The sequence below is a fragment of the Vigna angularis genome, chromosome 11, assembly GCF_016808095.1.
Source record: "Vigna angularis cultivar LongXiaoDou No.4 chromosome 11, ASM1680809v1, whole genome shotgun sequence".
NCBI lineage: Eukaryota > Viridiplantae > Streptophyta > Magnoliopsida > Fabales > Fabaceae > Vigna > Vigna angularis.
The window spans coordinates 1,497,044-1,550,086 of NC_068980.1; the positions used below are offsets into that span (position 1 = coordinate 1,497,044).

The 53,043-nt window shown below is 30.9% G+C and overlaps 6 protein-coding genes, 1 non-coding gene and 1 pseudogene across 10 annotated transcripts; 4 read left to right on the plus strand and 4 right to left on the minus strand.

Annotated features, from left to right (window-relative positions):
• The first annotated feature begins 478 nt into the window (after window positions 1-478).
• Window positions 479-2,740, plus strand: LOC108333101 (pentatricopeptide repeat-containing protein At4g21065). Its single transcript, XM_017568436.2, has one exon. It carries the CDS (start codon window positions 677-679, stop codon window positions 2,588-2,590), a length of 1,914 nt encoding a protein of 637 aa, XP_017423925.1. The 5' UTR covers window positions 479-676; the 3' UTR covers window positions 2,591-2,740.
• A 472-nt stretch (window positions 2,741-3,212) lies between these two features.
• Window positions 3,213-14,336, plus strand: LOC108334095 (golgin candidate 5). 2 transcript variants are annotated; one of them, XM_052870643.1, is made up of 20 exons: window positions 3,213-3,572; window positions 3,879-4,059; window positions 4,246-5,258; window positions 6,349-6,420; window positions 7,070-7,144; window positions 9,401-9,515; window positions 10,118-10,179; window positions 10,278-10,325; window positions 10,694-10,978; window positions 11,071-11,130; window positions 11,230-11,313; window positions 11,404-11,469; window positions 11,557-11,655; window positions 11,737-11,955; window positions 12,356-12,470; window positions 12,548-12,768; window positions 12,999-13,058; window positions 13,141-13,254; window positions 13,708-13,782; window positions 13,912-14,336. In XM_052870643.1, the coding sequence occupies exons 2-20, from the start codon at window positions 3,912-3,914 to the stop codon at window positions 13,945-13,947; spliced, it is 2,967 nt and encodes a 988-aa protein (XP_052726603.1). In that variant the 5' UTR covers window positions 3,213-3,572; window positions 3,879-3,911; the 3' UTR covers window positions 13,948-14,336. The 2 variants fall into 2 exon arrangements, with proteins under 2 accessions (XP_052726603.1, XP_017425226.1); XM_017569737.2 differs by having other exon boundaries at window positions 3,214-3,572; window positions 3,904-4,059.
• A 1,443-nt stretch (window positions 14,337-15,779) lies between these two features.
• Window positions 15,780-17,581, plus strand: LOC108333710 (protein PLANT CADMIUM RESISTANCE 8). Its single transcript, XM_017569186.2, has 4 exons — window positions 15,780-16,105; window positions 16,650-16,721; window positions 16,996-17,208; window positions 17,299-17,581. The coding sequence occupies exons 1-4, from the start codon at window positions 15,964-15,966 to the stop codon at window positions 17,388-17,390; spliced, it is 519 nt and encodes a 172-aa protein (XP_017424675.1). The 5' UTR covers window positions 15,780-15,963; the 3' UTR covers window positions 17,391-17,581.
• Window positions 17,582-17,759: 178 nt separating this feature from the next.
• LOC108332971 (protein NRT1/ PTR FAMILY 1.2-like) lies at window positions 17,760-19,438 on the minus strand (annotated as a pseudogene).
• Window positions 19,439-23,602: 4,164 nt separating this feature from the next.
• On the minus strand, window positions 23,603-26,395 carry LOC108334424 (protein NRT1/ PTR FAMILY 1.2). Of its 3 annotated transcripts, XM_052870455.1 has the most exons (5): window positions 26,085-26,394; window positions 25,778-25,995; window positions 24,762-25,309; window positions 23,984-24,684; window positions 23,603-23,883 (listed from the first exon to the last, which is right to left on the minus strand). In XM_052870455.1, exons 1-5 carry the CDS (start codon window positions 26,191-26,193, stop codon window positions 23,843-23,845), a joined length of 1,617 nt encoding a protein of 538 aa, XP_052726415.1. In that variant the 5' UTR covers window positions 26,194-26,394; the 3' UTR covers window positions 23,603-23,842. The 3 variants fall into 3 exon arrangements, with proteins under 3 accessions (XP_052726415.1, XP_017425752.1, XP_052726416.1); XM_017570263.2 differs by having other exon boundaries at window positions 23,603-24,684; window positions 26,085-26,395; XM_052870456.1 differs by lacking the exon at window positions 26,085-26,394 and having other exon boundaries at window positions 23,603-24,684; window positions 25,803-25,943.
• Window positions 26,396-31,838: 5,443 nt separating this feature from the next.
• On the minus strand, window positions 31,839-34,326 carry LOC108333520 (transcription factor bHLH68). Its single transcript, XM_017568986.2, has 8 exons — window positions 34,094-34,326; window positions 33,517-33,853; window positions 33,357-33,431; window positions 33,104-33,169; window positions 32,840-32,905; window positions 32,612-32,668; window positions 32,337-32,384; window positions 31,839-32,145 (listed from the first exon to the last, which is right to left on the minus strand). Exons 1-8 carry the CDS (start codon window positions 34,234-34,236, stop codon window positions 32,023-32,025), a joined length of 915 nt encoding a protein of 304 aa, XP_017424475.1. The 5' UTR covers window positions 34,237-34,326; the 3' UTR covers window positions 31,839-32,022.
• A 3,386-nt stretch (window positions 34,327-37,712) lies between these two features.
• TRNAS-CGA (transfer RNA serine (anticodon CGA)) lies at window positions 37,713-37,794 on the minus strand. Its single transcript has one exon. It is a non-coding gene; the product is annotated as a tRNA-Ser (tRNA).
• Window positions 37,795-47,113: 9,319 nt separating this feature from the next.
• LOC108332288 (auxin-responsive protein IAA27) lies at window positions 47,114-49,735 on the plus strand. Its single transcript, XM_017567457.2, has 5 exons — window positions 47,114-47,999; window positions 48,461-48,690; window positions 48,972-49,113; window positions 49,239-49,300; window positions 49,442-49,735. The coding sequence occupies exons 1-5, from the start codon at window positions 47,464-47,466 to the stop codon at window positions 49,477-49,479; spliced, it is 1,008 nt and encodes a 335-aa protein (XP_017422946.1). The 5' UTR covers window positions 47,114-47,463; the 3' UTR covers window positions 49,480-49,735.
• The last annotated feature ends 3,308 nt before the right edge of the window (window positions 49,736-53,043 follow it).

Consider the following 53,043-nt stretch of genomic DNA (forward strand, 5'->3'; position numbering starts at 1 on the left):
ATATTTGAACAAAATTAACTGACTAAATTTATATGGTCTATAACCCATGAATGATTAATTTTTATGAATTTTAAAATGTAATTAGGCATACTTATTTTATTAGTTACTCACAGTAACTAATTAATAAATCTTCAAATTCTAATTTATTTCCATCATGCAACATTATAAAGTAATTATTACAAGTTTATTTTACCACGTACATTATTATTGGGTATAAGTTAATTTTAAAAAATAGTTCCTGTATCCTATCACATATTTATTTTTAAATTTAAAAAACTAAAATATTTTGAATTAATATCAATTACATTTAAATTTCAAAGACTAAAAATATATTTAATTATAACCATTTCGAATCAATAACCGTTAAACTATTATATTTTATCATAATTAATTAAGTTGTATTTATTTATTATCATTAGTTTTACTTTTTTAAATGTAACACATTTAGTTTCTAATTAATTTTTCTGGGTTACGCTCTTTCATTTTCTCTATTTCTATCATATGAACTGAACCATGCAAGCCATTAGCATGGTCTAAATGTAGAGCGATGCAGAAGCATGTTTGACCGTGATCGAAGGCGATGCAGAGATAGAAATCACCGAAGCCAGATATGATGAGGCTGTAACAGAACACTTGCGAAACCACTCGAAATGAATGCTACTCTTTCTGTTCCTTTATGAAGACGCAGGAAACCTCAAGAATCCTTTCTACATTTTCATTCTCTTTCAAAATCTTCCTCGTTTCACCGTCTTATTTCCAACCCCGACTCTTGTACTGTTCGTTTGCCACACCGCAAATCCCTCAACACTACCCTTTTACTTCACGCCACGCCCAAGTTCAATCATTTCCTTTATCACCATCTAATCACTACTGTTACGCTTTGCTACTTGAGTCTTGTATCTCTGTCAAGGCGTTAGGACCTGGGAAACAACTCCACGCCCGATTGTGTCAACTGGGTATTGCTCACAATCAAGATTTGGCCACCAAACTGGTCAATTTTTACAGCGTTTGTAACTCTATTCGGAATGCCCATCAGCTGTTCGATCAAATTCCCAAAGGGAATTTGTTTCTTTGGAACGTCTTGATTCGGGCTTATGCGTGGAATGGGCCCCACGAGGTTGCCATTTCACTTTACCATCAGATGCTTGAGTATGGGCTCAAGCCCGATAATTTCACTCTCCCATTTGTTCTCAAAGCGTGCTCTGCACTCTCCACAATTGGAGAGGGAAGGATCATTCACGAGCGTGTGATACGAACTGGGTGGGAGAGGGATGTGTTTGTTGGTGCAGCTCTTGTTGACATGTATGCCAAATGTGGTTGTGTGGTCGATGCCCGTCACGTGTTTGATAAATTTTTTGAGAGAGATGCTGTGTTATGGAACTCCATGCTGGCAGCTTATGCTCAAAATGGACACCCTGACGAATCGCTTTCTCTATGCCGCGAGATGGCGGCAACGAGTGTAAGACCCACCGAGGCAACTTTAGTCACTGTGATTTCATCTTCAGCTGATATTGCCTGTCTTCCTCATGGAAGGGAGATTCATGGATTTGGTTGGAGACATGGGTTTCAATCCAATGACAAGGTCAAAACTGCTTTGATAGACATGTATGCAAAATGTGGTTCTGTAAAAGTTGCTAGTATCTTGTTCGAGCGGCTTAGGGAGAAAAGGGTTGTATCTTGGAATGCTATTATTACTGGCTGTGCGATGCATGGTCTTGTTGTTGACGCTTTGGACTTGTTTGAGAGAATGAGGGAAGAGGCTCAGCCCGATCATATAACCTTTGTTGGTGTTCTTGCAGCTTGCAGCCGAGGGCGTTTGCTTGATGAAGGGCGAGCACTGTATAAGTTGATGGTGAAGGATTACTGTATCAACCCCACCGTTCAACACTACACATGCATGGTTGATCTCCTTGGTCACTGTGGTCAACTGGATGAGGCGTATGATCTTATAAGACGAATGGACGTAACGGCAGATTCCGGTGTATGGGGTGCTTTACTGAATTCATGCAAAACCCATGGGAATGTGGAGTTAGGAGAGGTGGCTTTGGAGAAATTAATCGAACTTGAACCCGATGACTCTGGTAATTATGTGATTTTGGCTAACATGTATGCTCAATCAGGTAAGTGGGAAGGAGTTGCTAGATTGAGGCAGTTAATGATAGATAAAGGAATAAAGAAAAACATTGCTTGTAGCTGGATTGAAGTAAAGAACAAGGTCTATGCATTTCTTTCTGGAGATGTTTCACACCCAAATTCTGGTGCAATATATGCAGAGTTAAAGAGGTTAGAAGGACTAATGCGAGAAGCTGGATATGCCCCTGATACAGGATCTGTCTTCCATGATGTGGAGGAAGACGAGAAGGCAGACATGGTGTGCAGTCACAGCGAAAGACTAGCTATTGCATTTGGACTCATAAGTACATTGCCAGGGACCAGGCTTTTGATAACAAAGAATCTTCGGATTTGTGAAGACTGTCATGTTGCAATCAAGTTCATCTCGAAAATCACGGAGAGGGAGATAACTGTGAGAGACGTCAATCGCTATCATAATTTTAATCATGGCCTGTGTTCCTGTGGTGACTATTGGTGAAGAAGCTTTCTTAACTTTGCAAAATGTCATTCACTACAATTTTTAAAGCAAACGACATTTTATACGATAAAAGACTGTACTGTTGGTTTTTGTAAAATTAGGAACTGAGTTTATCAGTATTTATAATTTCAATGGCTAATATTAGAGGCTCATTTTTTAGGAATTATTTGAATGTGAAAAATGAGTATATTCTTTCTCCGGGAGATATTGTAAACTCATAAACTAAACTACTCCTCAATCTCTTAATCACGTTCTTTAAAATTTGAATGGAGTGTATTTTTATGTTGTCAATTTATATAATCGAAATCGAAACGTTCATTCTTAAACAGTAATGATTTATGTAGTTGTAATTTTTTTATTTTATCCAAACAAACCACTTAATATTTTCAATACAAAATAATTTAAATTCCAAATATTAATAAACCTTATAAAATGGAAGCTATTTTTCGCGCATAAAATTACTGTATTTTGATTCAAATAACTGTTTCAGGTTTTTCTGTCATTAAAAAAAAATCTTATTTGTATTATTTTTTTTTTATTGCATCGTATTTATATTTTCTATTCTACCCTATTGAAACATGCAAATAAGAAGTTATGTATCTATCAACAAATTACGCCCACCCTACTCATCAAAATAATTAATAAAAGAAAAAGAAATGAAAGTAGCCATACGACAGCGTTGCGTTCGCCCCCAACCCAACGTGCGAAGAGAAGAAACCTTTAGAATCGCGTTGGAGGAGGATCTGTCATCCCTCGCATAGCATTAGCATTAGTTTTGCAGAATTCATAAAATTGAACATCCATTCCCGCGTTTCTGCAACGCCACTCTCCATTTCTCGTTTTTTATCTCACCGACAACTTTTCTCTCTTTTCGATGATTCAATTGTATTGTAGGTGAAGCTTCGTAATAATTCAGCTATGAGCTCCACCACTTCGAAAGCCACGTCCACGATTTGATTCCTGGATCCATCGCATCATTGAGGTTCGTCTTGCATCTTTTTACTATTGATCTCATTCCTCACCAACTCAACCCCTCTGCATTCGTATCTTCCTTTACAATGATCAGATTTCAGATTTACCTAGCATTTCGCTTTTTCTATTCTCCACTCGGCTTGGTTTTTTAGATGCATAGTTTTTTTCGCGGTGGTGTGGTGCATGAATTGAATTTGACCGTCTTTTCTTTTTGCAATCGATGCTTATCTGAGTTACATTGTTGATGCTTTTTTGGGATCCGGGGTTGGAATAGAGTAGGAATTGAGTGGCGTTTTTAATTGTTAATGTGCATCAGGGTTCGGTTTTGTTTTGGTTTGTAGCTTTCGCGATGGCGTGGTTTAGTGGGAAAAAATCGTGGGGGAACTTCCCCGATTTGGCGGGAGCCGTTAATAAGCTTCAGGAGAGTGTGAAGAATATTGAGAAGAATTTTGATTCCGCTCTTGGCTTCGAAGAGAAGGCTGAGTCCAGCAATGAAGGTACTTAATGGCAGTTCCTAGCATTTCTTTGTCGTGTGTGAATTTTATGATAGAGGTAGATGTGAAGTTCATTAACTGTTGTGAGATTTGAGTTTTGAATTTTTTGATTAGATGTGTTTTCTCTATGTGGGGATTTCTCGGTTTTGACACTGATTGGAGCTATATCGTTTGGTTTTTGAATTCTAGATGCTGGGTCATGGCCTATATCTACCGACACGAAAGCCATATTTAATCCTGTCATGGCCTTTATGGGGAACAAAAGCGAGGAATCTGCAGAAGAAATGTCTGAAAAAGATGAATCCTCTCAACGAGATTCTGAAACTGAGAAGTTACCAGAAGTGCCAGAGTCTCTGGATCATACACCAGTGGACGAAGGAAACAAGGCCCTTGAAACTGATAATGAAGTCCATGTGGGAGATGAAGAAATCACTGCCCAAGAAGAAAATAAAATGCTTAAGAAAGAAGAAGATGGTGAGCATACAGAGTCAGCAGCGGATGAAACAATTGAACAGAATTTGGATCATGGAAAGGAGGAACACCACTCACTGGAGATGCCTGTTGAATTGACTGAATCCTCTGTTGAGAAAATTGAGAGTTCAGATGCCATAGATCATTCTCAAGAGAAAGAGATTACCAATGAGGGAGGCTTTGAGAGTCCAGTGTCAATGCAACTCACTCCTCTTAGTCCTGCAGACAATGTAGATGAGGCTGTTACTAGTGAGTCTGGTGAATCACATGGTATTAGTGATGGGAATGAAAATTCTCAAGCTGAGACACAAGAGGAGAGTAAAGAAGAGAGGGTACAAGCAGATGAAAGTGTAAAGAGAGTATCTTCTGCTCAACATGAGGCATCGAGTGAAGGTGAGAAAAGAGATGATACTGACACTTCTGTTCTACAGTCTGTGGCTTCGGATGAAGCCAGTAACTCTGATCAATCAAGTATTGAACAGTTGCCCAGTGGTACTCCAAATGAATCTTCTAAGGTGGTAAATGTAGAGTTTTTACCTGAAAATGAAACAACTGCAGAAGAACATGAAAGCGACCACTTTGCCCATGATGTTGAAACTGACATGAAAGTGCATCATATAAGATCTGAAAGAACTATTTCTGACTCTGGTGCCATGATTGAACTAGAGAGGGTTAAAAGGGAAATGAAAATGATGGAAGCTGCCCTACAAGGTGCTGCAAGACAGGCTCAGGTATTTCATTTAGTGCATGTTATCATGGCAGCTTTTGTATGTTTTTGTTGCAAGATCTCGTAATATCACAAGAAGATCTAAGCACTACATCATCTCTAGGTAGGCTTTTTCTTGGTCTGTTTTACGTTTTGTCTTGGTTAGGGTCTATGTGTTTGTAGAACCAAGCTTTTTTCCTAGACTATATATTTTCCCAAGCTTCTCTTACATAAAACAGAAGTCATGAAGATTATTAAGTGGTGTAAAAATAGTTTAGTTACTAATTCACTTTGTCAAAAGGAAATTTTCTTAGTCTTTTTTTAACCGATTGAGAAGTGATCATAAAAAATTGTTTGTTTTTAGTATTAGCAAGAAAAGGATTTGGGATTCATATTGTTTTTTTAAGGAGATTTTTTTTTCTTTTTAGTTGAAAAGTGAGAACTATGATGAATGATGGCTTGATCTCTAGATAGACTTTGTCTAGTTAAGAAGTTTTGTGGGCTCATTGTCTTTTTTTTTTCTTGGTTAAGATCATTTTATATATATGTGAGTGTTTGTGTGTACACTTAATATTCTAAGACAACACTTTCCCTCAAGCTGGTGAATGGATATCTATCATTCCGAGCTTGAATGTGAGATCATAAACTTGTAGTGGAAAGATCTTTGGTAAACAAATATGCTAACTGAAGCCTAGATGGGACATAAAAAGTGGTGATAAGGCCACTATCTAGGTTCTCTTTAATAAAGTGCCTATCTATCTTGTGTTTGGTCCTATTGTGCCGAAGTGGATTGTGAACAATGCTTATAGTTGACTTATTATTACAATAAAGAATCCTAGGCTCTTCACAATAAAGATAGTGCAGATTGATGGTGTAAAAGAGGCTTCTAATTCACCCTTTTGTAAATATGCTTTCTTGCTCCTCTACACCCCTTTTCTTTTGCTATAATCACCTAAAATCTTTCGTCTTTCTTAATAGATAAAGGTAGTTCAATTTAATGTTCCAATATATTCAAGAAGTTGCTTATAATTATACTCGTTTTCTATATGCTTTTTTGTGGCCATTATAATGTTGGATATCTTATTACATTTTCATAATCTTGGTTCCCTTTGTAGGCCAAAGCTGATGACATTGCAAAATTGATGAATGAAAATGAACAATTAAAATCCGTGATTGAGGATTTCAAGGTATATATTTACTTTTTCAATACCTAGCAGTAGCTTTGTGCGATGTTTTGATTTAATACAACTTTTTATCGTTACTTCCTGAACCTTGGTATTTGTCATGTCATCTGTGTATTCACATCTGTCTATTAAATATTTAAACCTAATCTTTCTTGCACATGTAGCATTAGAAGCTAATCATTGATCCTATATGCCATTTCTAAGACACGATCTTGCATTGACAAACAACAAATGAATTGGCTAACTGAGCGACCAACATGGAATACTAATATCATGAAAAAGTAGAAGTCAAACATGTTTATTTGTCAATGATAGATGGTGTGGCTCAGTAGACATTTTTTTCAAAATCTAGTTTTCCTTCCTTGATTAATTTTGTGTCAGGTGTAGGTGATAAGAAATTTATTGAAGGTGAATTTTTTTACATGATATTGTCTGTGTTGTAATTTTCTGGATATTTCATGTTGTATACTATTTATGATGTAACAATTTTTCTTTGCACATCTTTCTATGAAGATACCTTTGGTGTTTTTGTAAGTTAATTAGCGCATGTCCCTGTTCCCTACTTTTATTTCTCATCTTATTTTGTGTTGTTCTCTGCTGCATCCATTTCCTCTGGAATATTTATATTTCATTGCTGATAATTGTGTAACAGAGAAAATCCAATGAGGCAGAAGTTGAGTCTTTGCGAGAGGAATACCATCAGAGAGTTGCAACTCTTGAAAGAAAGGTATCACTTGTGTAAAGACCCATAATTTGTCAAATTTTAAATTAAGTTATATACATACATACATATATATACATACATACATACATACATATATATATATATATATATATATATATATATATGGTTTATTATTTTGTTTTAATGTGAGATATGTGTGAGTTGTTTTTAATTAAAAATAGGAAGAGTAAATATAGTTGTAAAAATTAATTATTTAATCAAGAAAATATAGATATATTTCAAAGAAGAAATAAAATTTACAAAAGTTAATTATTTAATTTTTTTTCCTAGCATGAGGTTTACAAAAAAATTGCAAGTGGACAATTTTATCGTACTAATGTCAATTAAAAAAAATTAAATTAACATAACCAGTCATCACTGACAATTAAGAGGAAATATGATTATAAAACTGTAGGTTACTTATTAAAAAGAGGAGGGTGAACATAATAGGGCAACATCAGAATTGTGAGAAAAACAAAAGTGATTTAGAAATTCAGAGACGAGGTTGAACGGAAATATAGAAAGGAGTAGGTGTTGAAGAGAAGGAAATTGTAGGAAGTTTAGTTCAGAAACTGAAAATAAAGCTAAGGGAAGTATTTTTTGTAATTGATTATTTTTATTATAATTGTTTTATGTTATTGTTAGAATTACAGTGAAAGAGTTGAGAATCCTTGGAAAGTGAAAAATATTTTCAGAGCATGTGATTTGAGTGTTTCAGGACTGATAAGGAATATAGGGGAGGTTTTTTATTGTTATTATTTTGGTCATAATTATAGTTAGAACTAGAGAAAAGAAAAGATGTTAATTTTTTGAAGGAGAAAAGGTATTTTGTGACAACATGTGATAGTTATGTGTTCGAAGATTGGTGTGGAATACAAAGAAATATTTAGTTAATGTTGGAGGAATAGTTGGGTTGAGGTTTTGTAGTATCTTAAGAAAAATTTGATTCATAAAATTAGAAGAATAAATTATAATGATGTAGGATACATTAAGAAAGAGGATGCAATTTTGATAAATATAAATATTTGGTTAGTGAAGTTGATAGTTAGTTAATATGATATTCTTAAATTTGTTCAGATGGTTGTTGTGATTTTGATAATGTTTTATTTAATCTTCCGTATATATTTTGATATTCAAAATTCAATAGTAATAATTAACTAATACAAATGCAAATAAAAATAGTGGAATGTTACAACTTCGTAAATCTTATTTGTTTTTGTGCATACTTATCAGTAGTATAACTAAGATGCATAATTCAAAAGTTGTGTATAGTCTATACAGAGAAGTTATGGTTGACTTTTTCATCACAGAAACTAACCTAGCTAGGGACAACTGATAAAACTACTATTAAGGGTCACATGTTTTCCTTTTAATGCTTACTTTTCATTTCAGATGTTCTTAAGTTTCTTGTCATACAAGTGCATAGCTGGCACAGATGCCATATAGGTTGCAAAGTCAGTCTTTTTAGGGATGAACTTTCGCTTATGAAGAACCAACTCCAACATGGTCACAGGGAAACGATTAATATCTAAAATATAGAATAGAGGGACATTGCTTGTTTATATAGTCAACATGACAAAGATCTCATTTATATATTTCGTAAAACAAATTTGTGAAGTTTTACAATTTTCATGTAATAATGGATCATCAGAATACTAAGAAACATGTATTCTAGTACTAAAAATAACTACTTAAGTCTTATGAAAATGTACCTCACAAAAAGAAAGTCGAGTCTAGCAATATTTATGACATTAGTTGTTTTATTATTATTATTATTATTATTATTATTTTTAATATAATAGCAGTGTTTAGGAAGTGTTTAGTTTCTTTGGTTGTGTTGGAGGGTGTCCAATATGTATCAAAGAGGTGTATCACCTGAAATATTTCTTTTATTGTGACCTGGTTGAGAGATGTTGGAAACAAGTGGAAGGGTTGACAAGTGTGTGTCCAAAAATGTCAGTTATGCTGAGACGATATTCTATGGAGGTGCTGCTGCTTCCTGCATCATTTGCTTTGTTTAGAAGCAATGCTTCAGTTATTCTTTGATATGCTGTTCTATTTTTTTTTGTATAGCAGTCAAATTCTTGCAATGTTAGTGCATTCAATAAACAAGAAGTTTCCATGGAAGCAGAGACGATGAATTATAATTTCAATGTTATAACATGAGCATCTAAAGCATTGGGGATTGGTGTTAGAAATTCATTTCTAGTTTGAGCTACAGTTATGGGATTTTATAATTTTTTTGGTGTTTAATTACAGGTTTACGCTCTCACCAAGGAGAGGGATACACTTCGCCGAGACCAGAGTAAAAAAATTGATGCGGCTGCTCTCTTGAAAGAAAAGGATGAGATAATTACCCAAGTAATGGCAGAAGGTACCACAGTCTAAAATTAAACCTAAATTTGTATCATCCAGGCTCTGGGGCCACAAAATCATATATTTTGTTATTTTTGTCTCTTTGGGGTTGACTATGTGGATGATTCTTTTAGATGTATGTTCTTTGGATCTTTAACATGGATATCCTTAGTTTATGAGAGTAGTAAATGCTTTGTATGCACTTTTACTCGGGCCTAGAATTTCTGCATAGCTGCATTTAATTTAGTGTGTTAAATTTAGGAAATGGAAAGTAAGATCTTGTCTAGAATTCATTTAAGATTTTCATAGTTCTAGAGTAATAAATGCTTTGTAAACCCCTTTACTCGGACTTGGCATTTTGCATACCTTTATTGTTTGGCTTGGTTGAAAGCTTTGAACAAGGTCTATAGGAGAGCTAGATTTTAAAATTGAGGAAGGCTGATGTTACATTATAAAATTGTGTGTGAAATGTTACTTTTCATTGTTTTGGTTGGAAATTAATAATTTCTTCTGAAGGGCTTTTCGGTTGTAATTAAAACATTTATCCATTGAAGCATGGAGTGGTTTAATTGTGGAGACTATAAAGGCTCTTTCTTCATATTAGACTGTCTCTCATCCCAGGTGAAGAGCTTTCAAAAAAGCAGGCTACTCAAGAATCCACAATTAGGAAACTAAGGGCTCAGGTATGCAGACTATTTGTTGTATTTCCCACAATCTTCAATCGTATATATACCTACATATTGTTACAAATCTCTTAATTATTTTTTTTTATGAAAGCTAGATCAGAGATCTCGAGGAGGAGAAGAAAGGTTTGACTACTAAACTTCAGGTGATGGAATTATTCTGAAAGCATTATTAGAAGTTATTATTTGCTGGTGGTATCTTTTGAATGAAAATTAACCATGGATCTAGGAATTGGAAAGTTTATGGGTAGAGCTTTATCTTTACTTTTCGGGTGCAGATTGTTTATCTTTTTGCAAAAGGTGTTCTTCTGTAGTTTGATTATAAAAATCCCATCTTACTGTTTATAATTTAAATTCATATTATTTTTCAGGGTAATTATCATTTATAGTTGTGTGCTACTGTAGAGTTGTGAACAATCTTCTATATCATTGGAAATGTCATTCTTTTTTGGAGTAGCATGTGTTGACGATCCTTATATTTACTAATACTTTTGGTTAATGCCATGCAAACCAGGTAGAGGAGAATAAAGTAGAAAGTATCAAGAAGGACAAGACAGCTACAGAGAAGTTGCTGCAAGAAACGATAGAAAAACACCAAAATGAAATTGCAGCACAGAAAGAATATTATACAAATGCTTTGGCTGCTGCTAAGGAAGCTGAAGCATTAGCCGAGGCTCGTGTGAACAATGAAGCAAGAACTGAGCTAGAAAGTCGTTTGAGAGAAGCCGAGGAACGCGAATCTATGCTAGTTCAGGCACTTGAAGAATTGAGGCAAACATTAAGTAGAAAGGAACAACAGGTTTCTCTGTTATTTTCTGACCTTTCTTTTTACGGAATTAACTTTCTCAAGATGCTATTTTCAGTTTTAATGTTTTCTTTGTCTATTTTTAGGCTGTCTTCAAAGAAGACATGCTTCGCAGGGACATTGAGGATCTTCAAAAACGTTATCAGGTCTGCTCTCACTCTTTCTGCTTGTATTTGTTACAAATAAGTTTTAGCCACTTTATTTGTGCTTTAGGTAGTTGTTATAGTTTGGTTGGGTTTCTCTAGGCAAGTGAAAGACGGTGTGAGGAACTGATTACCCAAGTTCCTGAATCCACAAGGCCACTTTTAAGGCAAATTGAAGCCATGCAGGTTCATACACATGATTCGGCATTACTCTTCCTTCTGTTTTTTATAGGTTTTGTTCCATGTGATCTGTACTATACTTTCACTTTATAACAGGAAACAAATGCCCGAAGAGCTGAAGCTTGGGCAGCTGTTGAAAGAACTCTCAATTCTCGACTTCAGGTCAGTAGAATACTTTTTTAATTTAATTTTGGAAACTTTCTCCCTAGATATTATTGTATTTCTCCATCTTTTCCTATGGACTCTCAGGAAGCTGAGGCTAAAGCTGCAACTGCAGAGGAAAGAGAGCGATCTGTGAATGAACGCTTATCTCAGACCTTGTCTCGAATTAATGTCCTTGAGGCTCAGGTTTTGTAATTTCTCCAGTGAAATCGCATGTTTAATGGCAACTTCGTGTATGTGACTTTTTGCTCTAACAATGAATTACAGATTTCCTGTTTAAGAGCAGAACAGACTCAATTAAGTAGGACCCTTGAAAAGGAGAGACAAAGGGCAGCTGAAAGTAGGCAGGAATATCTTGCAGCAAAGGAGGAAGCTGACACTCAAGAAGGTCGTGTGAGACAGCTTGAGGAAGAGATCAGAGACATTAGACAGAAATACAAGCAAGAGTTACAGGAGGCACTGATACATAGGGAGCATCTTCAGCAGGTAGAGCTTTTTGATTATGGATTTCAAATATTGCACTGCAAATATGTTAATGAAGCTCTTGGTTTCTCTTCCGATTAAATTTTCTATCATTTCTCATTTTGTGGGTAATGGGATTACCAGCCAAAGGAGAGATTTGGTTTCATGCTGCATGATCTTTTCTGTAAAAAATTTACAAAATTAAGTCAACTTGCTTTTATGGTGGATGTTTCAACATTATATGGATTAATGGAGTTAATTATATTAGCAAGCTTATTTAGAATATTTGGGCAAATTATGGAACAGAAACAATACATAAAAATGAAAAGAAGAAATAACTAGGTACAGTATTGCTTGCAAGGGTATTGAATTACCTTTGTGATATTTTATCAAGATCCTGAGTTAAGTTCTTAATTTTTGCCAGGAGATAGAAAAAGAAAAGGCTGCTCGATCAGAGCTGGAGAGAACTGCCCGTGTTCATTCTGCTCCATCGTCAGATCAAACTCCCATTACAAAGCAAACTTCTGCTTTTGAGAATGGTGTGATGCTCTGCTTCTCTTTCCATCACTATGGCTGAGTTGTCTGTGATATATGTTTAATATTCTTTATAATGTAGGGAACCTTTCTCGGAAAGTCTCCAGTGCAAGCTCCCTTGGAAGCTTGGAAGAAAGCCACTTTCTGCAAGCATCGTTGGACTCATCTGATAGTATTTCTGATAGGAGAAACCCAGGAGAACTAAGTATGAGTCCTTACTATGTGAAAAGCATGACACTCAGTTCTTTTGAAGCTGCACTTCGTCAGAAGGAGGGTGAACTTGCTTCATACATGTCACGTCTGGTATGATTTTTCTTGCCTTCATTCCCTGTAAACGTTTTGCACCATACATTCTTATTCAGAGCTCGACATTCTCTTATCATTGAGAATTTATCATGATGTTCAAGTAATAGAATTTATAGTTTATCACTAATATAATTTATATTAAGCTGTTGGATCATAAGACAGTGATCTGGATGACCCTTTTTTATTTGGGATACAATGATGATTTATTTTAATAATACAAATTCCAGGCATCACTGGAATCTATCCGCGATTCTCTTGCTGACGAGCTGGTCAAAATGACAGAACAGGTGAATTTTGCTTCCTGTTTACCACTTATGGGTCACGTTCCTTGTCATTAACCATGACATGTATATCATATCTACCCTGCAGTGTGAGAAGTTGCGTGGGGAGGCTGCTGTATTACCTGGCTTACGATCAGAGCTAGAAGCACTAAGGAGGAGGCACTCTGCTGCTTTGGAATTGATGGGCGAACGTGATGAAGAGGTAATTCTAACTTTGCCAACCTCTGCTTTCTTTCTAGGACTAATTTCTTAGACATAATTTGGTTTTTGGATTCCTGACCTAGTGGCCTGCCTGCCTATTCAATCTGTAAGGAAATCACTGCCATCCTATGAACTAATTCTTAAGTTTGTTTTCTGATCATTTTTCTTGTGTTTGAAATACTTTAGGGTCCAGACAAGAGTATGGCACTTCTGAATCGTGACCCATTCAGAAAATCTGAGAAATCAAATGAAAGAAAAACGCTAGACAAACTAGGCCATAAATACAATAATGGGCGAAAGAAAAGAAAATAATTTGTAGGCTTGTAGTTATACTAGGGCATAGGACTTTGATTTGCCAAAATTGTCGTCTTTCCTTTTATTTTTTTGCTTTTATAATGAAAAAGTGATCTATTTTTTAGTTTTCACTGAAAAAAAAAACTTTCAATGTGTTTAGCTGGAGGAACTTCGTGCGGATATTGTAGACTTGAAGGAAATGTACAGAGAACAAGTGAACTTGCTTGTTAATAAGGTATTCTAAACTGGACCTTTTACTCCTTAGATGACCTAGTTTTTTTTTTCTCTTACTTTCCATAAAATGCTTAACCTTTTGTTTTCATCGATATACTTGGATTTATAACCTTAGTGTGTCTTTTTACAGATCCAGCATATGAAACCATCAATGGGTAGCAACTAGTTTGGTTGAAGAAAGGTCTTGGGGAATCGAAAAGGTAAGTATTTGAGATGGTCTTGACATGACCATGTCTCTGGGCTGCGTGTGATGTACATTGGAAATGGTAATATATTGGAATAGTGCCATGGGACTCTGGAGAATGATTCGTTCAGGTCTTCCATCAAAAGTATGTATTTTGTTTGCCTGGCTAACAGATACTGATAGTCATTCTTCTTAAGGGAATGCTGTATAGGCTGTTTTTTTTATACCAAATTCATACTTGGAGAGATCCTTAGAATATTGTTGCTGACTTTGTTCACAATATAGGGTTTTTTTCCTCCCCAAGTGTGTAATGTTCCAAATAAACAAAAGGGAAGCGCTAGCTAAAACCACATTTTTTGTTGGGTTTTGTATTTCTGTATTGCTGAATGAATTTGTATGATTTTATCATAAATTTTGGGTTCGTTATCTATAATTGAGAAGGATAATGATACTTTGATAACATTTTTTTGACAACATTTTAACATAATCTACGTGTCATTCTGAAATTGATCCAAAATTACTCTACAATCAACAATAATAATCATAGACACTAACATGAACCAATTACAGAATAACACGTAAATGATGTTAAAATATTATCAAAAAAATGTTGTCAAAGTATGATTATCCAATTGAAAATATCTTTCATAGTATATTAAAGTATTAAAATGAATTCGTTATCAATGCTTTTTACTATTTTAATATAAATTTGTAATAATAAAGTTCAAAAGAACGTGTTATATACATAAATTTGTAATTGAATAACAATATAAATGATTTTACTATAATAGTGTACTCCTTAATATTTTTTTTTATAGAAAACTGAAAAGCTTAAATTAAAATTTTTACCATATATGACAGTTAATTCATCAAATACTTTTAGGTAACTACAAAAGTCAATAAATTTACCATATACGACAATTTATAACTATACAGTTTATAACTATACAGTAGCCATCACTGAAAGTTACCTACTGCAAAGGAAGAAAACAGGTTGCCCAAAGCACTTTTTACATTATAAATATTAGGCAGTGTTTGCTACAACCCAGTTGCAAAAATTAGGAAATTTTTGTGTAAAACAAAAAGAGGCGTACAAGTATAAATACAACAAGCCTTACAAGTGCTGCTATAATTTGTTTTAAATCGAGATAACAAAGTTCGCGAAGAAAAAGTGTGACCATGATGAAATCACAATAATTAAGAGATTTTTTTGTTACATAAAAAAGAAGAGCAAGTATAATTAGAAGAAAACTTAGAGAATATTGTTGTAATTTGCTCTAAATACAATAAGTATGTTATAAATGATAACCAATCTAATTGACTTGAATTCCATCATATTAGCATGAATTCAGTTTAAAGAACGCGTCTGCAAAATCCGCCGAAGTTACACATTCACACCATGGCTTTGATGTTGAACCTTGTTAAGAGGTGATCCTTTGACCCAAAAGGAGAATAATCCCATGCTTGCAATGCATTGCATGATTTCATTGAATAACGTTAGTCAACTTGAACAAAACCTTTGATAGCAACTTGATTCTACCTTTTACTTTAGCAGAATATTTTCTTAAGAGAGCAGAGTACAGTGGTGTTTTGAGTTGTTTATTTGACTTGACTTTTGCGTACATTAAGATATCAGTGCATGTACTTACTTTGGTGTCAAGCATTTCGGCTATTAGCTCCAAAATCTGGTTTTGTTTTCATTCCATTATCTACGACTTTCAAAGTCTACTCTTCCATCCAGTTGTCCACGTCCGAGCATGAAACTTCTTTCTAAAGTTTTTAATATATTTTCATCAATCAAATGAGATACACGAATTTTCTGTAATACCCTCTGCCCTTTCATACTCCAATGCTCTTTTAAAGGCTGTAGATTCATTCATTTATTTATTTCTAAGTCCAGCAGCATTTGCAAGAGCAATCTGCTCTGCGTTCGGTTTAATTCAAGGCTTCCTTCATTGTTGGTTTTTGTCAGAACTTTTCAAGAAAGAAAAAGGCGAGATGCAGGCCAGTGAGGATCAGAAGATTCAACAGAATGAAGCCGTTGGTTCATTTGCTCCAAGGTATGAAGCTGATACTTTTCAGCCAATAGGGAGTCCATGGAGCACTGGACTATTTGACTGTCATGAGAATCAGACAAATGGTAATATCTACTTTAGTTTAATTTCTTCAACTAAGTTTTTTACTAGATTACACGTTTAAACTTGTTCTAGAAAGATAACCTTAATGAACTTAGTAGCACTTTCCATTACCATGAGATATTAGTATTTTTTTGGTAAGAAAAATTCAGGTGGAGAGGTTGCTCTTCATTCCAAAGCTAGAAAATAGCCTCAATGAAGGCTTACAATTCTACCTACATATAATGTTGTTTGATGACTTCAATGTATGAGCTAATTTTCAGTGGCTAGGCCTAGATGGTAGAATTACTTGGGTTACTTTTCCATAAGCAATTTCTGTTCAAAAACAGCTGAGTTGATGCATAACTGAGCAAATGCTGCAGTTTATGCTATGAGTTTGTGCAAGGACACAAGGGAAACCTAGGAAAAATGAATAAGCTAATTACCCTTTTATTTGTCCTTACCAAGAAAATTAGAAACAATTAGCTATCCTTTTCATTTATCTTTATTTGCTTCATGCAAAATGCAGTGTGGTTGATCTAATTATGTATACTTTGATTTTGGTTGCAGCTGTTATGACATCATTTTTCCCGTGTGTAACATTTGGGCAGACAGCAGAAATATTAGATGGCGGAGAACTTAGTAAGGACCCTTACACTTAGCTCACCATGCATTCGTTTCTCATAATTTTTTCAACTTTTTGATATAAATTATGTTTGAACCCATAATATTGAAATTCAAGAGTGAGTTGTAGTATTCTATTACTCAGAAATAGACAGATTAAACAACATAGTAAAAAAATCTCACAAACATCATGTTTAATTTCAAGTTAAAGATAATATAATGTTTTCTCATGTTTTGATTCGAATCCACCGGTAAAGATTTTCCAACAATTGACACGTTCAAATGATTTCAGGTTGTCATCTGGGGAGCTTCATTTACCTATTAATGATGCCTGCTTTGTGCTCTCAATGGATAATGGGGTCAAAGTACAGAACAAAGTTGAGAAAGAGGTATAATTTGGTTGAAGCACCATACACAGACATAGTCTCTCACATATTTTGTCCATGTTGTTCCCTTTGTCAAGAGTTCAGAGAGCTAAAAATCAGAGGACTTGACCCTGCTCTTGGTAACTCAGCTCCTTCCTTCTGTTCATCCTTATTCAATTTTACGTTCTTAATTATTATCTCACATAACTTATTGCAATTTGCATATGCAGGATGGAATGGAATTCTTGCACAAAAGCATGCAAAACAGCAAAGTGATCAAACACTGAACAATCCTCCTTCAAACCAATTCATGTCCAAGTGAACACATTCACGGTGGAGCTGTTAAAATTAAACTGAGTTGTATTTCTTTTGATTCGTTCTGTGCTTGTTTACTTTTTCATGTCTGATACTTGTGTCTGAATTCTAAGAAAGAAAATAAAGCCGAAAGGTGGCAAGTTTGGTATGATAAGTATATCACTGTATAAATTGTTGCATCCATTCTTACATGGAGGAGAGTCTTACTGTATAAAATCTTTGGAAGAATATAAAGTAATATAAGATTTGTACCTTTTACTAATATTCAAGACGCAACTGCCAAATATCTTATTCATGAATGCAACTTGTACAAAACATGGTTTTTTCTATATAGTACTACAGTACACAGAAGCTGATCATTAAAAAAAAGGTTAGAATATCCAAATTATGTATAAAAACATTTAAGTGAACAATTATTGGGTTTCATTACATTGCCTCTTGTTGTTGATCATGAACCATGTTCCCTCTTTCTTCCTTCTTTGAGACTGCTTCAGCACTAAGGCCATAAGCCCAACTGCAAACCAAATAGTAAAGAGTATTAACAGCACTCAGTATGGAAAGAAGCCAATAATACTTGTCATAGTGACCCTTGTTAATGTTATCTGAAACCCAACTCTGTTTTCCACCTTTGGAAGTAATGTTATCCACAGTGCTGAGTATAAGAGAAGCCACCAAGTTTCCCACAGCAGATCCTAGGCTGAATAGAGATGCAGCAATGCTTGACATGCTACGTGGAAACTCAGAGTAATAGAACTCTGATTGCCCCATTGCATTAAAGGCTTCTGCTATACCACACAGAATATTATGTGGGATAAGCCACATTGCAGACATCTCCAAGACTGCCTCAGGATTATCAACAAACCCCTCTCCTATTGCTTTCCTCCTCCTTATACTCTCAACAATTGCCGAAGTCACAAAGTCCAAAAAGGAGAAAAACAGTCCAATTCCTATTCTTCTTTTGGCACCGATGCTTACTGGTTTTCCTCTCACTTTTGAAGCTAGAGGAAGGATGACACGATCATAGACACCCGCAGTCATGCACACTGCAAGCATCATGAACACACCGAAAGAGCCCGCTGGAATTTGGAAGTTTGAAGTGACCTGTCTGTTCATGGTTTTAGCTTGGAGCAACCAAAGTGATGCTGGCTTGTGCTAACTGCCACCATGATACCGGTCGACCAAATGGGAATAACCTTAATGATTGCCTTCAGTTCTTCCACTTGCTCTATTGTGCAAAGACTCCATTTTTTTGAAGCCGACCCATCAGAGGCTATATCCCGTTCTCTGTCTCTGATGATGCAAGCTTTGTTTAGAAACCTACAAACAGTAAGCATCACCTAAAGTCAATAACTTTATCAGTTCATCGAACTCAAGATCATTAGGGAAATGCATGATTTTACTTTCAACCTTAGTTTATCAGTTGGAGCGATAAGGGTCGAGTCCTTGTCATGGTGATAGACGCCATTGGTAGTGGAGTTCTTAGGTGGAAATGAAAGGTTTCTGTTCTTGTAGGCAACGAAAATCACTTGGGAAAAGCCAGTGATCAAGCTGCTGTTTGGTTTCTGCTTGACATAACGTGGGGAAATGAGGAAGAAGGAGAAAGTGGAGAAGAGCATAAGTGCTGCTGGAACCCCAAAGCCCAGTTTCCAGCCAAAATGGTCTTAGATGTAAACTATTCCCGTCAAGGCAAAAACGACAGCAATGGTTTGAGAAGCTATGTACCAACTTATGAAGCTCTCTAAGACCCTCTGATTGTTGGGTTTGGATTTTTGGATAAGCTGATCTGCACCAAATGCTAAGGAGCATGAGATTCCACCATTTCCAATGGATATGAGAGCAAAGCAAGAGAGTAAGATAGCCATTTGGAGTGTTGTTGCAGATTTGCAGTTCTCAGTTGAGTGCATGCATGACCTTGCCTCTGGGATCATCGCAGTCAGCCACATCACCGCCATTCCCTGCAAAACAAATATCATATCGTACAATTATGTCATAATTATTATCAACATATAATTTGTATCAAAGAAGTCTCCATTCACACTAAAACATTCTTTAATTATTAAATACTCATTTTTGGTGTTCTTAATAAAGGACATTAATATTTATATATATACATACCCTTCTTCATATTTTTAATAAATGAAATGGGCATCTTTTATATTTTTAATAAATTTATGTACCTTTTTTTATTTTATCTAAAGAAATAAATTATTTATAAAATAATTATTTAATTTATACATTTTCAATTTTTATATTTTTTTTATTTATCTTTTATATGTATATGGTAAAAAGTTATTAAATAAATATATTTATAAAAAATAAAAAAATAAAGCAAAAATTATATTATAAAATTTAATATACTATAATATACATTTTTTTTCTAATGTTGATTATTTAATGATAAAAAGATTATAATTACATAAATTGTAAGATAAAGTATGAAATAAATTAAAAATATTTTAATAATTACGTACATATAATCTTTAAAAAGTATTTATAACATAACTAGTCTAACAATCTTTAATATTAACTTAAATTTATACGAGATTGACTATGCAACAATAATTAATATATAAAAAAATGCATGAATATCATTTCTTTTAATCAATGTGATAATTTCATCTATATTTTCATAAAAGTTAAAATATAAACTTATACGCAACATATAATTAAAGAGTATCTTTTCGTACACTTTTATATTTTGAATATTAGTCACGATTTAATAATTGGTAATGTTGTCAACCTCAATGCTTCCTTTTGTTTTGGATGCACACTGGCTCACGTGATTAGGAGATTCAAGATGTGAATATTAGTTTAAAATGTTAAAAAACTAAGAAATATATGAGTCAGAGGTTTCACATGGAATAAAAATAAAAAATTTAAAATGATATATAAAGTAAGATTCACAAATATTAAGGTTTTATGTTGAATGTAGGCAACTTACGCACATTGATTGAACTCTTCCAACCGATCATTTTAGTTTGGAAGATATTGATTAGTAATGATGAAAACCAACTAATCATTTTATTAATTTAAACAGTTTAGTAATCAAATTTAATAGAATTTACTTGTGATTAGATTTTTATTGATCTTTAAAATTTTCTAAGACACATTTATTAGTTTAATTAATTATATGAATAATCGACTATCTATTTAATTGTAGGAATAATTGACTATCCAAACACACACAAAAAAACATAAAAATAATAAGTCACATGAAAAATGTTAATACTATGATTAATCCATACACCCTAAACAAACAGTAATATCAAAACTAATGATTTATTTTGGCATGTATAAGACTGATAATTAAGTTGAAGTATATGAAGACAAAAAGGTGTCACTAGAAAAATCTTATCAACATTTCCCGTTAAAAATAAAATAAAAATTCCAACATAGAATTTATTTTTTTTAATTTTACAAATAATATGTGTTAATCAGTACTGATGAGAAGTTGCATAGAAAAAGAAATTATTAAGAGATGAGAAGTTAGAAATAAAATAGAAAAAAGAGAAACGAACCAGGAAATTGAGAATTGAACCTAAACCAATGGAAAGAAAACGACCGAAATATGCATCAGCAAAAAATGCAGCAACAACAGGACCAAAATTGGTGTTATAAGTGGACTTTAAGGCTAACTCAACTTCACAAAACCAGTTTGTAAGATGAGGTTTACATCCACTTATTAAGTATGAATTGGCCTTATCTCTAATCGATGTGAAACTTCTAACAATTGGTAGCAGCAAACCAAAAAAACATTATTGATTAAGTATGATTAACCAATAATTGGATAAAACCATAATTCATTAAGGTTTTTTTTCCGGTTTTTTTCTTAATTATTGATTACAAAATATATGAAGGTGGTGCTGGGGAAGTGTTGGATCATGTGCCATTTTATTAAATATTTTACTCACTATTGATGTGCAATATTTATAATTTTTGTTGTTGTTGATGTATGATGCGTGTTAGGAACAAAATATATTATTTCTCATTTGTACTTTTTACTTATAAAACTTAAACCTCAAACTCGTCTCAAATAAAATAGTTTTAATCAAACCAACATAATTTTCCTAGCTATGGCGTTCTAAATTTTCTTATTTATGAAAATACATATATTTTTCATTTTAAACAATATATTCAATACCTTCTTATTTTTGTTGAATAGAAGTATTAGTATAAGTAAATGTGGTAAGAAAACAAGCTATTAAATGGAAAAAATAATTATTATTATTATCATAATAGACTAATAATCATTACTAAAATAATAAAAGTAATGATAAAAAACTATAATTATTGATGTGTCAAACTAAATAACTAAATTGGTTAAAACAATATGTCAAATTTATTTTTGAAAGAAAGAATATAATAACAACGTTATCATTTAAAGGTGGTTGTTCACAATATGTGACTAAGAATTATTTAGCTCAAGTGTTAAAGTATGTTGTGGAGTCTATGATGAAGTCTATGATAGAGCATATGGTGAAACACGTTATGAAGTTTGTGACAGCACTTACGATGCAATTTATGATAGAGGTAATCATGATGATATTTATATTGTGAATTAATATTATCTTCTTAAAAATCTAGATGGTGGTCTGCAAGTGAAATTTGATTATTTGGCTATTATGTCTTCTTTAGATGATATGACTTCTATTGTAAATAATTTGCAGGGTTTACAATAATTATATTTAACTCGTAGTACTTTAACAATAGTTTATAATCTTTTGATTTATAAGGAGACTAATTTTTTAAAGAATTGAAAATGATTTCTAAATAAACTAATATATGTGAATAAAAAATTATAATATGATGAATCAATTGACACTAAAAATCTAATAGGTATAGACAAAAAAAGTTAATGTTAAATCTTTAAAAGTAAAAAACTCTAAAAATTAAAAGCATTTTTTGAAATATGAGAGAATTGACTAATATAAATTTTTTAACATACTGAAGAATTCACTTTTTTTCTTTATATGAAGTTTAAAGTATGAAATAATTTTTGTAAAAAAACATTATAAGTTTTTTTCGTACTAAATATTTTTTTAGTTATAGGCACAACGTAATTTTATCATAAATTTAATGTTGTTTTCATGTTTTTGTTTTTTTTAATAAAATCTTTATGTAACAACAATTATTGAAAACTAAATGTCTTTTTTTTTAATTGTTTAAAATTATAAATATAATAATTTGTACGAACAGTTTTCATCATCTCTTGTTTTAAAACTAAATGTCTCGAGTTAATAACGCATATAATATGAAATTTTAAGAAAAAAAGAAGTTATAGGTCATGATTATATTTCTTAATTTATGTACTAGATTTACAATGACAAATGAAAACAAACTGATTACTTAATATAGTTGGTGTTTCCATGACATTTCATTAATGAGACGCATACAAGTTAATAAATTGTATATGTTTAGCTATCAAATGAATGCAGGTGTCCAAAAAAGCATCGTGTATTAAAATATATATTAGCGTCTGTTAATCCTATAATAAGTAAAAAATAGAAAGTTGAAAACAAGACCATAAATCCATTATTTTAAAATTTTAGATCTAGGTTGAGTTTATTGTCTTTTTCTTGTTATAATTTTTCTTTAAAAAAGGAAAATGAAATTGCTGTAATAACTTTGACTCTTAGAACCACGTGAGACACGAGGATTGTAGGAGGAATTCGTGGTTAAGAATAGTGATACTCATCATCTTTTTCAATGATATAATATTGTTTTAAATTGACATGCGATTTATTATTTGTAAGTTTATCTTTCTTTCTATTAATGTTTGCAATAATTAGTCGATAGGGCATATTTAAAAAAGAAAAATGTTAAATATATTTTAACTTAATGCTAATAATTTGTAAAATATATGAACGTATACAATATTTTGTATCCTAATTTTTATCCATCGTACTTAAATTGTATTATTGATGGAAGAAATAATAGTTTGATTCACATCAATTTTTTTATCTTTATTTAACATTTTTTTTCCTTCTAAAAATACAAAAAAATATTATTTTTTCTTTTAAAAATAAAAAAAGTTATTTTTTTTTCTTTTAAAAATACAAAAATTTATTTTTTTGTGACTATTTTATTTTATCTTTATAATATATGTTAAATAAATATAAATATGTAACCTGCTATCTTAATGTTTCTCTATAATTGAAGTGTTTTTAAGTAAAGTTAGCAGAACCAGTTGGTACATAGAAAATCATTGTTCGCTCTGAATAGAACTAAAACCGCTGAGTGGATTCTTATAAAATTTATGGTCTACAGCATTTATAGTATTGTTACAATTTAACTGTGCAGAAAACTCGTATCTGCACACAGAAACGTATAATATATTATACATAAACACTTAATCCTTTGAGCCATTTTCTTTACTATTGTTGAAGTCTTTGTGAAACTCACCTCCATTTCTAAGTTCAGTTGAAGCTTCCTCCTCCATCGATGAGCCATTTTCTTCACCTAGCTTACGCAGTTCATCAACGGTAGGACCATAAGCCCAACTGCATAGTAGGTAATACAGTATATTAAGAGCACTCAATCCAGAAATAACCCAGTAATACTTGTCATAACGACCCTTGTTAATGTTGTCTGAAATCCAACCTTGTTTTCCACCGCTTGAAGTAACGTTTTCTATCACGCTGAATACAAAACTAGATACCAAGTTTCCTGCAGCCATTCCCAGTCCAGAAAGAGAAGTAGCAACGCTCGACATACTCTTGGGAAATTCTGTGTAATAAAACTCATTTTGGCCTATTGCATTGAATGCTTCAGCAATGCCACCCAAGATAAGTTGTGGGAAAATCCACATTGCAGACATATGCAGAACCGCATGCCCGTTATTAAGATATCCCTCTTGGATTGCTCTTTTTCGCCGTGTAGTCTCAACGATTGCTGAAACTACCAGATGAACAAAAGAGAAAAGTAAACCAACTCCCATTCTTCTCTTTGCACTTATCCTCACTGGCTTCCCTCTTATCTTTGATGCTAATGGAAGAATGACTCGGTCATACAGAGCTATCCATACAAATATTGAAAGCACCATGATTACACTGAAAGAACCGGGTGGCACTTGAAAGTGTGAGGTGATATGTCTGTTCAGGGATTTAGCTTGCAGTAACCCAAATGAGCCTCCGATGTTCACTGACATCATGATCCCTGTAGACCACAAGGGAACCACTCTGATAATGGCTTTCAGTTCCTCTACTTGATCTACTGTGCAGAGTCTCCATGGATTTGATGCTGAACCATCAGAGGCGATATCCAGTTCCGGATTTTTAATAACGCAAGCTTTGTTCAGAAAACTGGACAGTAAAACACGAGATGAAGTTATGTGTTTCATGATGCACAGGATATGCAAAAGATGATAATTTGATGTTACCTTAGTTTATCAGTTGGAACAACGAGATCGGAGTCCTTCTTGTGGTGGTAAAGTTCAGGGGAGTTCGTAGGTGGTAATGAAAGCTTTCTGTTCTTGAAGGCAACAGTGATCACTTGTGCAAATCCAGTGAACAAGCTGGATTTTACTTTGTTCTTTACGTAAAGTGGAGAGGCAAGGAGGAAGAAGATGGTTGATAAAAGCATGAGTGCTGCTGGAACTCCATAACCCACTTTCCATCCAACATGATCTTGGATGTAAACAATTACGGTGAATGCAATGATGATAGAAATAGCAGCAAAAGCATAGTACCAGCTGAAGAATGTTTCCAAAACCCTCCGGTTGTTGGAGTTATCCTTTCTGTTGACCTGGTCTGCACCGAATGCCAAGGAGCATGCTAGACCACCCTTTCCAATCGACGTGAGTGCAAGGGCCGATATTAACATTGCCATTTGACCTCCCGTTGCCGATTTACAGCCTTCAGAATCATGGCTGCAAGGTGGAGGCCGTGCCTGTGGGATCATAGCTGTTAACCACAGCAGTGACATTCCCTGTAGCCAAAGAAAAAGAAAGAAACCGTTTTAAGACTTTTCTGATCGCACCACTTCACTTGTATTGTATTATTCTCTCTTTCTCATAAATCATTGTCCTCATCCAATTCTGAACAAGAGAAAAGGGTTATGTTCGAAGAGATTCGAACAGAATCAGAGGGTTTTTAGTAATTGACCTACAGGAATCGTATAGTATTCTGTAATAATTAATTTCATTCCCATCTTAAAAGTGACCGGCTTTGCCTTCTTTCAGAAAATGCCCAAATGCCCTACACCCCAGTCCCCCAAAAAACATATCTTGTGAATATTTCTTTCCACTGTCATTATTAAGATCTAGAACCCTTTTTGTAGAAACGCTTTCTAATTAATCAGCTAATTATTTTCTCATATTGCAGAATCAAAGAGCAAAAGAAGAAGCAAGCTCCAAAATGAATTATTAAAGTAAAAAGACTAGAAGAAAAACAATACCAGAAAACAGATGACAGAACCTAACCCAATAGTGACGAATCGACCCAGATAAGAATCAGCAACGAAAGCACCCACCACAGGGGTGAAATTGCCGGTAGCAGAGGACAAGAGAAGTATCTGGGTTGCTTTGGCAAGGTGAAGCTTGTAACTTCCCATCAAGTACTGTATCATGTTGGGCAAAAGGGCCAAACTTGCCATACTCGCAAGTGCCTCATTTGCTGCCATATCAACCAAAGAACCATTGAATCAAAGGAAACAAAATCCAAGTATTGTAAATGAGCAAGTAAGTATACTTCATTGCACCCACCGATGATGAAAGGCATGGTCACAAGACCACCCTTGCGCCTCTGTGGCTGTGTAATGTGTTGGGTAGACACCTCCTCTCCAAGGGAACCAAGCTCCACTTCCTTGTCCATTCTCCTTAATCGCTACAAAACACACGACCAAGTGACCAACAACTTAACTAATAATGTTCATGCACAGCATATATATGGAGTGATGTCAGTGCTTGCGAATTCTCGCTCGATCAGAGATCAATTTGCGTGTTCATACGGCCACTGTCTCCATGCATATCTGGAATCAACTTTCTCCGTGTCTCACCATTCTTAGCTACTTACAGTATATATATATATATATATATATATATATATATATATATATATATATATATATATATATATATATCTCGCAATAATATATGTTGCAATTATAGAACCACTGAACATGTTCATGATATGCTGCGACTCACGAGTCAAATGCTGCTCAATTATTGTAATCACCTTTTCTACTTACGACAAAAACATATAATAAAGAAAAATTCAGGTTGCGTGCTTCAATTGCTTCATGTTCACACTTACAGCTCTACTGTTGTTTTTTATTTCTATAAATATTTAACGGAGACTGTGCAGATATGGAAAAACATCACACACTTTAAGTATAAAGGACGGCAGTTGAGGAGTTTAAACTGTTGGGTAACTTTTTCTTTTAGATAAAAAACAAAATTAAATAAATAAGCTTTTCTTTAAATTAACACTAAAATTTAGTTTTAGAAAAGCCAATCCGATTTGATGGAAAATATGGGATGAATAATTGGTATCACCATTATTTATTATTCTTGTGTAGGAGAGTATTTTAATATCGCTTAAATATTATATTTTCTGTATAGGCAGATATTTGTTATCTATCAAAATTAAAATTAAAATTAAAATTATATTTTATTAAGTTAAATTTAATTAAATTTTAATTTATATTTAAATTATATTATATTATATTATATTTTTTGTAATTTTATTTTAATAATTTATAAAAATATATTTTTTAAATATTTAGGGGTATTCAGCTAGTTTTTAAAATATTCACAATGGATATATATATATGCTGATAGTGAATTGATTTTTTTTTATCGAATTACGGGAATGTAATGTGATTGTTACCCAACTTGTTACCATCCTAGATGCAGCTTATAAAACTAATATTAACTTGTATTTAAGGTGAAATTTATTTCAACAAGCTCGTATTATATTATCAATGTAGAAATTTTAATATTTTTAATTGATTAAAATTTATTATGAATGTGATTTATAATGTAATTATTATAAAAGTCAATAAAAGTAATATGTATAGCAAATTACAGAGTGAAACTTATTTATTTGGCAGATGGAGGAGAAATAGGGCATAAATTGTTTAGCTAAGATGTACTTGAGTAAAAATTGAGAAAAAAAATATATTTTAATAAAATATACCTTAACCCTAAACCCAATAATATTTAAAGGTGAGTCCACCGTTATCTCCGAAACCACCACATGGCACTAGTGAACTACAGAAAGCAAAGAAGAATGAATGAAAAGAACTATGGAAATGTTTATGAACTTGATGACTAAGTTAAGGAAGCTTTTATGTTGTATTGTATCTTGTTGTAAAGTGGATTGTAAGTATAATTTATTTTTAATTGATATAAGATCTTTAATATTTTAATGTATAAGTATTTAGAGTGTAAAATTAGATATTAATAATGTTTTAATAATAAATGATAATAAGTTTAATAAATAATAAATTTTGGTAACTTAATTTCTTAAAATTATAAGATATATAAGATTTCCACTTATTAATATATTATAAATTTGTTTTTATCTTTATGTAAAATTTATAACACAATTTTAATCGATTTGTTTTTTTTCTCTCAACTCGTATTAATTGAATTCTTAGCGAAATATAATCAAACGAAATTTTAATGCTTTCGAATTTGATTGATCTAAATTATGTTACATGATTGCATAAAAAAAATACCTTTTTAGTCGATTCAATCAAATGAAAATATATTTTATAATTTCATGTAGAATTACGTTTGTAAAATTACAAATTGACATTAATTCAATCGTTAAAATTTACACTATTTCTTACTACTTAATATTTGAAATAAAGTTTACAGATATAAATTTGAAACAAAAGCATAGAGTAAAAATACATTTCTTCTAACCCGATTTTTTAGATTTTATTTATTTATTTAAAAGTACCTTTATAATATTAAAACAGTTTATATAATACTAGTAAAAATATTTGGGAAAAGCACGTCTTTAGCATCTCAATTTTAGATGTTTTTAGTTTTGATTTTTATACTTAATTCCTAAAGTTATTGTTTTTAATTCTACTTTTAGTGATAGAGACTATTGATTAGTTAGAGTTTGAAAGACGACTGGTTGTCTTGCATTCACACATCAGGAACGTTCACATTTAGATTTCCAAATCCATTTTAAATCTTACTTCTTTCTACTCCTTAGTTTGAACGCAGATCACTGTCGTTTTAATGATTGTGACACGTTACATTTTCCCCAAAAAAGTTGACATTAATACCCTTTTTTATACTTTTATAATTAAACACGTGAATGAACCCTATCAGTTCTGAACCCAAAAATCTTATTACATTGAGTATTGGATTTGCGCTCCTCATGACAATTTAGTTTCGCATACGTTAATTATGATAATTTTAAATACCATATTTTTATTAATTCAATTCTTTATTCATATTTTTATTTTCCAATGAAATGATATCATTTTTGGAGATTAATATTGTATCATAATTTTTTAAAACAATTACTAAAAATATAAAAAATATTTAAACGATCTCTTAAACAATTAGACATTATTTCACTTTACAGGCATAATTTCAAAAAAGATGATGATATTTTGACAATTTAATAATATTTTAACATAATTTATGTGTTATTATGTGATTGATCTATATTAATATTTATGATTATTATTATTAGTATTGATTGTGGAATAATTTTGAACTAATAATAATGATATTAAAATGTTGTCAAAAATATTATTATATTTTGAAAAATCTTTTAACCGCGTTAGACATCTTTTGAGAAGCTGAATGAAACGACGTCACAGAATTTGTAACATTGCCTGCTTGACAGGCCCACTTTTCCACAATTTTCATGGGTGTGTCCACACTTGAACAATTTCTGATGTATGAAAAAGGAAAAAAAAAGTGACAATGAACAAGTTGGTAAAGTCGTTGTAATTCAATCGCATTTCTCAAATGAAAGCGAAATTCAAATCAATCATGTAGAAGAAACGCAGAAGTAACTAACTATACCATCCTATATACCTAAATCAATTCCATTAACTAATAAAATATCATATTCCTCGTATATTCTTGTACGCAACTAATGCCTACCATTTTTTATTATGTTCTTATATATTAAAAAGTTATAATATATCAATATTAATATGTTTTTAAGATACATGTTTACATCTTCGACTTCATTGTTCGTTCATTAGATCTTAATTGCAGTAACCAAAATAGAAATTTTCTCCGACAATACTTATGCTATAAGTTTATATGGCTTTCCAAATAAAGGGATATAAGCACTTTACAAATTCATTATAAAGAATGATAAATGAATTTTTCCTAATAAATAGAAAATTTTATTTTTCTGTCCACTCACAAATTATCCCATTTAATAAATTCACTGAATTTATAATAATTATTTAAAAAACAATATAACCAAAGATGATATTTTATTAATTAGCTGTATGGAGCAATTTTATTATACTATATATATATATATATATATATATATATATATATATATATATATATATATATATATATATCAATATTAAACTCTAGGCACAAACTTTCATGATTAGATAAAGGTTCACATGTATGTATACTCTTAGTCAAAACGGCGGCAAAGGTTAGCTCATTTTTAGTCAATCATTGGACACATTATGCTGAAAAAATAGCTGAAAAAGTTGAAAATTGATCTGCTGTAAATCAAGTTACTTAAGAAAATAAATCTTAAAAAAATACTTTAATTTTACTTTTTATATTATTTTAATAATAAAAAAATTAATGAATTTTTTTTAAGTTAAATTAGACTTACAGATCTATTCTCATACTAGTTATCGGTTTTTCTTAATTTTATACTTGATGTTTTTAGTAGAAGTGTATTAACATAAACTAAAATTTATATAAGTGAAATAAACATTATTTTAATGAATTAATGTTGTGAAATGAAATTTATATTTTTTCCCTACTTTTATAAATTTTTTTTTTTACACTAAAAATTAACAATAATAAAACTTGTTGCATAAATTAACTGATGTTGGTGTATTCTCCATAGAACATAAAATAATATGTAGAGAGCTGAAAGAACATTACTGTAGGCTGAAGTTTTGTGAAAAAGCAGGCCAAGGCCCAAATGAAAAGGATGTTGTAGAGATAGGAGGCCCATGTTTGTGGTTTGGGCTTGGGATGTGTAGGTGAGATGATGTAATGTACATCGTCATGATGATGAAAGAGTGAGGTGGAGAGGAAGGAGATGAGGGCATAGCATATGGGTGCACTTGAGTATATAATGTAACGGAGAAAGTGGTCCATCAGCCACGCCACATCCATCCACATGAATGTCTGCCATAACCTTCTGACAACACCTTCTTTCCCACCATACAAACCTTCTCCCTACAAAACAACAACATTAAAATGTCTCTCCATGCATCTTCCAAATCCCACAATTACAAATTTTCAACAATATATATATATATATATATATATATATTGATACAGAATTTTTAGCAACATTTTAACATACTGTATTTTTTTACTGATTCACTATTTATTTGTTACCAAGTCCGATAAAAAAATAACACAATACTGTATCAAAATATTGTCAAAAAATTTATAATATTTAATATTTATGTGAATTCAACTCATGTCACTTCTATCTAATATCTTCTTAATAAATTCACTTAAAAGGAAAAATCAAAATCCATCATAAATAGTAACATCCATTAATATACTCCTATAAATTATCACTTCCTTCTGTATACTCAAACTTTAACTATCTCATTTTACTTCTACATGCATGCCTCCATGCAAATTTGTCATAAGGTATATATTATTAAAGGAGCATGCTATCATTTAGCTAAGCTTGAAAATTACAAAAAGATGGTGGAACTGCATAAACTAAATAGATGTATTTTTGAAAGCCAAACCTGCTACTGATATGTTTCAACTAATGTTAACAAATTAAAATTAAGATTTACTTAATAAAACTTTAATTTTATTTAGGGTTGTATTATTTACGCAACATACATTTTTACAACATTGTTTTTTTTGTTCATAATATCACACACACACATTTCTTTTCCTTTTATTCCTACATACAGGCATTAAGTTTGTACATATTTTTGTACAAACAAGGTTATTCATTTGTTGAGATCATCGTATGTTGTCTAGCTATATAATCAGTTGTAAATTCCCGATTGAAAGTCATAATAAATGAGTTTGAATATTATTTGCACGACATTTTAAACAAGAACAACGCATTTCTATAATTACAGTACTTATATATATACTTTTCTCCATATCGCACAAAGCTAAGAAAAAGTTAGGACACCCTGGGGGAATATACTACATGTCTGACGGGAGTTGTTAAAAGAGCATTTGCTGAGGGAATATAATCTCGTCTTCATTAATATTTTATGCATCTTTACATGCTTTGAAAAGCAATAGTATTTCTGTATCTCTGAGCTTATATTCTTGTAATTTAAATAAAGAAAGGAAGTTAGTCATATAACAGAAACTATTACCAGAAGAATTTCAGGTGGATCATCATAATGCATATTTAGAAGAAGTAAAATGTTTGAACACCAAATCCTCCTACCTAGATCAGAGTGAGTACATATTACCATGTTATATTATATAATCTCGTCCACAAATATTATTATGTTTAAAATCCTCTGCCGTATATGCGAGTGCCCCAGTCATTTTGGCTCACAACATCTTGGGTACAAGACACAGGCACCAAGCATAACCCTCTACTCTTCAACTCCTTTGCTTTATCTTCAGCTTCCTGCACATAATAATCAAATTATATATATCTTATTTTCATAAATCAACCATGAAAAGTTTCTCAGTTAATTTCTACATTCATTTTTCATTCTGCACTATGATGAATGACTCATAAGAATATATGCATCTCCAATATCCAAGCATCAACCAGTAAAATGAAGAAGAATATACTAAACTTGTTCTTTTACGTACCTGGTTTTTAGCTCCTTTTCTTTTCAGGCCATTATTCTCTTTCAGCAGCTAGATGGAAAAAATAAAGTATAAATGAGTAATTTCACTTGTCTCTCAAGTATGAATCCTTTTTTGACTTCAAATAAGCAATTCAGCCTTATCTCATGCGTTAAAGGATGTAATGAAAAGCTGAGAAATTTCCTTGTTTCAACTTTATATACTTTACATACAAATATAGGTAATTTTTTTGTCCTTCTCAAACTAGTGTGTCAAGTCTTTGGGAAATGGGTGCTTACAGACTGTTGATTCCTCGTGTTTTTTGATGCATCTTCCAAGTAAGGAGAACTGAGTGCCTGAATCCAAGGATGGGAAAAAGGAATAAAATTTTATAACGCCCATAACTGATAAGAGTGTTTTTTGCAGAAAGCATTCTCAATATTGGTAAAAATTTAAGTGCATGCTTTCACCCACTCTGAATAGCTTACATTAATTAGTAAACATAATACATGTACGAGAAACATCACCTCAATTTGACCCTGCAGGAACCTTATATATCCAATGGCTTCTAACAAGACAGAAGCTGTGTCAGTCTGCAAAAGTGAAGCACATCACAAAATGTTGAAAGTGAAGTTCCAAAGCAATGCAAAAATATATAGAGATAGAGGATTGAAAAGAATGTTCATGGGGATTTCTTAAACAAAACACTTGTGATAATGGTTTCTCTTACGGTTTTGTTTACAATAATAATAATAACTGAACAGTTATATATGGTTGAGTTGATTAATTACCTTTCCAAACGGGGAAACTAGTTGGTGAAGTGTTGTTATTCTATCACTTAGCTTCTCCTTCCGAACCTGATTAAGATTCATACATGAAAATCATTACATGAATGTATGCTTTTCTCTCTTCCAACAATTATTTGGCAGTAAAAGAATATTAATCTCGAATACAGACAACCGAGAAAGACAACAATAACAAAACGTTCAAGACTCACCACGCCTGAGAAAGATATAAGGAAAAAATGAAGAGGGAAGGAGTCACCTTGATAGGTGCTTGACTTGAAGATGACTGAACCCTAGCTTTCTTACAAACACCAACTGTGGCTGTGCTATTACACTTTGAGCATAACAAAGAGAAGGAGTTAAATTTGGACGACAGACATAAGAAAGAAGTAACAAGAATGATGTTTAGTTTTTCTTACCTCGGATATTTGGTCTCGTAGAAGATTTTTGCTGTGATCTGACTTGTTATAACTGAAATCAAATATATTATTGCCACTGATGCTAGTGACACAAGAAGACCCGGATGAAGAAACAGGCACCATGTGTGACCAAGATGAGTCAGCGGGGCCAGAAGCCTGAAATTCTTCATGCTCATGTTCGTACAAAGTGCCCCTTTGAGAAGTTTCTTGCTTTATTTCATCAAAGTTATTGGAAACTCCGGAAGCAGTATTAAGAATTTGGACATCCCAGTTTTCCAACTTTTTCTGCTGAAAATCAATGAAACCAAGTTTCTCTTCTTCTCCGGGTAATCCAGTACTGCAAAACAAACAGAACCAGCAAATCTTTCTCTCAGGTAAACAAAAACGAAATCCTTGGACAGGTACTTCATGTGAAAAGAATTTAACTTAAACGCGTAGTTCTTTGATCATTCCGTAGTTAACCATTCTAAGAAACAAATTCTGTAGCATTTACAAGACACGACAAGTACGTTCATAGTAGAACATAGATGAGACCGTCTTGACCGACAGAGAAAAGAAACGAAAGAAATTTACTTACGAAAGCAGTTGGGTCCATGACTGAGGAGGGTCTGGATTTTCGGTGAAAAAATTAAAAGAAATTGAGGAAGGTGGAAGAAGATATTGGGGAGGGATCAAAGATGGTGGATGCATGCTCCACCAGTTAGGAAACCCTGTCATCATTTGCTAGCTGTTCTGGATGACTTTGATGAGAGAATTTCAAGTAATGTAACCCATAAAATTTTCAATCTTTTTTTTCCCTTCTACTTTTCCACTTTCACCTTTATGATATATATATATATATATATATATATATATATATATATATATATATATATATATATATATATATATATATACACACTCAAAAATAGCCTTGACTACATGTTTGAAAGTTTTCTTACTGGCGGTTGAATTACCACTCTGGGGTCTAACATAGAGAAGGCGGTTAAGAAGTTTTGTTTTTTTTATAAGCTTTAATTAATGATTTAATATTTTAATTTTTTTATTTGATTTATGCAAAAAACAGAATAATTTGAGTATTTATATGGAGGATTTATGTATAAATTTTAATTTTCTTAACATATATAAGTAAGTTGTAATTAAATCTAGTTATTAATTTGGTTAAATTGTTTTAAAAAATAAAATTACTAAGTTAAATCAAAATTTTAAATAGAAAAAATTAAATTAAAAACCCTTAGTGACTATAAAACTCTGAAACTATAATTGTTACATGATACAATTATGACCTAAGTGATTGTTTATGTATTTTTTTATAAATTAAAAAAATTGAAATTTTTACGAATTAACATATGATATATACGAACACAATATTAAGATTCACCTAAAATTATAAGACACAGTTAACACCAAAGTTTCTTTAAAAGAATCCTCCTATTTTTCTTTTTGACAAAATTATTATATATCTAAAATATTTGTGTATAGTATGAAGATAGATAGAATGATAAACATTAGTAACCATTTATTAGACTTATGTTAGTTCATGCTTATAAATAAAATGTTAAGTCATGAAGGTAAGTATGTCTAACTGAATTATGATACTTGAGAGTAAAAAAAATTATTAATTAAAACTTAACTTAAACGTTGGAGTATGTTTTGCAGATAACTCCCATCCAATTTGACTTAAAGTGTTTAAAACAAGAGTTTCAAAAGTCAAAGAATAGAAAGATCACAACAAAACAGGTGTATCTCTTAGTCCTATTAATTACATATAAAAATTGTATAATCAAATCATATATATATATATATATATATATATATATATATATATATATATATATATATATATATATATATATATATATATATATATATATATATATATATATATATATATATATATATATATATAAAAGTGTCTTTTGCCACTCCTAGCTAGTGTGAGACTTTCCCCAATAGGACATTCAGCTTATCATCACGTAAAACCTTTCTCGTAATTCAAACTAAATGACTGAAACTAAACCGTATTAGTTTCTTATATATTTCTTTTGTTCCTACGTGAGTACCTTCATTGTAAATTTTATAGTGTAACTTAAAAATATTATTTAAAGTCAAATAGAAAAAACAATATATCTACATGTTATATTGAAAGTCTTACATCGACTAGAGATAAGGCCAAAATATAATATATAAGTGAAGTGTAAAGCTCACTTTACAAGCCGGTTTTGTGGAGTTGAGTTAAGCTTAAAATTCACTACTAATATGGTATCAGAGTCATTGTTAGAGCCTATACTAACGAGTTTTATGTGGACATTCTATTCTTTTATTCCATCCGCTATCGGGCCGTTATCGGACTACCCAATTTCTACTATCACTCATGAGATGTTTATACCTCGGCTACAAACTGATACCCAATTTCTACTATCACTCACGAGATGTTTATACCTCAGCTACAAACTGATTTTATGAGGTTTAGTTAGATTAAAAACTCACTAATATATTAAACAGGAAAATATTATAAGAAATTTCAGTATACATTTTTTTTATAATAGTAATAATTATAATGTTAAATGTTTTCTTTATCTTTTACATCAATAATTCAGTTTAAGAAACTAAAATATATAGAAATAATGTAGTGGCTGAATAAAAAAAGGAGCAAAGTAGAGAATGATAAGAAATGACAGAAGAGGTTTTTGGCAACTACAATACAAATCTAAATCATCATCATCATCATGATGTGGAGGTGAGATTCAAATCACTAACACACCGTTTGCAATATAGACATTGACGTAAATAACTTAAACCCATATAATTGCCTATTATTATTGGTTGCAACTGATTCTACGTTTATGCCACTAAAGACAAGCGGTCAATTAACCATAAAATTCCTGTCCTTATCAAATAATTTGTTACTTTACAATTAATACTTGGGTCATTCTTTTTGTTTAACAGGTGAAATTTTAAGTTTAATTTAATTTTATTAAATAGACTTCCAACATTTATATATATATATATATATATATATATATATATATATATATATATATATATATATATATATATATATATATATATAAATTGATATCATGTATGAGATTACATGTAAGATTTTAATTTTTCATTTATGTGAGATAACACAAGTTATATAATTTAAAATAAAACTTAATTTCTATTTTATTAAAAATCTCAATAAAAAATATTATTAAGAAAAAGATTAAAAAATAATTTCAAATGCTTTTGGATATTGAACTACCAGTGACTCTTTAAAAACGATTTGTAATTCTCGTACTTAGTTTACCAATAACTGTTCACCACTAAAACAAGTACATTTCTTGCTTCCTTTTAAGCCTTAAAGATTAAGTCTACTTCTCATTACTCTCATGGAGAGCTTTTTCCATAAAATATACAGGTGTCATTTTCCATTACAACTAGTTGAATTATCCTTCATCACTTCTCACTAATCACCACAAATAAACATTTAATTATATTTCCAAACAAATATGTTTTAACATATTATCACAGTCATACTAAATAACATTTACTCTACAATTTAAACTCGTAAAAATATTATATCACACACAAACAAAAAGCAAGAAAAAAAAAAGAAAAATAAAAAATGTAAATCTTTCATCATTAAAATCTTAAATACTCTTAAAATATTTAGGTGATTCTTTTAATAACTATAGAATTTATACTTTGTGAGTCCCTCAATAAATTAATGTAAATATTTGTTCTAATTGTAGAGAAAGTTAACAAATTCAAATTTTTCGTTTTTATGTTTTCACTCAACGTTTATCTTTGTAGGTATACATTTTGCAGTAAACCATCAAATATGTCATTAGATATAATATCACAATTATAATATTACAAAATATAGTTAGAAGAAGTTGATGTATAAAAATAAGGAGATTTCAAAAGAAAGGTTTTGCACTATGATCCAAAAGCAGGTAAAGAATGCAGAAGATGCATCCAACACAACATTACAATTACCAAACGCCAAGGGCAAGTTTTAGATCGATACTACCACGTGCTCTCTTTCTACTAACTTTTCCGTTTATACATGTCTTTACTCTTTTATTTCTATCTCACATATAACATCATAACAAACATTCCATAAATTAATATAATTATTCTTTTTTTTTTATTAAATTCTATCTAAAAAATGTATATTCCTCAAATAAAAAATTACATGTAAAATACGTCGACAGCAGGATTCGAACCTGCGCAGGCAAAGCCCAACAGATTTCGAGTCTGTCTCCTTAACCACTCGGACATATCGACGTTCTTGCTTAATTTAAAACAATAATTAAATTTTTCATATTTTATCAAGATCACTTTACCAGATTTACAAGCTTTATTGCTTGAATGGGATTGTAGCATATCGCTTTAACAAGTATGAATTCGAAATTCAGCTCCAGAGGCCCACTGGTGGTGTGTTAAAAGCCCAAGCCCATACAATAGAATAGCAACGGGCTAATTGTCGCAACGATCATAGAACCTTGGCCCATTTCTGATACTTCAAATTGGGCTTATAAATTTAGCTAGTCTTCATTTTGAAATTTAGTTATCTAGAAAGAGGAGATTTAAAATGGAAAAGGAAAAAAAAAATTGTATTTATCGTTAATTTATGAAGATTTAAATTAATAATAAGATACTTTAATTCGAATAAGTAACAAATAGATTGGGATTGTTTCTATGATTATTTAATGGTTGGGGATTATGACATTTTAAGCACGTTTTCATGCATCCCGTGATTTTATTTTTGTCTGTGTGTATGCTTAGGAACACGTCACACCTTTCATTCGCTAACTAAGCTATGGCTACAACTACATTACCATCTTTAATGCAATGATTAATTAGTTGATACAAATTTTCAACGTTTTAGAGATGGGGAGGATTTTTCTTTTCACACTTCTAATTTTCTCAACAATATACATAAGAATTATTTCATATAACTTTTAAATATATTATTGTAAAATTCAATAATGTTATTGTGCATATTAATGATTAAATACTACAATAAAAAATATTTACATTGCTTTAATTAATTATGGCAAACACAACAAATGATTAGTGCAAATACGTCGTTTATTTCATATTTTAATGGAATGCAATGTGCTTAGTTTATTTCATATTCAAAAGTAAATTTTGAGAATCCTAAATACTTAGTTAAGATGAACATTATGTTTGTTTTAAAAATACCATTTGAAGAATATGTCATTTATAAACTAAAACCATAAAGAAAGAAAGAGGAGATAGATACGCATGTTGTTGGGATTGACAATTGGTCACTCGCAGTGTGAAAAAGATAATGCATTCACCAATTCTAAAATGCTCTCATCAACATCATTGCAACTTTTGAAAGTCTTTTCATATCGGAAAGATTCCAAACATATAACTTCCACTCAGAAATTAGGTTGTCACTGTAAATATATGGAATTCATCTCTGTCCTCACTCCTCAGAACCCTGTTCTTCATGTTTTTTTTTCTTCTGAAGTGCGCTTGGTTGGTGTAGAGAAAGAGACTACTGATACAACCTGTGAAGTTTATCTATTGTTCAATGCAAAAAGTGATCCATATATCTATCTGGGGCACACAACTAATGGTCAGATTCTTTGCACCAAAAGAAACGGATCAGACTCAAAAATATATACATAAAAAGCGATCCACAGATATGTAACAGTGAAAACTTGCTTGTTTTTCGTTATTCTGGCTTCGTTTTAATGTTTCTTAGAACTATCGTTAGAACCATCGACTCTGATATCGAGTTAAGTGTATATCGGAAGGAAGCTTTGTTGAAAAGACATAATACCAATAAAATATGAGTCTAATTATATAAAATATGAGTCTAATTATATAAGTGATTGACACTATTCTGTACCAAAACTTTAAGGTAATGAATTAATAAATCTTTCACTTTACACAATATTCTATGTTTCCATAGGTGAATGGTTGAGATCTCTAATCCAAAGCATTCAAAGTTGTCCGTTCCACTTTTTAGTTACGCTTTCTTCTCTCTTATCCTTGTCCTAGCTGCGGAGAGGGTCGACACTCAAGTTAGTAACTTAGCTTAATAATGTTTAATAAACACAAATACTCAGAATTAGTTATATAACTCTTCCTTAACTGTTATTACTTCCCTGTCTGTTTTATTGACCTCACAGATATCCATACAATACACTCTACTTTAACTTATAACTTAGATTCACGTTTAGATTTTCAATTAGATTAGCGGTTTCAAATCGTGGATCCGGAAATTATTGAACAAATTTTCGTTAATAACGGGGTAAGTGAGATAAATACACGTACAAAAATAGTATACATCGTGCACATCATCTAATGAAAAGATCTGAAAACATGAATGACATGGGTCGTTTTCATTTGTACATTGTTGAAGTTGCACGTTCTAGCTTTAGGCAATTCCCTTAGGACCCTCACGCTTGACACTGCAACGTGCGCTTGTTACATCACACAGTAATTGGTTTCGTGTCGGTTCTTCATGATCTGCAATCACCTCCAACAGTTACAACGTCACTGCACCATTGTAATTTATATCATGCTTAAGAATTTAAAACCATGTCAGTAACCGCAGAAACAACGTAAGTCGCTGTTTGGACACACAGAATCAGTACCTGTAATGAAATCCTAACTTATCAGAGCATGTTATTTTTTTATTTATTTTTCCCAACTGATGCGGCAGCTAATTAAGGTATAGAAAAGTGAATTTTAACATTATAATAAAATTCATTCATTTATAGTGTAATTGGTTGAGGTGGGATTTTCAAACGGGTGGGTTTTAGCTGAGTTGTAAACAATACTGAACGTGCAAGTAATCACTTGTGCCTTTCATTCTCTGATGCAGAACAAACAATCACCTTTCCTTTTCATTTCTATCTTTTCTCATCATAAACTCATAATCTTCTTTTGAAGCTCTCTTTCTCAACCTCCATATTGAGTATATATATAGGAAGAAATAATTGTTGAAAATAAGTTTTGCATTAATTAAAAATAAAGAAAGGGACAATATATAAAAAAAAAATTATAAAAGTTAGATAAACAATGATACAAATTATAAAAAAAAGGGACACTATATAAAAAATTTCATTAATGCTTATTGTCCAAGATCTTCTCGATAGAGTTAGATAAACGATGATACAAATAAGTGATAAAAAAGAAAAAGTTAGACACTAAAAAAAATTATAAACTTTTTCTTTTAAAGTTTTAAGTTGGAAATGATATTAATATTCTATGTGAGTCGATTGGGTTTATTTTATATCTCATTAATATTTATTCATTTAATTATATATCATTTGTTAAAGGACCCAATAACACTCGTATTTTTCACTATTTTTTTTTTCTTTTTCCATCTTTCCAACCATTTTTGTCATAGACAAAACTCGAATGTTAGAAAAAAAGACTTTTTTTTTTCTCAGTGAATGATATCATAGCATGTTGCATAATTAGTATTGCTGAAAAAGAGTTTTGAAACATAATTAATGAAGTTCTCACTACTTATGGTGTTGCGACTAATTTGCGATAGCTAATCATAAAAGCAAATTGCCACATTTTACATATATATCTTTACTATTATTAATATATAAAGTTACCAATCTAAAGTTGTTGCAACCAGTCATTCTTATAACATACAAATTGTTATCATGGCAATAAGTAACTTTTATCGACAATGAAAGTTATTACAATGTGTCTTTTGTCATCAACATAAATTGTTGTTATACCTTTATTTTTCATAATAATTAAAGTTGCAAGTCATCAACATGAATAATTTTTGTAGTTTTTTTTTCTCAATCATGCTATTACAGTAGAGACTGATTAAGAAGTTTTCTTAGGGGAATTTTATCTTTACAAAATATTTTCAACGAAGCATTTGTGCTATTCATCTAGGAATTCTATACACTCAAAGTGATTTCTATATCTGAAGTTCTTCATAAAGAAATAATAATAATATACTTTTTTTGTTTACAATTAGTTTTCATCTATATTCTCACTAATTATAGGACGTGAATTTGTAGCAATAACACAATGAAATAGATCGATCGAATTAAAGAAATGAAATTAGATTTTAGTTGGTATATGTATAGCTGTAATCATAGCATGTTTGCTTTATATGTATCAAACCAATGGCCTACCATGGCACTGCTAGTGACTAGGACCTTACATATAATGCAACGTATGCCCAACATGTTTGGATATTTTTTTTTACAACTACAAGTTTAATTATTAAAACATGTAAACTTGTAATTTGAAAAATAAGTTTTAGGTTTTTCTTGTTGGAGATCTAAGTGTAAGTCTAAGTTTCATATTCGATAGAAATGAGAAAGTAGAACAATATATAAAGGTGAAAGACAGATCAACCCATTGTTTTAAGATTTTTGATAGAGAGTGATGTCAATCTCTTATATGATTGAACTCATATCTCATTTGATATTGTATCTTCCAGTTAAACCTCTTTCTTGATAGACCCAATATTTACATGCATGTACTTATTAAATTATTAGATTACATATTATTTTTTTACACGAAACAAAAAAAAAAACATAAGAAAAACAAAGTGCTAGACTGTAATTTAGAATAATCTATTTTTTTCACTTCACTCAAACTATGATATTTTAATTTAGAATAGTTTAGTTTGGTTTATTTGAGTATTTATGGCAGCTTAGTTTAGTTTTATATATGTAATGTATAAATTTAAACTATTAAAAAGATATATTAACGCACAAATATGTGATGAATTAATTGTTTTTCTGGCTACCTTAACGTGGTTTGTCATTAAAGTAACATGGAAGAAAAAATGATTTTGGAAGTTTTTAAATAGTCGGCTACCCAAATCCTTGACATATAAATAAAGTAAGAAACAAAATAAAATTATGCCTTTTATACTTATTGCACATTTGAGAGTTAAGAAAACAAAGATAATAAATATATATTTAAATTATCTTTAAAATAACTTTTAAATAATATGAAATAATTGAGTATAATAAAATAAATCTTAATTAAGGTTTAAAAGAAAAGAAAATACATTTTAATAATAATGTTTTCATTATTTCCAAGTTAAAATTTAGAACTTTCTTTTTGTTTTAATATTTTGATTTCAAATCCTTTGAAATAATATGAATAAATTTTCAAGTTTATTGAAAATATGAAAATATATATTTAAATTGTGTTTGACCTATTACTTATTTTAAAATCAAAAGTTTTGTTATAATTTTATCTTTAAAAAATATTTTAATTTAAAAAAACTAAAGAAAAAAATATGTATTTGAATTATTTTTAACTTTGACTCCTAATAAAACGATATAAAATTATTATACATGTTAGAATTTGTCAAAAAAAAATTAGCATATATTATGTTAGACACATAATGTATTATAGAAACATGTTTTAAATTTATATGTGAATTGCCATGCTTGAGAAATATTAATTACAAGACGTGGGTATTTAAATTTGGATAAAGTGTAGTCAATTCAAGAATATGAATCTTATGAAAGTAACTGTGCATGTTTAATTCTGCTACAACTCTATCAACAGTACAGTGTGTTGTGTCTCTTTTAAGATATGCTCGTGCTCTTAAATTATTTTAAACAGACTTACATATATCTGGTGAGAATATTGACAATACAACACCTAAATTATTGTTTTATGGAGCCCAATCCCAGGTAAGATTATCTTTAAAAAGCTACATGAAAAGTTTGTGGTGAAAATGAATGCGTGAACTAAAATTGCCTGTTTATGTGCAGGAGCTATGACTTGGTCAAGAGGGTCGAAATGTATATTATTAGGTCAATGTCCAATTCCAATTATTGTAACTTGTTTCCTTCATCAAATACACCACAAATTAGTAAGCATGGAATTCAACTTTCCCGGTCTCAAAAATGACTTTCATGTGCAACAACTTTTCTGCTGTCGGAAAATTTAACTTCGAAAAACAAGTCCATAATATACAAAAGTTCAATCCCTCCCATCACCAAAAGCTAAAGCACACAAAAACTAAACCAGAACAAAAAGTTAAAAGAAATCAAAGAAAAGATGGAACACAACAATTTACGGCATTCAAGTACTACTATCCTTTATCTTATCATAAAACTATAATAATATATATATATATATATATATATATATATATATATATATATATATATATATATATATATATATTGCTTCGGCTGCTCAGTTCGATCATGCCCGATCCATTATAGTTTAATTATTTTGTGAACCAATCTAATCCAACTCATTTACTAATGAGTTAAAAAAATTTGAATTCAATCTAGTTTATTATAGATTTATGAGTTAAACAGGTTGGTTCGCTAATTCATTTAATTATTATTTTTTTCAATTAAAAAAAAGAAAATTCTAATTTAAATCTAAATAAATTTCAGTTCAAAATAATTTTAAATTCCAAAGACAATTTAAAATAAAGAAAAAAATACAATACAATCCAAAATCATCTTAAACTTCAAACACAATAAAAAAAGAAGTCCAAAATGCAAAACAAATAAGTATTTAACATTGTTAATTTTTATATCACTTGTCCATTTATAATATTAGAATAATATACGATATTTTGTTTTTTTGAAACATCTTCTTCTTTATTTTTATCTATAATATAATAAAAAAGAATATTAACTAATAATATTGAAACACAAAGTATAATTAAGTAGATTTATAAATTAACTTGACTCATCATGAGTTTAACTCAAGTTGACCGGACTTAAAATTGGTTCATATCGAAATTTCAAAATCCGAACTCATGGTAGTCATGTTGGCTCGTCTCAATTTAACATAACTATACATATATTGTATAAATTTACTTTTATAACCTAGGGGATAAAATAATAGTTAAGAAAAACCATGCTAAAAACAAATTCAAGATAAATATGATTTAATTAACAAATTAAGTTTTTTTTTACCCAATGGATGCATAAATGATTTTTTTAAACGGGAACTATCGTTTTATTTGTAAAAGAAACAAATTAGTGAGGCATTTTATGAGTTAAACTAAATATTAGTTTAACAAAAGATGAAAGGAAATGGTAGTAGTGAGAAGAAAGAGAATCCCTTTTGAGTGAAAGGGAGTTGCATTCGCTTATCTTATAAGGTAAAGACAAATTTTTACAACTTTTGTTCACTGTGCCAATAGTTCGCAACAAACACCTCCCATTAATTTCTCACTTTTAGAAAAATAAACACTTTTGTTAAAATAGATGTAAAAAGCTTATGAATAAGTTTAAAGATCATATGATAATTTCTTAATAGTTGGGTTACAATGACATATTTTATTAAAGGAAGACATTGATGTTATTTATTAAAGGATAAAATTGTTTAATTAGGAAATTAAAATAAAAAGTTTTACAAAGGTACATGTCATTCATACAATATCGGTGTAGATGAAAGGAATTTCAATCATAGTTGATGTTTTTTTGAAATTATTGATAAAGTATGTTTTTAAAGACATGTTTATTTATGAGGATAGATAAATATTACTAAAGCAATTAATATTACATTGTAAGAATATTTTCATTAGTACATATAATATTAAATTTTGGATTGTGGAAAATTATTCATTTAATGAATGAGTAATTAAAAAGAGGCAGAAAAGAAGTAGTTATAGTATATCCGTTGAGGTAGTTGTTTAATTAAAGCAGTGATGTCCTAAGAAGCTTTAAACAAGGCGTGGGGAGCATATGGGACACGACACCATGGTCCATGCATCATCATCATCATAATTTAAAGTGATTAATCTGTTATTCTCATCATTATCAATCTATACCCCAAATCCATCATTTCACCAAAACACACAAAAAAACCTCTTTCAATATTTCTAAACTGCTATTTTATATTGGAACCCAGCAAGCAACTATGGCCAGAATTATTACGACAAGACTAACGCTTTTTTCATACCTTCTTTTGTAAATTCTTATGTTGATATCATTCCTTCTGGGAAATCAAATTTATAATTAAACACAAAAACACACTCAAACTATTTATAAGTTTAATCACTTTTTTGGCGAGTGCATGTAACATGTTTAAGATGATGTGTTATATTTTATACCTTATTTTTATTCAAATTATCTAACGAATCATCAGTAAAATTAGTCTATTGAAAAATAAATTGATTAATTATAAATTATTATAATTAATTTTAATGTTAATTAATTTAGAAGTAAAATGTGATTATATACTATTAGATTATGATTAGGTTAATATTAATTTTTTTTTTAAATTTATAAATATAAATTTGAAATAAGTAGATAATTTTGTATTGTATTATTATTTTTTAGTTTTAAACTTAAAGTTGAAAACTGATTTATATAATAAAGTTTACATTTATTTATATAATTTTATTTTATTTTTAATCGATTTGAAAATTCATTTAACATGACGAAGGAAAGACACGTACAACTATACGAACTACCAACAATTCATTATAAACTCAGAAGTGGGGCATAACCTATGTCTGTGCAATGTACCAAGTCTTCAATTCAATTAACTTAAGGAGGAAACTAATAATTTATGCAAATAAATTTATATAATACCTGTTTCCTTCTGCTTTTCCAACCGCACTTTTCTTTACACAAACAACTTCTTAGGTTTTCTAAAATTAATACTTCTTGCTTTTTCAGTTTACAAATTCTTCAATGATGCCTATGCTACTTTTTTAGGCTATCATTTTATGAAAAAATATTGTTCTATATGAAATTGTTATAAATAACGTAGACTTTTCTAACCAAATAAAAAACTACATCGTGAAATAAAGATAAATTTATTAATTTACATAATAATTAGTTTAAAATATATAACAATTAAACATATTATTTTATGTAAGTATACTAGTAATCTTAGAAATGTAAATTCCAGTGATCTTTGGACTGAATGAGAAAGTAATTTGATTTGAGAAATTGGGTGAGAGTTCACTTTTGGTCAAACCTAGGTAGGAAGACTAATGATTTAGGGTCAGTTTGTTAGCAGTTATGCTCCAGCCAGTGGTCACAGAACATTAAATAAAGAGAGAGAAAAATAAAACTGAGATATATGGTTTAATTTAAGAAAAAAATATTTTTTATCGTAATATTATTTTATTTTTCTACAATAATAAAAAGAAGTTATCATCTCTCGAATACTCTTATGACTGATTTGGTAGAAAATGATTAAAGCTAAAATTATGAAAAATAGAAGTAATTCAGAAATTAAGGAAGTGAGTGTATATATTATTAGAAGTTAGAAGAAGAAGGAATGAAGTGAGGCAGACATGAGAGAGAGAGAGAGAGGAAGACAGACAAGACATTAATTTAATTTATGAAATGATATGATAAAGCTTTTACTCTGTCAAAAAACAAAAAGAAAAAGAAAGTGAAGGGCAAAGCCAACAACTGAACCCCGTTTTGTCTCCCAACAACCCTATAGTGAGACCTACACCGTTGGATCTCATCTTTCCACTTTCGGATCTTTACAATTATTACAGTACGATACGGGCGTGGATGAATATGCACCGCCACTGTTCCTCTTTAACCTCACATACCTTCAACCTTATAATAATTAATAATTCCACTTTTCTTTCTTTATTTCCCTCTCCTCACTCACTGTAAAAGGTTGCCGGCGAACACTTCCACCTGTCGCTCCAAATCCTTATACTAATCAAAATCAAACATAAATAATAAAAATAATAAAAATACGGTTTTTTTTTTCTTTCTCTTTTTAATCTGGCACTGGAGAGAAAAAAGTTTACCAGAGAAAGAGCAGGGAAGGTTCTTTTCTGCATCAACAAAACCAGCTCCTGCCACTTGCTGTCGATATCACACCATAACTGCTGTTCTTCGAGCTCTGCTTTGCATAATCTCTGTTGTTTCCAATTGTAGAGTATATACCTTATACTATAATACTCCACCCACGTAAACCTCTGCTGCATATTTGGGATACTATCATCTTCTGTTTTTAATGTCTAGAGCATTGGAACAGGACTACATAGGGTTGGCAGAGAAACCGTCAATGGACGGAGGCTCTGACAAACTATCTTCTTCTTCTTCGTCATCTTCTGTGGATGGTAAAACCTCATCACTGAACTTGAAGGAGACAGAACTGAGGCTTGGTCTCCCCGGTTGCAAGTCACCAGAGAGAAAATCTGGTCCTGGACTCTGTCTTTTTGGCAGAGAGTTGCAGAACAAGCATAATGTTTGTTCAGTCGCAACCCCTTTGAAGGCTGGGGCTAAGAGGGGATTCTCTGATGCTATTGACGCTTCTTCTGGGAAAAGGGGTTCTTCTGTCACCGATGGATCTCAAGGAGCTGCTTTGTTCTCTCCCAGAGGGGGCATTGTTGGGAAGCCTCTTATTGCTTTAGACACTCAAACTAATACCTCGCGTGCTAACACCTCTATCAAAGAGGTTGGTGCAGTTCCTCAATCTGCCAAACCGGTTCAGGAGAAGAATGACCAGGTTGCTGCAACAGATGGTCAGGCCAGTGCTTCTGATGCAAAGTATGTTTGTTTGCATCCTTCTTGTGTCTTTTTATTAGTTTTTTGTTTCCTAATCCACATGTTTGCTTTTTGCTTAAAAGAGTTTGAGTTACATGTCTTGGTTTTGTTGAAAGATATAGCAATTCATGAAACTAGAATTGTCTGTTCAATAACTTTATTTTACCTTCTCATAGAGGATTTGAACTGGCACGCATGAAGGAGATGTTAGCCTTCTGAAATTTGGTATTAAATCTATTAGACTCACTCATACCTATGATGAAAAACATATTAAACTTTCTCTCTGCCAAACGTGGTTTTAAAGCTTGTGTAAACTAACTGTGTGATTAGAAGTTTTCATATTTTAGATCCCTGATTTTCAGTCAGATGTTGTTTGTAATGCAAAAACGTGAAGTGGGTGATGAATTTTTTCATTTATGGGGAAGTTTTCGTTGGTGCTAATGAAAATGAACACTCTGGAACAGGGCACAAGTTGTGGGGTGGCCCCCAATTCGATCTTTCCGAAAGAACACGATGGCATCTAATCTGGCAAAAAACAGTGATGAAGGCGAGGGAAAATCTGGTTTTGGTTGTCTCTATGTAAAAGTCAGTATGGATGGTGCTCCTTATCTTAGAAAGGTTGATCTCAAAACCTATAACAACTACATGGAACTTTCTTCAGCTCTTGAGAAGATGTTCAGCTGCTTTACCATTGGTACTATCTCCACCTTCTTAAAATTCTCTCCTCAGCTACTTATTTTAATTTTTAACAGACCATTTTTTATCATATATGTAAAATTGATTGCTTGCCCTTTTTTTGTAACTAATTAATTAACACTAAAATTTGTATGCTAAACCTAAAAATTGGAATTTTAACATTTGTGTAGTTTTACTAGGAAAGAAAGAGCCTAAGCTGCTTGTTTAGCCATAATATGTCCCTTTTGAAATTCTGCATAACCACTTTGCACCCTAACAGTTTCTTATTCACATAATTAGGTCAATGCAATTCTCCTGGATTTCCTGGGAAAGATGGACTAAGTGAGAGCTCTCTGAGGGATCTTCTTCATGGATCTGAATATGTTCTTACATATGAAGATAAAGATGGAGACTGGATGCTTGTGGGTGATGTTCCTTGGGAGTAAGCTATTTCTCCTCTTGCCATGATTATAATTTTTATAACCATGTTTCGGTATAAAAGTGTTTTTTTTTCAGTGATGATAGTACAATGGTGGAACTCGTTAAAATTCTCCTTTGTTAATGCAGGATGTTCACTGATTCATGTCGGAGACTAAGGATCATGAAAGGCTCTGAAGCAATTGGGCTAGGTATGTCTTTTTTCTGTTTTAAAGCATGCATTTACATGTGCAGTAATTTCCAGTTTGAAGTTTAAATTCTCTTGGATGAATTCCTGCATATTTGTTACAATAAAATTGCCTATAATATGTTCTCAATCGTCTTCATTGCAGCTCCAAGAGCCATGGAGAAATCTAGAAGCCAAAACTAGTGCAGAAAAAACCCGTTATACCAAAGCGGGCTATTCACTGAAGCATATAAAAACATACAAAGGATTTCGGGTGTATGGTTCTGTTCAAAATCAAAAGCATATGTTTTTCAGTGTCTCAGTTTTTGTTCATTAATAGTCTGACAAGTTTTATCAGTAGAATTCAACTGGACACATCCAGAAAATATATACACATATTTTGTTTGTGCATCTTTGGATTCTAGTTGCTGTATAAAAGAATTGTTTGTTGTGTTCTTCATTCCCTATATCTATTCTGAATTTTCTTCATGTATTGGCCTTAATTATACATACTAAACATTTGTATTTCGATATTAAAGTGGTAATAAACATATCTATCTCTTTGGCTGATAATGTTAGTAAGGATGTTATACTATGCCCCGACATCGTTATAAGACGAGCCCTCGCCTGGTTCATCAATCTTTTAGAAACTAAGAACACCTCTGCCTGTTACTGCTACGTTGTCATAAATTCTTTATTACACCAATGTTGGGCTTTGGCTTGTAATTTCTTGCAACTTTAATCAATAAGTTAGAAATTTCATTGTCATACACATGTAAATATTTTTATGTCATTAGTTAATATTTTTTTGTTTCCATATGAAGTCTGATAATCTCGTTCTGTAGTTAAAATAATAATTACTAGTACATATGATGATTTGTCGCTATTTTGTACAATTTTGTTTTGAAGAGGTGTTTTAGTGGTTAAGGGAGGATGTATATTAATTATCCCTGAACTCAAACTTGTATATGTTAGAATTCTTGTGTGAGTCTAAGTTTTATATGTGATTGGATTTAAATCTCAATAAAAGATAAGAATAACATGAAAGTGTCTTTTTCGTTTCTAAAAACAACGCTAATGTTCAAGAGAAGATTGAAAAATCTTCAAGCTCTCAGTGATTTAAAAGCAAAATTTTGGAAGCTATAAAGGATTTGCTAATTAGTTATGAAGAATGCTTCAAAAAGGTCATAAATCAAAGTCAAGTTGCCTTATTTAGTGAAGAGTTATATTTAACATCACTCAACCTTGATAAATATGTGACTGATAGAAAATTAGGAGATGATTAGCCTTCTTATGTAACTTTCTCTTTCTTTTGTACTGATTTTATTGTTTCATTAATGAAAAAAAATCTTAAATTTAACAAATATGTTTATTTTTGTGTCCAACTTGATTTAATTCAAGCATAGTAATGAGCATTGTTAGTAAAATATGAGAACTTGTCATATAACAAATTTAATATATAGAATATGAGAACATGGTCCGTAACAAAATTTAATACATACATTTTTTATAAGAGATTCTATCATTTGAGAAGGCTTGATGAGAAATCAAGTTTAGAAGTATTTGCTATTTTTATTATAAATGGTTTGATTTGTCCTCCAAATTCAATACATATGATTTAATCTTTACTATAGTTAATTATTTAAGCCTTTTAATATAGTTAAGTATTATGATGAATTTGAAAAATTAATTATTTACTTTTTTTAATATAGTTCAATGTTATAATGTAATTTTTTTAAATTTATTGCTTATGTTTTTTATTATAGTTTAATACTATGATTAAAAGTTTCACATTGATTAAAGATATAATTAATTTATAGAATATAAGTGATACAAACTTTATTTTAAAAACTGATTTTATGGAATTAACTTACGTTTAAAGTTTACTTATCACATAATATCTCACGTAGCAGACAAAATTTATATAATTCTATTATTTTATGACTCGTATAATCATATTTTTTTTATCGACTTTTATTCATCTTTCATTTTTTATTTAGGAAATATAAAAGAGAGTATCCCACAAGTGTGTGACTAAGATAGCTCAACATGAGGTATACTAGAAAGAAAAATTACCCTAAAAGTTTATTTACAAATATTTAAAGTTCACTTAAACTTAAATTCTTAATAAGTATCACATGATATCTTACATGGGACAATGAAATAATTCTAATTATTATTTAGGTTGAAGAAAATATTGGGTTTCTCACTATCAAATTAATGAGCACCATTTTATGATGAATGTGTATAAGTATTTTTTTTTATTTAATAAAAATGTTGTCAGTAGAATTGTAAATTGTCTTATATAAAAAAAGTGATATTAAGAATTAGCATAGAACAATTATGTCAGTTATGCTTTCGGTAATTGTTATAAAATTAAAACATTCGTGTGTGTGTGTGTGTGTATAATGAAATTTTTTAGTAATTAGACTATACTTTCGAGTAGATTCATAAGTTATTTGTTTTAATTTCACATGAATGATGTTACATTATCTTTAAAATTAAAGTCTCGTTATATAATAATTAAAAAACACTACATCCCATTGAATTTTCTGTAGAAAACATGCATGATTATCCAAAGTAACAGTTACCATTACTCATTGATGAATATCAGACCAATTTGAATGAACTGAAAAATGAAACTTCAACTGCGAATTTATTTACGTGTTTCACAAAACTATTGCACCGATCAGCTGCTAGTTCTAAAGAAAATAAAAGTCATGACAAAGCGTATTTCCTTACATGCAGAGTTCCAAACAATAAATACAAAATAAAGTTTGTTTTCAAGAAAAATAAATGATGTTTTAACTCCAAGTTCATTCAGATAATATTATTATGATTAATTTAAGATAATGTGTTTTAGAGTTTAAAATATCATCATGGTCTTATTCTTAAAAGACATAGAATTAAGAGAAGAAAATATATTTAAATATCTTTTATCACAACTCTTAAACGATATAGAATTGTTAAACAAAGAGAAGCAAGTTCCCTAATTGAAATTTAAGAAAAATGCAAGGTTCATCTTTGAAATGACCTTTTAATTTTTTTCAGTTGAAAACTAAGGAAAATAAGATTTTAATTCTCTTGGAAAATGAATGTTTGTTTGTGAATTTCAAATTTGTTGAGATAGGATCAATTATCGCATTTGAAATATTGTCAAATTTAAAGCTTAAACCTCTGTCATAATTTTATCTATAAAAAAATAAAGATATATTTAAATTATTCTTAAAGACATTGAAATTATAATTCAATCCACGATTTTTATAATAACAAAATTGAAAAAGTAAACTCAGTACATCAAACTGAAAATTTCAATATTCAAAATCTGGTGCACTTCTGAAAGATTTCTTCATTTTAAAATCGTGTTTCCAAACACGATTTGTTCAATCCCATAAATATTTAAAAAATTGTCCACTTACATGATATTCAGCCCAAATAACATTTGTTTAGTAAAAATGACAAACGATTTATGTTATCTCTTATCTTATTCAGTCCAAATATTATATGCCCCTTTTGGCATTTGTAGCAAGAGCTAAGCTATCTCGGGAGGAGGGGCCATTGCATATCATGTAAGGTCTTGCAAGCTATAGAAGATCAATTGGGAATCTAAAATGGCTCACTTATCTACTATAAGATGTACATGTGGTACATACCAAGACCTTGTTTTAACATCAAATACTAATTTTTATTCAACACCAGCACACTGGTTTGTTGGCTGGCTGAACAAAGGTTGCTTTATGAGAATAATGTTTGTAGAAGCAAAGAAGA

Coding starts and splice junctions, on each gene's coding strand:
- LOC108333101 (XM_017568436.2), top strand. CDS start 677: ATGAAGACGCAGGAAACCTCAAGAATCCTTTCTACATTTTCATTCTCT.
- LOC108334095 (XM_052870643.1), top strand. CDS start 3,912: ATGGCGTGGTTTAGTGGGAAAAAATCGTGGGGGAACTTCCCCGATTTG. Junction 6,421..7,069: donor CCGTGATTGAGGATTTCAAG/GTATATATTTAC, acceptor ATTGTGTAACAG/AGAAAATCCAATGAGGCAGA. Junction 13,255..13,707: donor TGGGCGAACGTGATGAAGAG/GTAATTCTAACT, acceptor CAATGTGTTTAG/CTGGAGGAACTTCGTGCGGA.
- LOC108333710 (XM_017569186.2), top strand. CDS start 15,964: ATGCAGGCCAGTGAGGATCAGAAGATTCAACAGAATGAAGCCGTTGGT. Junction 16,106..16,649: donor TCATGAGAATCAGACAAATG/GTAATATCTACT, acceptor TTTTGGTTGCAG/CTGTTATGACATCATTTTTC. Junction 17,209..17,298: donor AGGACTTGACCCTGCTCTTG/GTAACTCAGCTC, acceptor TTGCATATGCAG/GATGGAATGGAATTCTTGCA.
- LOC108334424 (XM_017570263.2), bottom strand. CDS start 26,193: ATGGACAAGGAAGTGGAGCTTGGTTCCCTTGGAGAGGAGGTGTCTACC. Junction 25,996..26,084: donor GACCATGCCTTTCATCATCG/GTGGGTGCAATG, acceptor TTGATATGGCAG/CAAATGAGGCACTTGCGAGT. Junction 24,685..24,761: donor GTTCCAACTGATAAACTAAG/GTAACATCAAAT, acceptor TTTACTGTCCAG/TTTTCTGAACAAAGCTTGCG.
- LOC108333520 (XM_017568986.2), bottom strand. CDS start 34,236: ATGATGACAGGGTTTCCTAACTGGTGGAGCATGCATCCACCATCTTTG. Junction 33,170..33,356: donor CAAGTCAAGCACCTATCAAG/GTGACTCCTTCC, acceptor AATCTTAATCAG/GTTCGGAAGGAGAAGCTAAG. Junction 32,669..32,839: donor TCCTGCAGGGTCAAATTGAG/GTGATGTTTCTC, acceptor CCTTGGATTCAG/GCACTCAGTTCTCCTTACTT.
- LOC108332288 (XM_017567457.2), top strand. CDS start 47,464: ATGTCTAGAGCATTGGAACAGGACTACATAGGGTTGGCAGAGAAACCG. Junction 48,691..48,971: donor GTTCAGCTGCTTTACCATTG/GTACTATCTCCA, acceptor TCACATAATTAG/GTCAATGCAATTCTCCTGGA. Junction 49,301..49,441: donor CTCTGAAGCAATTGGGCTAG/GTATGTCTTTTT, acceptor TCTTCATTGCAG/CTCCAAGAGCCATGGAGAAA.